This window comes from Mirounga leonina, unplaced genomic scaffold (assembly GCF_011800145.1).
Source record: "Mirounga leonina isolate KUSES-001 unplaced genomic scaffold, KU_Mleo_1.0 Mir_172, whole genome shotgun sequence".
Taxonomy (NCBI): Eukaryota; Metazoa; Chordata; class Mammalia; order Carnivora; family Phocidae; genus Mirounga; species Mirounga leonina.
Window position 1 is genome coordinate 7936929 of NW_023270442.1, and position 66018 is coordinate 8002946.

The 66018-nt window shown below is 40.5% G+C and overlaps 1 protein-coding gene and 3 long non-coding RNA genes across 4 annotated transcripts; 2 read left to right on the forward strand and 2 right to left on the reverse strand.

The window, feature by feature from the left end:
* Window positions 1-5707: 5707 nt before the first annotated feature.
* ADAMTS5 (ADAM metallopeptidase with thrombospondin type 1 motif 5) lies at window positions 5708-49443 on the reverse strand. The gene is made up of 8 exons (XM_035017537.1): window positions 47549-49443; window positions 36254-36386; window positions 24935-25102; window positions 16283-16566; window positions 14845-15028; window positions 14298-14473; window positions 12044-12219; window positions 5708-7533 (listed from the first exon to the last, which is right to left on the reverse strand). Exons 1-8 carry the CDS (start codon window positions 48662-48664, stop codon window positions 6966-6968), a joined length of 2805 nt encoding a protein of 934 aa, XP_034873428.1. The 5' UTR covers window positions 48665-49443; the 3' UTR covers window positions 5708-6965.
* LOC118018800 lies at window positions 37095-39902 on the reverse strand. Its single transcript, XR_004681488.1, has 2 exons — window positions 39658-39902; window positions 37095-38014 (listed from the first exon to the last, which is right to left on the reverse strand). It is a non-coding gene; the product is annotated as an uncharacterized LOC118018800 (long non-coding RNA).
* Window positions 48311-55208, forward strand: LOC118018799. The gene is made up of 3 exons (XR_004681487.1): window positions 48311-48397; window positions 54406-54468; window positions 54679-55208. It is a non-coding gene; the product is annotated as an uncharacterized LOC118018799 (long non-coding RNA).
* Window positions 55209-56406: 1198 nt separating this feature from the next.
* On the forward strand, window positions 56407-58012 carry LOC118018876. The gene is made up of 2 exons (XR_004681507.1): window positions 56407-57188; window positions 57285-58012. It is a non-coding gene; the product is annotated as an uncharacterized LOC118018876 (long non-coding RNA).
* The last annotated feature ends 8006 nt before the right edge of the window (window positions 58013-66018 follow it).

Here is a 66018-nt window from a genome sequence, read left to right on the forward strand (position 1 = left end):
GAAATTCCATGTTTGCAATGTACACTAAACAGTAAAGAGTTCAGGTTTAGAAGGAATCAATGTCCTTCGGAACCTTAATGCCATAAATTTGTTACCAAATGAATAGGCTTTTGCTAGTGAATGAATGCCAACTCTTTTTGAATCTCCAGGCATGCGTTAGTATTGACTCATTTTTTATGTGGCGTAAGTTTATCTTTAAAAAAGTAAAAATGAAGCAGGTAGCTTGTGGTGCTTGCTGTTCCTAATTTAACACCAGAATTTCAACACTAGACAGACTTTAGGGGGGTGACAGTCTGATAAGAAGAACTTAAAACAGTAAGTCCAAAGTCCTGTAACCAATGTAGAAGAAGTATGAATTGTCTATGCCAAACCGAAGAAGAATGGTAGAAATTACAGAGGAGCCTAGGCCTTCCTTAAGTCCTGGCTTGGTCCTACTGTTGTTATGGGAAAATTAAAAATAAATGGACAATAGCTTCCAACTCTAAAACATATTATATGCAGTACATACTTTAACCTAGTTTACAATTAACATTTATTATGCCCACTGAAACCACAAAGCCAATGTTTAATTTTACAGTTTAAAGTCACACATAGGGAAATGCTTTACAAAATAGGATATTGTTCCTCAATGAAAAATATTACAGTATACGTCCCAAACGACTCAGTTCAAGTAGTTTTCCTGAATAACAGAGCTGTCGTGGAATGCAGGCTACAAGACACAGTAATGCTTTCAATAGTCGATTCAGGTTCAAAATTTGCCAAAACTGAAGAGACATTTTAAACAAGACCCGTCTTAGTTTCCCAAGATTTTGGTTTTTCAACTGCATTAACATTTATGGAAAAATACCATCACTTCTGAAAAGTTGAAGATAGTAAGCAGTTTACATTTTACTGCTTATATACAACAACATGTCAATCTTCAATATTTTACTCTACCTTGAAAACATGTTTCAAGATTTAAAAATGGCAGTTGTACCCACTTAGGTTGATCACCTGTTTTTACTCACAGACTCTACTATAGGAATCAAATATTTGTGCCACTGGTTACATCAAATTAAATACATTTCTGCAATCTGTTTAGTTACCTGCGGTCTATTTACAAAGCATGCGTATGATTTCTGCTCATACATCATACTAAAATGTAAGCAGTATTTGTCAACTCCTACGTTTATGTCATGCCCGAGTGTGTAACCCAAAAACACCATCCAGAGACAATGTATTTTTCTTAATCCAAAGTCTAGTCTCACAAAGTCCCACACATGATCTCCTATTCTATTCTTCTATTCTCCTATACTCAGTCTGGGTTGAAGTGCTTCTAATATGCTGTGGATTGCTAAAGAAAAGACCAAGAAGTAGTAGCCAAGTGTTTACAATGGACATAAAATATCGCAAAGCTAAAAAGAGTCAGGCTAAATATACACACAAGTTTGTATACAGGAAACAAACAAGTTCTTTTGAAAGGTAGATTTGAAAGGAACACCGAGGGCTTAGTAAGTGATGAAACCTGACTCCTCTGAAAGTCTGTTCCTCTAGCCTGACGCTTGTCAAGTTTTGATGTCACCTTAAAAATCTTTGATGTACCTATAGCTTATGTCATTGAACCCTGCTGAGCAGACTGACCACTCGATGCAACTTCCCAAACAGGGAGTATCAAGTTGTGCCCTGCCTTGACCCAAAACTGAGTTCTCTTTTGCAAATTGAAAAATCATGCAGAATAAAATGGTAACTCAGAAATCCCACACTTGACAGTTGATCACTGAAGATATTAGCACCTTGATAAAAATTACGGTTGTTCATTGGATGTGCTAAAAGAAAATGAAAAAAGAAAAAAGAATGCTGCTTTATTTACAAATCACAGTTTTCCTCACAGTGTTAGACTTTGGATCACTCTGATGTGGCCATGCCTTAAGATGATGGGCCATTTGGTTTTTCATTTGACCTCCAACAGTCCACATGGACCAGTTGGTGGAGCTCCAGGATCAGAACCACAGGTAGCCAAGTTACTGCTAAAGTGCTACTGTATTAAGAAGGTGCAATTAACTGGGTTAACTAATATGTACATTTCAGTCTTGGTCTCTTTTAAAACCAACAACTTCTAACAACATGTTCTGTTATTTTTTTTCCCCACAAAATCTGCATTGAGAATTATGGTATCATTGCACCAGAAAGACATTTGGCAGATCGAATACTTTTGTGATCTGAACATCATGTATATTTGCATTTTTGTCTCACTAATGCAATCGGTTCTTATTTCAATATGTTCCCATATGTTAATGGACTAGAAGATAATTATACATTATAGACTGATACGTTTCGTGATCCTATAACTTGAGAAGTATTTCTCTAGTTCATGCTGGCAGGGAGATTATTAGGAAGATTTTTTTTTTCAGTGGACTAATTAGCTAAACTGATCTACCTGTTTGATAGTCTAAAACTACAGGTTGTTGGCAAATAAGAAAAATGATAGAGAAAATACACGAGTTCCTTTTTGTGTGTCTAAGTAATAGATTACCTTGACCCTGACCTTGGTTCTATAACTTTGGATGATCATTTCTGTACTCACGGTTATTCATTTATTAACTTTGAAATGTTAAAAATATAAGGGATTTTTATCGCCTCAAGTTTAATTATAAATAGATTAGTAATAGTCCCCAATCCTCAGCCATAAACTATTAGCAAAATTCGGCCATTATTAATTTCAATCTTATTTCACAAAAAAAGTGAACTCTAAGTCATACACGGGTTCTGGACTTCATTGAATCTGGTTGTTGTGCTCACCTAAACCATTACAATGACCTTGTTACTAAGGAAGGAGTCAAGGGGGGAAATGTCAGAACCAGAGATTGATCTGGTCAATTGTATATCCAAGGGTGCTTTGCTTTATTGCTGTGACCAGACTGAAATCCTAGTCAGAGGCAAGCTGATGTGATCAAAGGTGTCCCTGCTTGTCCCAAGTCCTGTTTGCACTCCATGAGATTCATTAGTAGAGTACAAAGTCACACTCTATCAATGGAGACCCCATAGCCGTAGAACTACCCATGACTACTAATATTTGAAAAACTTAAATTCAATTTGTTTACTCTCCCTATCGAATCCTACCAATACTAGAGACTAAATGATTTTAACTTTTAAAGAGTGTTTTTAAAGCAGCAAAGGACAATATTTGGTTTTATTATCATCAGTGTCTCTTGGGAAGTTATGTGTACACAAATTTCATATAATACATCAACAGCTCCTTGTCCAGGTTTATCAGTGAAATGAATGGACCTGATTCTCAACTGTGTCTTAGCTTCTATGGGAAGCTTCCAGCTATCTACACCAAGTTTGGAACTTAGACCTTAGTTGCTTGAATAAGTGTTTTTCTTATCTGTGACTTGGAAGAATTAGTATTAATGAAACCCAAAAGACCGATTAGTGTAACTACAAGTAATGAACACTACTAGTTAAGAAAGATTAAATTTAAAACTTCCTTAGAAAGGAAAAGTGTATTATCAGAATAAGGATACGTGGAGAACATATACATATATGCCTGTTTCACGCAGAAAGCCTTCTGTAAAAAAATACGAAAGCAACCAGTGTTGTATATTATGTAAACTCACAAAGTGTACTTTATACACAAACATGAAGCATAAATTAAAAGTAGGACAACAGCAAAACATTTTAAATATAGAATTTGCACATATTTTTGTTAAATAAGAATAAATATTTTTATCACACAAATTCACATACCAGTCGCAAAAACAATAAATTACTTTTTTTTTTCAGTGCTGCAACTTTATTTTTGTTTGTGATAAATCCCTTAATTCTTAGTTTAATGGGATAAAACTGTTTCCACAGGAAGGCAAAGGAAGTTGAATTGACTGAATAGATCAAAATAACACCCTTAAACCTTTAAACAACAAGGCAGGGCTTAATTTGGCCTTTTCTGTTCCAGAAGAAAGAAATGCTGTTTTCTTCTGGGCTCCCTTTATTCAGTGAAACTTAATCTGGAGTGTTTTGTTTTGTGGGATTAGATTCTTAACTAACCTGAGCATTTTCAGACAAAATTTTTTTTTTTTTTTCCCTAAGGAAGGAGCCTCAGCATCATGAATCGCAGACTCTTTTTTCACGATGCAAGTCTGGAAAGGTGAAATGAATAGTCCAACATTCAACTGGACTGAACTAGATTTCATTATGGAGGATTTTCCCTTTATCATTCCTTATATCTACTGAACACTCCATTTCTCTGAATTTCAGTTTCTAGTCTATATCGTTTTTCTCAGGAGTTTAGATAGACATACATTCCTCAGTCAATCTATCAATACTCATATGAAAAAACTAAAGAAAACTCCTTAAAAGCATGGAATAGTGGTTTATTCCTTTTAAGTTCTCTAGAGTTGTTTCATTGAGAAGTATAAAACTTCTTTATATGGGGGAAAAATAATGATAGTTCGTGCTAAAAAACCTCTATGCATACGGTATAGAGGAGCAGAGTAGGAGACAAGCATGTTTGCCCTTCAGTTATTTCTTAACGTTGCTGTGAATATAGCCACAAAAGATAAAAATAAACTTTATCAGAATTGATTAAAATTATTTCAAAAATTGGGAAAAAGTAATGTCGGCCTCACTATTAATTCTCTTGGAATAGTCAAATAGTTGATGTAATTTAAAATTTTTCTTCTGACTGATTTGACTAGCTTCCTTCCCTCTCTCTTTTATCTGGTGACCTCCATCAAATGTATGGAGGCCAAAAGTTCTATATGGGCCTCATTTCCCTAATGAATAATTTATTAAGAATAAATGACCACGTTGGGGCGCCTGGGTGGCTCAGTCGTTAAGCGTCTGCCTTCGGCTCAGGTCATGATCTCAGGGTCCTGGGATCGAGCCCCGCATCAGGCTCCCTGCTTAGCGGGGAGTCTACGTCTCCCTCTCCCTCTGCCTCTCCCCACTGCTCCTACTCTCTCTCTCTCTGTATCTCTCTGTCTCAAATGAATAAATAAAAAAAAAAATTCTTTAAAGAATAAATGACCACGTCTAAAGGAAAGACCGTCTATGAAAAGCCAAAGGATGATTATCAGTTTTGTAGAACAATTATCTGTTTTACCAAGTAATTTCCTAAGAAAATATTTAAAACAGTGAGACATCCATTCTTCTCTCCCACTGAAATGAATGTGATATAGCTAGATCAATTACATTAATTCTTTTATATTAAAAATATCTTCTAATAAAAATAAACTCTTGTGAGCTTAAGGGAACTCAAACAATGGTCCCCTAACATCTTTATATGCAAATCTTTAAGAGTAGGCACATTTGGTACGATTATTATAAAATTTTATAACAAACAGTTGGCTTTGTAATATTTCATAAAGAAAAAAATTCCAATGAAATTGAACACCTTGGATTTTCTGAGCTATGGGGTGGAGGGGTGCAGTTTACTGTTTAAAAAAGGATTTTTATGCATGTGATTGTAAAACTTTTCCATATCTAATAACCGAACTTAACAACCTACCTAGACAGACTACAGAAATAGAAGCAACAAACTTCTCAAAAATCATCACATTTCATCACTCAAACACTTAGGGGTACAACCAAATGCTTTCCAATTGGGAAAAATCTTAAGTACACTATCAGTATACTTGGATTTAAAAAGAAAATGCAAAGAATTATTGCCTGTACGGTGTGGAAACAGTCTTATTAATACTAACCACTACTTTTTTTCTGCTTGAGCCACATTAATGATAACCACGTCTAGATGTGGCCAACTACAAAGTGATCTTTAATACTCCTATCAAACTAAGTCAACAAGAAGTACAAAACATTGCAGGTCTTACAGAACCCTTAGACAGACAAGCAAAAACAAACACATTTTAAAGGCTTGCTGGTAAGAGGTATACCAGTGTTGAAGGTTTTGGATGCGAACAGAAAACTCTCTGCAGTGTGTTTCGTATGAATATTAGACAATATAAGGTATCAGATGAAAGCTTCCGAACGGGGAAAGTGGTGTGAGAATATAAATCGAGACTATGGTGAAATATGGTCTTTTTTTTTTCCTTTTAAATTCTAACATGAGGAAACTAGTTTTTAGGGTGAGAAACTAGTTTTCAGACTCTTGAATACTCATAACATACACACACGCAAACACTATTTCTACATCCTAATTATGCCTCAGTTCGCCTGGCTGCCTGAAAAAATGCAGGCAGTCAAAAGTTTAAGGAAATGGACCCGTGTATGTATTTAAATGACTAGATACACTGAGATCCTTTTTCTTCTTAGAATTTCTCAGAAGATGCTTGCTGTCAAAAATGGTTTTTGACTAAAATTTGATCTCCTGTAGTCTGAAAGTATGCAAAATCCTATTAAAACTGCAGCAAGTTCTTCATTTCCAGTAAAACATCCACAGCTCTTTCTGGAAACTAGAAAAAGTTGAAATAGCTGCAGACCTACTTTGGTCAAACATTTTTTATAGAAATATATGTGTGTGTGTGTGTGTGTTCTGTATACACACACACACACACATATTTTTAATAGAACCAAGTGATATAAAGTGACTTATCAAGGGAGAATGTATTTACAAACAGTAAAAATAAGCTACTGTGTATTGTGGATGATAATGATTATGATGCCTCTGAAGACATTCTAGAAGAGGTAGGTGACAAGGGAGACTGGTGTTCTGCCATCTTCAAATGTCCCCTGATTCTACATTCATCAGTGTTTTTTCATTCTTGTAGCCCAGGGGATGTTCAATAACTCCCAAGTGTTTCTTAGATTCCAAGGTCACCACTGTTCACACGGAACAGTGTACATCTTCCTTTGGTCACCGAGAGCAGATTCTGCCCATAATTAGACTCCTGTTGACAATGCCATCGAAGTGTGACTTTCTGTGCTTTAGGTAGACCTCTCGTTCACCACGACGGATCACCCCCATTGGCCAAGACTGCTCCGTGATGAGACGCCCAGTTATCTCTGCAGAACCTCATCACCACAGGCTAACATTTCTTGAGTAAACATTGCTTAAACGCGGAAGGCCTCTGAGAGAGAAGGCATCCCTTCGCTAACTTGCGGTTGGCGTCCTGGCACTGCACGGTCCTGGTGTGCCAGCCCATGTCACAGGTTCGAGAACAGGCAAGCCACGGGCCCGTCACCCACTGCAGCCGTGGACTGGGCGAGCCCACTTTATTGCTGCCGTGGCCGGTGACAGAGTTGACTTTTGGGGTGGACTTCTTGGGAACAAAAAAACTGTAACGGACATCTAACGCTTTAGTTGGATCGGTTGCAAGAATCTGCACTATGAGAATTTCCTTCGTGGCTGAGTAGCCCATCCCGTGCAAGAAGTCGTCTCTATGGCTCCAGCCGCTGTAGTTCATGACGGTTCCATTGATGTCGATGATGGTTTCTGAGGTGGAGATCATGTACTTCCCATTGATGAGGTACTCACCGTTTTTCTTCTTCAAGGCTAAGTAGGCAGTGAATCGAGTCTGGTCTTTGGCTTTGAACTGTCGAACTTTTATGTGGGTTGCCCCTTCGGGGATCCTCACCACGTCAGTGTAACCCTTACTGGAAGCAAAAATGTCCCCAGAGGAGAGAGGGGGAGAGAGAGAGAAGAGAGAGAGACAGAGAGACAGAGAGAGAGAAGGAAAAAATAAGTAAACACTTAATAAATGGATAAACAAATCAAAGTTCTCTAAAAGTCTTTATCTTAACACAAAGTTTTAATGTAGTTAAGAGATTCATTTAAAATTAGCTTCAGGGCGCCTGGGTGGCTCAGTTGGTTAAGCGACTGCCTTCAGCTCAGGTCATGATCCCAGGGTCCTGGGATTGAGTCCCACATCAGGCTCCCCCTGCTCTGCGGGGAGCCTGCTTCTCCCTCTGCCTCTGCCTGCCACTCCCCGCTTGTGCTCTCTCTCTCGCTGTCAAATAAATAAATAAAATCTTAAAAAAAAAAAAATTGGCTTCAAAGATTAGTTTTCTTATAACAAAATAGAATTACAATTAGACTATGATATTGTATACATTTTTATTACGATGTTCAAAATTAGGATGATGTTAGCAACCTGCCTTTTTTAAAAAATGTATGCCAGCTTTATTTAACATTACAACATCCTTATCAAATCCTATCGTTCCGGCACAAAATGGGATATATGTAAACACAAACAAAAATCTGCCCTCAATCTCATAGAAAGCTTTAAATTAATGTCTCAAACTCATTTGCATATTAAAATCATGTGGAGATCTTTTAAAAATTTAAATCCCCAGACCCCAGGCCAATTAAATCCCATCTGTCAGGATGGGGCAGAGGCAGCAGGACTTTGGGAGTTGTTCCAAATGTGCAGAGTAGTTGGGGAACCATGGATTTAACTGTTGAACTAGAGACGGAGTAGAAGCTCTGCTTCTATTTCTACTAGAACACTGGATTTCTTGAGCAGAACACACATGAAATATAAAATTCTGTAAGTGGGTAACCATAGCTTACCAGTATCATCAAAAGAAAAAAAAAAATGAATCTTTAATGCCATAGCAAATTTCCTCAGATACTTCGTGCCCATGAACATTATGATAGATTGAGTGAGCTTATATGATGGGTGACAAATAAAGTAGGTCTCTAATGAGCCATCATCTGCTCAGGAAAATGGGCAAAGGCATTGATACCTCTAGTACTGATCACAGCTTTTGAAAAAGGCTAGGACAGAAATGCTAATTAAGTGCCAAGGGACTATACCAGTAAGGAGTCATTTGTGAAACTCTTTGCCTCTATAAGCAAGTTTATAATAAGGTCACCACATGTTTTGCTTTCTTAGCTATTTGAATATAAATAAATAAATTGTGAAGTTTGATGTGTGTGAAATTTAATTATCTACTGTTAAAATTCTTATTCAGGTTTAGAGGTGATAGGGCAACTGATTCATACCCTGAAAACCCAAGTGTATTTTCCCTGCCCAGCCATTCCCTCTAAATTAGAGGGGAGGCTCCTCCCCAGGGAAGCCCACTGTCTACTGAGCATCTATTGGACAGACTTATGGCCACACAGGTGTCAGAGTTTCTTATTGAGTTGGGAGAGATGATATTGCTTATCCAGTCAACGTGACTCATTATTTTTAGTTTTGTAAGACATTTTGGATTAGGATTTGTTACAGGACTTTTTTTTTTTTTTTTTTTTTAAGTATCTAATAGCAAGAGGTCATATGCAAACCTACAGTGGCTTCGAACAAAACCAGGAGGGATGTTGGAGAGAGTATCTCGTCTTACATAGAAAACATATGAAGTGGAGGTATATTAAAGTATTTGAACAAGTGCACTCTAGATCCAGTGGCAGTGCTAGGCTCAAAAGCCATGGCCCCTTACTCCTAGTTTACTCCTTTCCCAATATCCCCCCCACCCCTTACCTCTGCCAGTCATACTTTCTGACAGTTACATGAAAATATGTTCCGGTTATATTCAGAGTTTAAATGATACCTATCACAGTGTAAAGCAAATAAAGAATGCAGGGTAAGGGAATCAGGTAGGAGAGCTTTTTTTCTATCCTTATTCCTGAGAATCTGTCTCAGATTCATGAGAATCCACTGCAGGGGTCTTCAGGCTGAGCTTCATAAGGCAACCGTCAGTGGGAGGACTGGTGCCTTGATCTCTTAGTGCCTTGGTAAAATAGGATTCTCTTGTTCTGGTACTGAGCAATGGAAGGACTGAGTTGCCACATACTGAGATGAAGAACACTGAGAGAGGGGTGAATTAAGGTAGGGTCATATTCGTGAAGAGGTTTGAGCTGGAAGAAATATTTTTTTTCCTAAGATTTTGTTATTTATTTATTTATTTATTTGTGAGAAAGAGAATGAGAGACAGAGAGCATGGGAGGGAGGAGGGTCAGAGGGAGAAGCAGACTCCCCGCTGAGCAGGGAGCCCGATGCGGCACTCACTCGACCCTAGGACCCCAGGATCATGACCTGGGCGAAGGCAGTCGCTTAACCAACTGAGCCACCCAGGCGCTCCGATGAAATATTTTAATATGCATGATCTCACTGGATCCTCACAGCAATATTAACTTGCAAGAAAATTACTATTAATTCCATTCGACTCTCAAGAATTCTGATAGTAAAAAAAAAAAAATGAAGTGACTCTTGAGAGATCATACAGATCTCGATTACAAAGATCTCAGCTCCAAGATCAATGTCCTTTTTTATACATCACAGTAGGCCAAGGTAATTTATTTGGAAAAGTTAAACAGATCATTTGTACCACATAATATAATCTTGGTCAAATCCATTTGCAAGCTATCAGGTTGCCCACTGCTTGTCACTATCAGGAATTCCTTCATCTTTTTATGGGACAACACATGTGCAGATATTGGTTGCCAATCCAAAAAACAAAATGCCAAATTTAGTATTTATTTTTAATAAATAAACAGCCACTTTTTATGGCTTATAAGTTTATGTAGGAAGAATATACAGAACATTTTATTAGTACATAAGGTATTTTATTTCCTATTTGATTCCTGAATTTCTTCCTCTTCCTTCCTTTCCTTGTTTTTTTTTTTTTTTCCTTCTTATGACCTAAGGTATAGCCTTTGCTTTGGCATTCATCAGCTATGCAAAATTAGATAAGCCCTAAACTTTCAGAGTCCCAGTTTCTTCATTTGTAAAACAATAAGGCAGACTTCATCATTTCTAAGGTGTCTTGCATATTTGCAATATATAAAAATGCAGTATATGATCGACTTGTGGGGTATTTTATAAAGATAGCTCAATACAATTGGATGAATAATTGCTAAATCACTAGAAAATAGGATTAGTAATGCATATTTAAACTCAGAATAAATTCTTCAGCCATACCATTTTTTTATTATATCAAGGATAATTTCCAGTTTTCCACAATAACATGGCATGAGATTGTCTTAATAAATCCTTACTGTTAATATGGTTTGCATATTACCCTCCAGTTAAAGACAACATAACACATACATCAAGAATATGGGGGTGCTGGACCAACACCACTCAGCATAAGAGTGGTTTGGTGAAGAAAAAAGACAATCCTGCATTCCAGCAGACACTTTAGCTGGCTCCCTCATCCTCACTGATAACATAATATTTAATGCCAAGGGTGCCTGAGTGGCTCATTCAGTTAAGTGACCGATTCTTGGTTTCGACTCAGGGCATGATCTCATGGGTCATGGGATCGCGCCCCATGTGGAGCGCTGGGTCAGGCTCCGTGGGGAGTCTGCTTGAAGATTCTCTTCCTTTGCCCCTCCCCTCACTTGCACTTGGGCAAAAAATATTTAATTCCAGAAACTGGTACTTTATAAACTTACATATTTAAAATGAAAGCATAATCAAGGCCCATAAGAAGAAGCAGACATTACTGTATGTATATTCTTTATACAGTAGATACAAACCAGGAGAGGTCATTATAAAATGATATTATCGTCTACACCCCTGCCACTAACTTATATTTTGCAATGAGAGATGTCTCCTCAAGAAAAATACAGCCTAGTCAACATTTGTCTGTAAAACGAAATAATTATGATGGAAACTGGCCATCCTTCCCTAAATGATGTTTCAGGAATAACAGATCTGCCAAAGATTGCTAGTGGGGATGTCACAGCTTTTTTCTTTTTTCTTTTTAAAGATTTTTATTTATTTATTTCAGAGAGAGAAAGAGAGTGTACACAAAGGGAGAAGCAGGCTTCCCGCCGAGCAGGGAGCCCGATGCGGGGCTCGATCCCAGGACCTCAAGATCATGACCTGAGCCGAAGGCAGACGCTTAACCGACCGAGCCACCCAGGTGCCCCAGTCACAGCCTTTTTCTTTTCAGTGTTTGCACGCTGCAAGATCTTGACCTCAGAGCCACTGCAGTGTACCTGCTTCCAGAGGGGCTGAGAGTTTGCACTCTGCAACCAGAACTTTCTCTCCCGCCAACCCCCCCGCCCCACCTTGGTTCTCAATGCATGATACGTTACTAGGGCCATGCTGGGCCACCTCCCGCAGACAGCTTGTGACGTGACACGAGGCCCCTTCTTCAGTCGCGCAAGTCTAAAGCTTTGTTGGATTCCTGTCAGGGCAACGATTTATCACCTTACCTTTTTTTACTGAAAGTCCCGACCACCTTTGTGCAACTGGAGTTGTCCCCCCCACACACGGCACACTTGTCATACTGCAGCTTCGAGCCGATGACACCGTCACAGCCAGTGCGGACGCACTTGCCCCGGACGCACACGGAGTTACTGTACGGCCTGCATTCAGTCCCATCCGCCACCTGCATAACAAGGACCCCGTGAGCGGCGGGAAGGTATCTGTGCACAGGTACTTGGTGTCCATGGTAAAACAGCAAGTTCTAACACGTGGAGTTTTGTGTTTGACTGGGACAGTGCATCGGAAAATAGACGACCAACCCCAAACCATAGTGCCCTGAGTATCTTTTTTGTTTTTCTAAGATTTTTTATTTTTTATTTATTTATTTTTTAAAAAGATTTATTTATTTATTTATTTATTTGCGAGAGAGAGAGAGAATGAGAGAGAGCACATGAGAGGGAGGAGGGTCAGAGGGAGAAGCAGACTCCGTGCCGAGCAGGGAGCCCGATGCGGGACTCGATCCCGGGACTCCAGGATCATGACCCGAGCCGAAGGCAGTCGCTTAACCGACTGAGCCACCCAGGCGCCCGATTTTTTTTTTTTTTTTAGATTTATTTCTTTGACAGATCGAGAGAGCACAAGCAGGGGGAGCAGTGAAGGAGAGGGAGAAGCAGGCTCCCCACCTAACTGGGATCCCAATACGGGGCTCGATCCCAGAACCCTGGGATCATGACCTGAGCCGAAGGCAGACGCCTAATCATCTGAGCCACCCAGGCGCCCCTGCCCCAGAGTATCTAACTGAAAAATCCTTGATGTCTGGGCAGTAGCAGATCCGGGATAAATCTGGGTTATGCCTTTTCTCCCTTGAGCTTAATTCCAAATACGCCAGGAGACCCAAGGTATTCACCTTGCTTTCTGCATGCAGAGCACAGCCCCCTGGTACGCTCTTGCCTTTCTACATCGATAGAAGCAATCATTTCGCTTAGCCTGGGGGACTTGTCACTTGTATGGAGAGCAGAAAATGAGCAGGCTCAAGATCACCGAGATCCCTCTTTGGGACATAACGGTTACTATAGTAATACATTTGAGAATCTGAACTTGACATTCAGAACCTTGTTAATGGCTGGAAAGCATTCCCTATCACGGGCTGAACTGTCAGATGCTGAAATAGAGACCAACAAATTAGTGGAGAAAGAGTCTGGGGAACTCAGAGGGAAGTACTTAGTGGGAGACACTGAATATATTTTGAGTAAAGGAATCAGTATATACTTAAAAAGCTAGTTATAAAAGAGTACATATACATATATGGACCCTGTGGTTTGTGCATGTGAGTATATATAAATAACATACGTAGTCGTATATGTAAATAAACCGATGTGTTTTGTATCTGTGTATATACAATTCTTTTCATATGCGTGTAAGTATGTGAGTGTGTGTATGTGTGTGAACTAAAGTAGGGTGTCCAACAGGCTCACAGCTCTTCAGATGGCGGCACTGCCAGGTGATATTTCTGCTCTTATTCTTTGTCATATCTTTTAAATGAAAATGTATTATCTTGCAATAAAAAAAGTATTTTAAAAATTGCGTAAGTTGGACGTTAACTTATTTTTCTGTCATATTTCATACAAATCTGAAGGCCCCTTTCAGAGGTGATTTGAAATGTAGCACCTGCTTACAAATTAGATAAACAGTATTTTAAATTGCTGCATAACACTGATTGTGAGAAATAAAAGTGTTAAAAATGCTTTCCTGTGAAAAATCAGGGATAATTTCATGTGCATATATTATAACGTCTATAACTATAGGGACATTGATTCATATTAAGGGTGCAAGACATTTAAAGGTTTGGGTCCGAGAAGATGATCTTGAAACCTATCTTCATAAATCATCAAAGGAATTCTTAATTAAATGATAGAAAAGTAGAAAGTTTTCTTGCTTTCAGTTTCCTGTACAAACGTACCTAGGAAATTCTAGTTGTTTCCATGGCAGTTTTGAAATGAAGGTCGCACCTCACCTTCTCTGACAGAGAGTTACAACTTTTCAACAAACAGCTTTTAAAACATTTACTTGGTTTACAGAATGATTTTTGTTCTTTATATAAGGTTTGCAAACATAGACACTATAGAGATGAAAACAAAATGCTCCCAAATCTAGTCAGCCGATAAATAATGACTGTTGATATTTGGTATCTCTAGGCTTTACTCTACCAAACAATTTCCCGCAAGGAAGTCTGCTGTTTCTGGACAGTTGGTGTGCAATTACCTTTGGAGAAAACACCACATAGTATCCGGTGCCCTTAGCTCTGCAGGTCAGTTTGCACACGTCCCCCAGCAGGACGCCTGCATATTTGGGAACCCATTCCACAAACGTTTTGACTCCTTTTGCGTCAGACTGATACCCATTTTTGGCCTCACACTGCTCGTGACGAAAAGATTTACCTAAAAAACAAACATGTCATGGTATTACTTTGTGTATTCTGAAACTTAGACATAGTCTTGTGCATTGAAGTAATTTTAACAAGAAGATGCGAACTTTATTTTTCAGACCCTCTTCACACACCACCAGCACTGGATTTTATCTGTACACGGGAGTTGAAAGCAACTATTATTTCCTTCCTACTGTCTAAATACCTAATTGTTTTTAATAATAGTTTAAAAAATCACTCATGTATTTGTTATTGATTTGCACACTGGTGGAACCGTGTGGTGCGCGATTAACAGGTTATTTCTCCAGCCTCCTTTATATATTACTGCTTGAATACAAATTACACGTGGCACACGGTGGCTGCTGACACTTGGGAGTAGCGTACCGTTCGGTGGGCAGGGCGTGACGTTGCAGGAGCGGTAGATGGCCCTCTTCCCCGTGCAGTAGCGGCCACTGTTTCTGGGTGCGGGGTTATTGCAGTGCCGATGGGCAAACTGCACTCCTCCCCCACATGAGCGAGAACACTGGCCCCAGGACCCCCAGGATCCCCAGCTGCCATGGCTTGATGTCTGAAATGGAAAACAGAAGACATTTTAACACAGGAGGGAGAAAAAAAGAACTTTCGAAATGTACATTTGGAAATCACTTGCATTCAATATTCAGGTATAAATAAATATATAATATATATATAAATATATATTATTCAGGTATAAATTTTCACTGAATTGAACATGGCCACAGATATTGGACATCCTGGAATTATAGTGTAATTCCAAGTCTAAGCGAGTCATCTCTTCTGCTCCCTGCTGCCCCCTCCCCTCCCCCCTCCCCCTCCCCTCCCCTCCCCGGGCACCAGGATCTGAATGTTTCCCTGGCAGTACTGAGCACATGGGTTTCTCTGCACTTTCTGATACGGTGCATTTCTGTTAACCACTTGAACCATAGCTAACTTTCCGTCAACTCTGATCCTTCATCTTTGACAAAATAAATGATGCTAAAGGTTTCGCATGATGCCTGGAAGAGTTGGTTCTATTTACATTTTTTTCTCCCTGTTTGGCGCTGACGTTCTGCATCGCTTTGTTGATATCACACATCCCATCAGACAGACCCTCCGTCACATGCATAAATGTATTTGACCTGAGCTGGGCTTCAGTCCTCATCAGACCAGAGTCCTTTTCCGTAGAGAGGGACTGTGACAGATACTGAAGTGCACTCACCCCCCAGGCACACATCACGAGCGCCCACACCACGGGGGAATAAAAGACTCCAGGTCTATCATTCTGGAAACATGGTAGCAGGAAGCGGAGCGACTTCCAGAGGGAAGAATATTATAAACTACCTTGCTGAAGGACTGGGTGGAGAACTTCCTGGGGCTGCTGTGAGAGTATCTGAGAGTGCACGGTTGTGGGGTAGTCTTTTTTTAAAAGATTTTTTATTTTTTATCTGACACAGAGAGCACAAGCAGGGGGAGCGGCAGGCAGAGGGAGAAACAGGTTCCCGGCTAAGCAGGGAGCCCTATGCGGGGCTCGATCCCAGGACCCCGGGATCATGACCTGAGCCAGAGGCAGATACTTAACCTTGTCTGAGCCACCCAGGCGCCCCGTGGGATAGTCTTGAAGGACATGAGCATTGTGCCCTGTGTCAGTGCTCTCCTCGGGACTTTGAAACTCAGAGGAGAGCCAGCATATGCTTTGCTTGGGCCTCTCCAGGAAACATATTTGACCCAGGAAAGAAAGACTTCTTGAGATGGTACCCACACATGTCACAGGAACGGACCTCAGATCCCGTGTCTCCAGGCATTGCGTGACAAGCAAATCACTTACCGAATAATATTTTTTCTTGGTTTTGTCCACACACTTGCCCTGCAGGCAGATCCTCCCTTTCCCACATGGTGTCCCCTCCACGGCTGGCAGCTTCTTGGTGAGACACACCATCTGGCCCTGGCGCACGACGGCGCACCAGAGGCGGGCGCACACATCCATGCCAGGGCACACGGAGTACTCGGGCCCAAAGGTCAGGTTGCACTGCTGCGTGGCGTCGTACGTCTGTCCCGGCAGTTCTTCGGGGCCCAGGATCTGCTTGCGTGGTAGATCCAGCAAACAGTTACCTAAAAGAATAACCGAGATGGAACACTGTTCCCTGTTTCCGTTTCAAGTTACTAAAATCGTGGATCTGAAAATGCAGTGCTCCAGGTGCTGTGGGAGCGTCAGGCACGCACAGACCTGCAGGCTGAGGCCCTGGACGGGGGACTCCCCCGGGGGAGGAGGGGGGCCTCCCTCCAGGAGGGAGGGCAGCACCTCTTTGCGTTCACCAACCCCCTCCAGGATTTTTTTTTTTTTTTTAAGATTTTATTTATTTGACAGAGACACAGCGAGAGAGGGAACACAAGCAGGGGGAGTGGGAGAGGGAGAAGCAGGCTTCCCGCTGAGCAGGGAGCCCGATGCGGGACTCGATCCCAGGACCCTGGGATCATGACCTGAGCCGAAGGCAGACGCTTAACGACTGAGCCACCCAGGCGCCCCCACTCCGAGATTTTCAATGGGCTATGTAGTCTGGGGCATATCTAATGATGGCAGTGGGATGATCAAATAAAATTATTTTGTAATAATTAGTTGTGAAAATAGCCATTGTGCTGAGGGACTAGGAGAAATCGGGATGGACCTACAGGAAATAATATAATGGACATAACAACAGCAACAACAATAATAGTAAATAAGCATTTACAACTCTGAGAAACAGTTCATCCGTGTGCTCTATTTATAGGCTTCTTGACTTTTAGCTTTTCTCTTCCTCATGTGCCCACCCAAGTCTCCTCCCCATTAATTCCATAAATAGTAACAAGGCCAGACCTCATTTCTTCTTGCCCTCAATAAGCATTTGGTCACACCTACAATGTTCTAGGAAACACACTAGATATTGGGAAAACACAAAAATGACCCAGATCCACCCCCACCCCCCAGGGTCTCCCAATAAAGTGGAGAAAATAGAAGAAGTATTTCTTCTAGACTTATTTAATAAAGATTTCAAGAGTCACAGAGTAAAGGAGCAGTGGGCAAAGAAAAGACATTATCTTTGGGGGATGAAGCTCATCTTTTAATCCTTCTTCTTTGTCGCTGTTTGGGTCTGTTCTTTAATGCAACTAGTAGTTGTTGGGTGCTCGAAGTATGTCACACAAATAAGTTGGTGCTCTCTTTACATAATACGGGGGGTATAAAGGAGTGAGGTTGGGGGTATCAATAGAAGTGAGCACTCACGCAGGCAATGCCAATTCAGAAGATGATACGTGCCGTGCCTCCCCTCCCCTCAAAAGCTTCCCTAAGAATCCCTGACCTGTGGTTAACACCATGAATTTTCTCTGGGTCTATGGGAGCATGCACATTGCCCATCAGTTTCTGTCCATTTTTGTTTACTTGGGATTTGGGGATTTGCTCATTAACTATTCACAGTACTAAAAATAACAAATATTTGTTACAATTTACACTATTCTCCCTTTCTTAAATGTATTCACTTATTTAATCCTCACAAGAACTCTACACAGCAGATTCTAGTACTTTCCTTATTTTACAAATAAGGAAACCAAGAAATAAAAAAATAGGTCACTGAGCCAAGGTCACATAGCTATTAGGGGTTTATGCTCAGAGCCTGCCTTCCTCATCATATACCATCTCACCTCTGCTCCTCATGTAGATAGATTTCTTGTCTTACTGCTGACCGGGAAGGTGTGTGGAGGGATCCTTTAAAGGGTGGATACCGTGCCTAATGGTAGAAACACCCAGTCTAAAGTCTAATTCTGGTGAAACCCTAAGTGGCTGAGTGTTCTTGACCAAGTTAGTTAACCTCTCTCTATCTGATTTTCAAACTCTGTGAAATGTTTCTCTTCTCACTGTGACACTGTAAGGGTAAAAATAAGAGATATAAAGGGTGACCAGAAAAATACAAAACAATGACAGTTGATACTATGCTCAACGTATTCAACAATTTAGATCTATTCGAGTCATTCTCTTTACTTAACAAAAGAAAATCACATTTCAATTCTACTTTCCACCGAGACATGGAATAGCCAGCATGTTTTAAGTATACTGCAAATATTTTCACAACTATGTTCGTTTCTTCAAAGTGAATGCCTTAGAACTTGTCAATCTGTGATGGAAGCATTATATGAAAATGAATACAGAGCAGAGTTCCTATTTAATTTCTGAGCCAGAATGTTTGAAGAGGTAAAGCTTCTGAAGGCAAGCCAGAAAAAGCATTAAATGTAAGTATCCAGCCAAAGAGAACTTTGGGAGAAAAACATCGAGTTAAAAGAAAAACATCAACATCGAGTCAATAGGAAAGAATGACAGTAAACCTTCACTAAGCTTTGTTTAGGAGAGGGTAAGATGAGGCACCGAGAACTCCGTGAGAACTGTTATCTTCACTGTTACATAAAATCAAAAAAAGAAGACTGTATAAACCAGGGAAGGCTTGACAGACTGCTGATGTTACAAGACTGTCAACAAATCTCTGAGACAGCAAGAATGCTCTCCAATTCTTCAAAAGTGCTGTTTTAAGAAACTTTTATTTTACTGAAAAGCACAGAACCATTAAGACTACGTCACTAAGGATTTGCTGGGAAGTGTCTAGCGTGTGGGTACATGCAGCATGGGTCCACCTTGTTTGTCTCGAGCCAAAATAACTCACCACCTCTTCGTGGACTTGTAGTCACTGACCTCATTCTACCTCATTAGGACATCATGAGCAGAAAGAAATGTAGAATTCAATTTGAAATCAACTTATAACAAGGAGACTTCAAGATGTGGCATCTCTTTAAAAAGCTTAATACCAAAGTATGTTTTGTTCTGTTTTTGTTGATTTGAATATAGCTGACCCATGATGTTACATTAGTTTCAGGTCCAAAGTATAAGTTTTAAAAATGAATCACACATTTGCTTTGCTATGAAAGATACTGTATCTCAGCTCTATGGTTTTCCCTTAGAGGTCACCTGGGGATGACTTCCTGCTTATAATCAAATGATTTATTTCAGAATTGCCATTAACTTACTATTCCAATGTTCTCATCAGCATTTGTTGCTGCATTAGTTTCTATTTACCCTGAAACATACAGCCTATCAATTTCATCTATACATTGAATTATGTCCTTTTGCAATAAAATAGGTACAGATGTCTCTCACAAATGGAATGCCTTCCATTGTTGTACTATGGAACAAAAAATAAAAAAATGAATCTAGAGCCTGGTTCTGAATCTCATTGTGTGAAATATTCAAAATCTAATAGTGGATTGGATATACATTGCCCATTTTTTTTTTTTTAATGTTATAGTTTGGGGGAAGAGTCAAAGAGGCAGATCTGTCAATCTTTGAGTATCATTTTTATTGAGCTCTAAAAGCAGCCAGTGTCCTACTGACTTTTCTTAATCTGCTTGGCTTTTATTTTCAACCATTTCTTCCTATCTAGTTCACATATTTTTCACCTTATCCCAGTCTGAAATCCTATCTGGGCTTTGCTGCCAACATTTGCCTGCTTGTTCTTTTTCACAAATTGCCAACTTGTTTTTTCTTTTCCTCCCTGCTTCCTTCTTTTCTTTTGTTTTAACGTTTCCTATGTATAAAAATGGATAGTTTCCAAAAGAAAGACAATAGAAGTGTGTCTATAATGCATATTTTTTACCATCCATGTTCAGTTAAATGCTTAAAGGTGAAAACTTAAAAAGTAAAAGGCAATGATGTGTGACGGAGAAACAAAGGAAAGAAAGTGGAAGTCTCCCCACTGCCACAGAGTGCACTAAGGGTGATGGAAGGCATGCCAGACCTCCGGGAAACGGAACAGAAAAATCGTTGCCTTTTTTGTATCTGACGGCCAGCACTGTTTGTCCTTCATTTTCATGATTAATGAAAATTATCAGATCAAAGTTAGTTCTTCTCTAGTCTTTTCATATTTTCTTCTCTGTTTCTAACACTATGGTTATTTCTGTCCTCTCTTCCTGTTCAGTACACAGGCACGAAATTAGGCATCTGCCCAAATATCCACAGCATATCAGAAATCAATTACTATTCCTAATGAAACTCATCCATTACAAACTGTCCCCTTTTACTTCCAACCATATCTCCCTGGCCTGGCAACTCAAAGTTCTTTAGGTCTTTATTTGAACAGCTAACATAAAAGAGAAACTGATGCATTACGTGTAGAGAAAACTCAAGGGCATTGAAATGTACAGAGCGTGGTTGCTGAACCAAAAGCAATCCGAGCGGTCTGTTTGTGAAACTGTCACAAGGTTTAAGGGCCCTTTTAGCAAAGGTAATGCCAAGGAAATTAGATGGAAAAGTCTCCTTGTTAAAGGATGAAGCACAGTTTTTTAAAAACACAGGTCACCGTGTCCTTAAAATACATGTCTTATTTGCAGACTCTTTCAAAGGATACATTTACTGTGAAAATCGAGATACTATCATGATGGACCTTGAAGTACATGAGTACTACCTTAAAAACTGAATGTTAAGATCTTATTTATTACCAGCCTATAGTCTCCACAGACAAAGGATTCAGGGAACTGGGTTTCTAATAGCATTTTATCTCTGAAGTTCTGTGTTTAGGGGATGGCTGTAAACTTAGCTCTTTAAACATGCTGCACGTTAATATTCCAAAGTTGTCTCTAGATTTTCCTTAGCAGTCTGTGTCAAGAGGGTTCTTGAGCTGTGCCTGTTTGGGAGGCGGCCTTTCTCATCGTGGCACCATGGACTTAGGGATATAGCGGACGCGGCTATCTTTCTTGGCTTCAAGGTTATTAACATTTGAGAAAGGAAATTCAATAACCTGCTTTCACTGCACAATTTCCCTGCCAGTGCTTACCTTTATTTCTGAGGCCTCGCCAGCTTGCCTAGAACTAACTTGTATAAACACTGCAGAATGTCTACAAGTATCTTGGCAAGGCTGGTGGCGGCAGGGTGGGGTGGGGTGGGGGGGTTTCCCCTGAGACATGGCTTCTCCTTTTCTGAATCACAAATCTGCAAGCACAGTTATTTTAGTGTGTGCACATTGACTTTTCAACCATAACCGAATTGCTACATAGTTCTTGGAACTAAATCAGGAAACACTCTGTATTAATGATTTTAAATTTGGCAGTGGGAGAGTGCTACAAATGTCCAGCTACTTATGGGTAATAATTTTAAAAACAAATCAAATGATTTGAATTTAATTGTGCTTGAAGACCTCATTTCTCTAGCGCCGCCAGAGGTGAGCGGGAGACAGATGAGCTATTAGCCATAAATGGATTTTCCAAATAAGGAACTCTTTAGGTCCCATCGAAAAATTGTGTTAAGTTTTGTGAGAGTATCTCCTTCACCATAGCAATGGCTTTGCTGTCTTTATATTAGTGTCACAATTTAATTTTCCTCAATAATTGCAAATCACGTTTTTTTCTGAGTATCGATGATGGTATCATGTGGAAATACAGAGGTACCTTCAGGGATCATGGTGGTGTGATACCATTTTTGACCCTTTGGGAAAAGGAGCCAGACCTCTGAGCTTTCAGTGATTCAGGGCTACACATAACAGCTTTTCTGGTTTCTCCCTTATTGTCAAATGATATCCCTCCTCGCTCTCGGTCTCTCTGTCTAAAGTGTACCCCCAGACCCCTCTGCCATGACTCTTTCATTGCTTAAAATTGTTATGGCCTAGAAAATTAGTACAGAAAAAGAGTAGAACTATTTCTATTAACTCTGAATGAATGGGCTTAGGATGGAAGTCTGAGTCATTTCCTACGAGCAAAGTAAAAGGGTTTTATCATATGGTTTTTTGGTATCAGTCCAGTCTTCCAAGAAAGATGTGTTTGTTTGTTTTCCTTTCCTCTAGGACTTTGATGTTCTCCCCGGTTCTCTCCTAAGCTCTGAAGATGAAATGTCAGAGCCTCAACCATCTCAAAAATCGAGCTTAGTAGTTCCTATCACCACACTTTCACTTAAGCTGACTTAAGTCAGTTTTTTGGTGGCAGGGCAAAAGTTACTAAATTATTTGAATTCACATTTAAATGACAGTGCTTAAGCATACCACTGTTTCAGTATCTCTGAGTGCGGTTTTGAATTGAGCGTAATTGAGCTTTGCTAACCCTAACTTTGGTTCTACTGCCTTGTTTGGCTCTCCATATTCTGAAATGACTTTATTCATTATAGGCTACTGATAAAATCAGTGTGTGTGTGTGTGTGTTTTGGTTATAACACAAGACTGCCTAACCAACATATTCAAAAGTGAGAGAGTCTAAGCTTGATGAAATGAATTAATTAATAAGTAGCCTTCTTAAGAATTTGTTGTTCCAAGAATTTTGCTAATTTAATCAATTTATTTAACATATACATGGGAAATTCAGAAAAGATTGTATTAGTGCCAGTGAATAAAATCTACGTCTACTAAATGTATGTTCTTTGGTTGTTATCTACCATGAGGATCTCTGGAATGGACATAGTGAGATGTATAAAATATGTAAATTTGTTGCAAAAGTTTTAAAAAGCTGAGTGTGGACTCAAATACAGAAGTAATGCTAAGAAATGAATACAATACTGAAAGCACATTTACTGCACAAAAAGTAAGATCATGAATTCCACAAACATGAAATAAATGAATCATTCCAAAATTATGGCAATAAGGAACAGAATTCTGCACAGCATTGTAATTAGCTGACCTAATACTTGCACAGGAAAAAAAAAATGGTCCCATTTTAGCCATAAGTATTTGCTGCCTTAGCAACTAAATCCATTCATTTAGGGATTCAAAGTTTAGCTCAAACTTTTGGAATGTGTAATGTGTGATTCTGAAATAAAATATTAATGTTTCATTCTCAGAAAACCTGAAAAAAGGCAGCAAAAGCAATATTAGGAGTGGAGAGTAGGGCTCCACCCCAAAGGGACTTTATTAGATATTTGACTTGATTAATGTGGACAGGGAGATAATTAGGTAAACATCCATTACAGGACTTTATCAGCATTAAGTCAGCATTGTAAACTGAGCTACATAGAAAATTATCACTTATTATTAGTCTAAAGGAAGAGCCTAATACATTGATTCTTAGATTTTTTTTTTTTTTTCTAAATCTTTGAGCTATTGCGACGTCCTTTCAATGAACAGAGAACAGTTTATATTGAGGGAAATTGTAAACTAGGCTAGGCATGGATTGTTTTCAGGAACAGGATATTTTTAAAAAGTTTAAAGTAGTTAAAACATTACCAGTTCACCACTAATGTAGCAAAACTGAGTTAATGAACAGATTTTTCCTCCGAGAGACCAAAGAACTGTGTGACAGAATTCTTTTTTTGTCTGAAAAGAGTTGAATTCATCAATTGTTTTGACATTACGCAGCCAAAGTTCAAGGTGGCCACCGCACTAAGATATTATGAAATATTAGGCCATAAACCTTGTGGAACTAGGAAAAACAACTATCACAGACTCTCTTTAGCTAACTTTAAACCATACAACATGAGATAATCTTATAGACAATTATGGACAATTATATGATCAAAAATTTCTGTTCATATTCGGTTCAACCGCCAGTTTTGGGAAGAGACAAATTTTAAGAGAAAAAAAAGGAATGAGAATATGTCCATTTCTATAACATGAGAAACTTGAACTACATGGTGTGTGTAGTTGAACCACTTCAACTCTAATGAATCTATCCTCCTGTGCCTTTAGTAGTTTCAAGTCACAAGGGATGCTAGGAAATTAGCAACAGTTTGTTTTGAAGATTACTTAACGGTCAGAATTTATTATTTCTAAAAACCGTGACTTCTTTGGTATTTTTATATAATTTACAGGACTAATCCTCGATTTGCAGAATTTAATAAAGTAGCTTATGCTCTTGAACTGTATCTAGCAGACAAAGCCAAAGATTTTCTTTTGAAGTTCTTAAAGTGTTTTCCCACTATTCAGATTGATTTTTCTTTTTCTGTTCTGCAGTTTTCACTCTACTTCCAGGAGAATCTGCTGTCAGGATGAAGTCAGATTCTTCCAGTGAATGCAAATCTAAAGAGCTTCCTTTCCGGGTTTTCCATTGCCATAAAGAGGATCCGACAGAATTGTCACCTACATTTTAACCACACCCCTATAATAGGCATGTAACAAATAATTCTGAGAGTCATATTAATAGCAGGGAAACAAGATGTCTGCCAACATTCTCACAGGAAGCTAGTGGTGAAAGGCGGAATAAAAGCCAGGCTTTCAGGGCACTGGCTAGGCATTCTGTGTGGTCTCCCACACTGCTTCTCTTTTGAACTTTTCAATTCCAAAGCAAAAATACCATAGCTATAATGCCACCAAGGACGTTGGCATTATACACCAACAGACCGTCCCTCTGCTCTTTCCCTGACCCTATCTAAACAACCACTGTCTCAGGGGGCATGCTGGGCTTCGTGAGGATGTCATAAAGTAGCCCTGGTAATAATCCCCCCCCCCCCAAATGTTGTTAGTGAGCCTGTGTTGTCTTAAATGACACGTACCGTGGCCATCATCCAGGAATTCTGTGATGGTGGCTGAGGTGCACTTGGACCAGGGCTTGGATGCATCGATGCTGGTTAGGATGGAAGACATTAAGCGCTTATCTTCTGTGGAACCAAAGTTCTCTTCACAGAATTTGGAATCATCATGGGAGAGGCCAAGGAGATGTCCTAAAGCAGAGAAGAGAAGGAGTGCAATCATGGGTGATTTCACATTTCTACTTATCCATGACAATTACATGAGCACTTGGTTTTCCACCTTGGCTCCCTCCACCCCAAACTGTCCATGAGTCCATTTTAACTGCCTTCTCATGCACAGACTGGACCCCCAGAGAAATTAAAGCTGTGTGTAGTCAGAGCAGTCACTTTGGGTGAACATTCAGGGGAAAACTGAGAAATTACACTAAGGAGTGGACATTCCCATAATCCATCTGGATCACACATGCTCAATGACATGTAGAAACAGGCCTCATTTAGAATCCAGAATTTGCAAGGAACTGTGGGATTATGTCATAACCTCACTACATATTATTTTGATTACTTGTCTAATTTTCCGCCTTCTCTGATCAACCATGAGCCCCATGAGATCAGAGAGCATCTCCTCCATCCACTGTTGAAATTTCTGTGTTTAACTCAATGTTCTGCAAGTTGTAAACACTTAATAGATGGTTTTTGAATATTAGTGACTTCTATTTTCTTGGTCACGTTAATGGGTAGCTAGCTATCTGAGAGATGACTAGGGGGGGAAAGAAAGAGAAATTATGAACTCGCCGATTCCAGGCAAAGGTAAGCTTGCTTTCACCCTTTCAGTTCTTTCATTTGGAAAGTTCTTCATGTTTATTAATCCCACAAATAAATAACATATTTTGAAAACATACCCATTTACATTGAGGAAATGTCTAAAACACCAAGAAGCCCATCATGGAGTGTTAGAGCTTGAAGAGAAAACAAATACTAGAAAGATAAGTCATTGTCCAAAAGCACTCAGCGAGGCGGGTGTTTCTGCTTCAGCGCACCACACATGGTTTCTGTAATCCCACGCTGCAGTTCCAGTCTATCAGGCTAGGTATCCTAACCACATTCTTATTATCAAAATTGTTTTTTATCATATAAGATTAATTTTCATATAGTCTAAGGATAAATGACATTCACTAGTAAATCTGAAATGCCAATTAAAAAAAAATTCCAGGACAGTAGTTTGTAGAGACTCTAAAAAAGCAGACAAGTAGACCTTAATTGCTTTTTTTTTTTGGTAAAGCTTTATAGAATCATACACAAAGCATTAAAAAGGGTGTATAAAATACTACAGAAAAGTGATTAATACATTCTCTTTAGGCTCCTGTATGCCAAAAGCAGGGGCTTTTGGCCATTCTGCCAAAAAAACAACAAAAAAAAAGAAAGTCCAGCATGCAACAGTAAAACTCAACAGAGATGAAATCTTTCATGCCATATTCCAACTACTTTTGGCCAACTTGTTAAATCACCAACACCTCATAACAAAATTGTCCACTGAGCAGCTGTTTGCTGTTGTGGCTGAAATTAAGTGGCTAGGGCTCGGTGACCTTCCAAAGCTCCACATTTTTATGGTATTTATGCAGTTATTTACTTCAATAGCATTTGCCAGCCTAGCAAGTTTTCGATGGGAAACCCTCCCGCTCTCACGTTTTATTTGCTCAGTAGCATAAATGTGCATCAGAGTTTGTGAAGTACATCCCAAATAACGTGCCAAAGACTGGCAGGACTTTGTCCAAGTTTTGGGTGGTATGTTAATTTTTTCCCTGCAACCCATAGCTCAGAAAAAAAACAGAAACTTTCATCATGCCCTGTTCAAAACGGCTTAAAGTTACTTAGTACATCTAACACGTGTTGAGAAGGCACTCCATGCTTCTTGAACTTTTCCACTGTTGAATCTTTATCGGCTAACATTGTGGGATTTGTGTGGAAATTTCACACTTGGGTTTTTTTCCGTGGCATAGAAAAGAGAGAGGGAAAGTGGCCTAAGGCGACCTCTGCCACGTAACATTTATTTGAATCCAGGTTTTATATTTTAGAAAAATGTGATTTTGCATTCTAGTTCATAAGATATTCATATTTATTTAATGAAGCAACAGTCTTTTCCTCCAAATGTATCTAAACACATAGCACTTTCCAGATGAGTATTTTTAAGATTTTATTTATTTATTTGAGAGAGAGCGAGAGATTGAGAGAGAGAGAGCATGAGCAGGGGGGAGGTACAGAGAGAGAGAGGGAGAGACAGACTCTCTATAGAGCAGGGAGCCTGACATAGGGCTGGAATCATGACCTGAGCTGAAGGCAGATGCTTACCCAACTGAACCACCGGGTGCTCCTAGATGAATTTTTATTATAGCATCTAAGTGATTTTCACTTCATTTGGAGGGTAAGTTTCAGATTTCTGATTTAAAATACAGGCCATGTAGCAAACACCAGATTCGCTTTAAGAAACCCGGCAGAGTACCTCAATTTTTTCTTTCATACAGAATGGCGAGGCATCTAATTTTTATAGTTTCAATTATATAAGCAAAGCCGTTTATTTAAAAATATTTTGGTACAGTTTTATGAATCTTTTGGCATGTGACTTGGCATAATATTGTGAATTTTATACTACCTAAATTTACTAATTTATCAATGTAACTTAATTGCTGCCAAAGATAACGTGTAAGAAATTTTTATATGGCACCCAGAAAAGATTGCCATTCTGAGCATGAACAAATCTTAGTTCCACCTCAGCAAGAGCTAAAAGAAGATGTGAATTTTGTCAGGTCTGCAAAAGTGAGTCAGGAATGAGCTGCTTAAGGGTCAACTGAGAGACAGACTCTTTGGAGGAATGTTTTGTTTTCCATGAAGAAAGTCTGTCAGCTGGCTGGGAGAGGCATACTCTCTCAAGGATAACGGGAGTCATGGTCAATGCGAAGAACATTTAAGCACCCATGGAAACAGGCAGCTGGTTCCGGTAGCTGGAACCAGGGCACAGTGAGAGAGACCCATGTGACTTCCCTTCAGGAGCTGGACAGGAATAAAATGGAAGATCAGTGTGAGGAATGTTTGGATGCTCTTCAGGAGAGACGTGACAGCCATACTAAGGGCTGGGAACAGCAAAAGAGGTGGTTATTTTCAAATGTGATCACCCAATCATGACGTTAAGACATCTAATGTCAGTCTGAAATGCCCATATCTTTGAGCCCTGAAATGGCAAGGGACATATAAAAGCACAAGCTATTTTAAAAGGACACTCACATTAGAGAAAACACACTATGAGACTAAAAGCTCATGAACTGAAAAATCCAGAATCCAGGAAATTTAAAATATAATGTTGTAGCTGACAATAATACAGTTCGAGTTGGTGTTGTGAAAGGCTTAATCAGAATGCATCATGATGTTACGGCTCTCCTAGGACAACTGCCTTTTCCAATGAGAGTTGGTTGATCAATCACCCACAGAGATGTTTAAAATTACAGGTGTGGGTTGGAAACTAAGCATTTCTCCGCTAAGCAGGCTCTAGCAGGATTAGCACAGATGGGATTTACACAAATGTGTGCCAGAGAATAAGACAGCACATGAAGAATATAAGGGATTGTTGGAGACAATGTTTACAACCCCTAAACTAACTTGTTTTATCGAGATGTATCTCATGATGAGTTTTTGGAATGATACAGAGCAGAGTTAGTTGAGGGGTGAGGTCCTTGGAGGAGGCGGGGTGACAGAGTCAAGAAACCCACAGAGAAAGGCAATTCAGGTATTTCTTTCTCGGATCCATGTAGAAAAGAAGAGTGAAGGGGAGTCAGAGCAGTTTTGAAGGTAAGAGTTTTGAAGAAGCTCAGCCAAGCTCAGACAGTAAAACCCCTCCTGAGAAGAGACAATGCAGATACTAGATTTAAGGCAACAATTTCCTGTCAGGGTTTCAAGTAGAGGCCTCAAGGTCTCCCTCTAAGGAAGAATTAGTATTTGTATTTGGAAGAATTAGTATGTGTATTTGTATTCATGTTTTTATTTGCAGGTATTAGTATTTTGTAATTAGTCACATGCAAAAGATTGAAGAGCAGTTTGTTTGCTTTAAGCAATCTTGCTCAGGATGCTATCTTTCTTAGTCAATCTTTAATTCTTGATTGATGTAATTGGAAACTTCTCACCTCAAATCCTGAGGCAATGAAGAAACAAACACACTCGAGTAGTGGGTGCACTTGTTAATGGCATTTGTATTTATATACGCAATAAGAAAATAAAAGGTATTACAGGAGTCAGGGAAACTCAGAGAATAATGCAACTGTGTAATCCAGTATTTTCCCAGGTGATGCAGACCTCAAAACTCTATCTTGCTTTTTGAAATCATTATTAAAAATCAAGATGTAAATTGCACTTTTGGAGAAAATACTGATCTATTCTTAATAGATATTAAATCGTATCACAAATAGAACAGTCTTGCTAATGAGTGCCCATCACACAAAGTGACATCAAGAAGGAATTTCTTTGGATTACATTAAGGACATGAGTTTCACAATAAATTATGTCAAAGCAAAGTCTATAGGGTAAGCGTTTGAATTATATCATTATCTCAGAATTAGCAAATAATTAGTCACCCAGTAATTTCTCTAGTATGATAATCGTCTTTTTAAAGGTCAATGGGTGACATTTCATTAAATACATTTCATCTCTGATATTCACAATCTAGACTTAAAAAGTATCTTGCCTCCTTAAATTCACAAATGAATCATGTTAAAAAATCTGAGATCATGTACACCAGGTGAAGACACATTACTATAAAGGAAAAAACTGGTCCAGCTCCTTATTCAGCTCAGGTATTACTATACCACGAGGGCTGACTTATCACATTAACCTCAGGAAGGAAATTAACTTGTTTTTCTAAACTTTGGTCTGAAAATTAAACAGAATTTCAAACTCTTGTCTCTTGACCCCAAACTGACCAATGAACAAAGGGACACAGCACCACATCCTAAAAAAATAGTCACAAGAAGCTCTGTAATGTGTTTACTTAAGAAAGCACTGCTCAGATGAAGCATCTGTTTCTTAATGAAGTCATGTTTTTATTTTACCTAATTTTCCAGCTGGGATTATTGAGGTGTAAGAAGGTCTTGCCAGGGGTTGAAGAGGGAGCCAACAGCTCACATGGGATCAGAATCCAGAATCCTTGAAGAGAACCAGGAGCTCCAATAATGGGATCATGCATGTCTATTCAAATGCAAATCCTTATGTAGAAGATAAAATTCTTAAACTCCCATTTCAAAACATTAAACATAAATGGTGAGTAAATGTATCAATTATATAAATTGGAAGGAAGAAAACTTAATTTTTCACCTTATAGCTAGCTGTGTCCATCTCCTTTTGAATCAAATTCAGTATTATCTCCCTGAAAATGAACACTAACAAACCATTATAGGGTAGCAGGAAAATCTTGGGCTTTAGAGCCAGGTGAATTGGGTTCAAATCTTACCCTAGCAGTATACTAGTTGTTGACCTCAGACAGGTTTAGAAACTTCTTAAAAACACTTGTATCTCTGGGGCGCCTGGGTGGCTCAGTTGGTTAAGCGACTGACTTCAGCTCCGGTCATGATCTCAGGGTCCTGGGATCGAGCCCCGCATTGGGCTCCCTGCTTGGTGGGAAGCCTGCTTCTCTCTTTCCTACTCCCCCTGCTTGTGTTCCCTCTCTTGCTGTGCCTCTACCTCTCTCTGTCAAATAAATAAATAAAATCTTTAAAAACACTTGTATCTCTGTGTGTCAGTTTTTTCCTCTCTTAGGTGTCTCATTGAGAGTACTGACCCCATAGCATTTTGTGAGGACTGAATGATATAAAAGAGGCAAAGTGCTTAGAAAATGTGCTTGACAAATATCAAAAGGCCCAGGGATTGTGAGCTAACTGTATCGTTCTCACTGATATCCTGGCTTTGTTATACTTTTCCTTACTGGTACTCTAATCTCAAGTAGCTCTGATAAATTTTGATATTACGGGCGCCTGGGTGGCTCAGTTGGTTAAGCGACTGCCTTTGGCTCAGGTCATGATCCTAGAGTCCCTGGATCGAGTCCCGCATCAGGCTCCCTGCTCGGCAGGGTGCCTGCTTCTCCCTCTGACCCTCCCCCCTCTCATGTGCTCTCTCTCTCTCATTCTTTCTGTCTCAAATAAATAAATAAAATCTTAAAAAAAAAATTTTTGATATTACTAGACACTCTTCATTTGGGAGAGAAGGTGAAATTGACTGCTCATTAGAGGAAAAAAAATCATGCACTACGTTTGTAATATATTTACTTTTTACGCAACCTTTAACTTGGATTTCCACACGTGTGGCAGACAGTCTCTTGGCCTCCACAAGAGGAATGGAAATTGGGATAGGATTTAAAAAATACAGAACTGACACTAAACACTAAATTTCTCAGTGCTGCTGGCCGTATGAGTATAGACCCATTCCCACCTTTCATCTGGGGGCCAAGAAAGACATAGGGTAGCATTGCTCCAGGCTAGACGCCCCCCCCCCCCAAAAAAGGCTCAGTTCATTGATTAAAGCTTTAGGTTTGGGGGAAAATACCAAGTTTAATCCTAGTTTCCTTTCACTTCACATCTCACAGCCCGTCCTGACATCTGATTCTGGGCATTGGCTTCCTTCTACGGTGTTTCTAGGGCCTCTGCAGCTTTTCAAAACCCAGCCTTGTTTAATCTAATCATCCATGGGAGTACAGTCACATGCAGATCAGCACAACCAGAGAACTCCTTCTAACCACAGCAAAACATGGGCAGCCATGGGGTTGCCTCTCAGCCACTTCCTTAGCCTCCAGCTGAATATTTGGCCTTGACTTTTTTTTTTTTTAAAGATTTTATGTATTTATTTTAGAGAGAGAGAAAACACGAGTGATAGAGCGAGCGGGGGGGGGGAGGAAGGGGGGAAGGGGCAGAGGGAGAGGGAGAAGCAGACTCCCCACTGAGTGGGGAGCCCAATGCAGGTCTCAATCCGATCCCAGGACCCTGAGATCATGACCAGAGCCAAAGTCAGATGCTTCACCAACTGAGCCACCCAAGCACCCTTGGTTTCGACTTTCTAAGTTGCCTGACTTTAGCTTAGGAAGCATTTTGGAGTCTTTCATGGTGGAGAGATTCACTTAGCACATTTTATAATTAACTACTATAAAACCAAGCTTCAGCAAGTTTGCAAATTATGGATTTCATTAGTCTAAATAAAATCAGATTGTTCCCCCTAGCATATTAGAAGCTGGCCCAACATCAATAAAATTATTATTTTGAAGAACCATGTGGGCAGCAGGTGCAATCTTTATTATTACAAGCCAATAATAAAAGTTTGACAAGTTAAAAATATAAACTCAAAATGTAAACTTACATTCATCTGAAAACTCTCTACAGTTCACACTTGGATTGTAAAATGGCCATAACCACATTTCTTGCCTCCACTCAAGGCACAGGGATGGGGACTGTGTTCTTGATGGTTTAAAGCAACTTTTTAAAATGTCCTAATGGTTTAGTTAATGTTTACATATACATAAGAGCAAGGGGGAAGACAAATTATTACTGCCTGTGTAGTCTATACTTATCAAAATCTATTTTCCGGAAGCCTGTATTGGCATCAGTTGATGACATACCTTCAGAGTCTAGCTCTATTTATTTATTTATTTATCTCTTTAAGATCTTATTTATTTATTTGACAGAGAGAGAGCGAGAGAGAGCAAGTGCACAAGCGGGGAGAGCGGCAGAGGGAGAGGGAGAAGCAGGCTCTCTTCCAAGTAGGGAGCCCCACACCGGGATCAATCCCAGGACCCTGACATCATGACTGAGCCGAAGGCAGATGCTTAACCGACTGAGCCACCCAGGCGCCCCATCTTTTTTTTTTAGAAACAATTAGCAGGAGAAGAGAAGTGTTCACCTTAATATGTGGTCTAGGAAAAGAGTCACTTTTCAGAATTGTCCCTCGAAACCATCCTGATTTTTACAGGATGGATAGAAAAGGTGTAACAGAGGCACTTCAGACTTGCTATTTATCTTACATGCTCATTTGCAAGTTAGGACGTTTTTCAGATAGAGGGGGTAAAAGACCAAAGGGAAGTTTTGATTCAGATACAATGACTTTGTATTTTAAACCAGTATGTGCCGAAAGAAGCAACGGTGGGGCGTTGCATGAGAGACTTTAAGTCTGTTGAGAAAAGCCTTATTCTCAATCAAATCTATCCTCTTAGTCTGTATAGGAGAAATAAAGTAGAAAAACTACGGGAACAGCCTGGAAACTTTTTCCACGGCTTGTATTTTGAGCATGGTCATATATTTATGCTGTGTACACGAAGCGGATTGCACATTTGGGAATGGGCTCAAGCAGAGTCAACGCACTCGGGCAAGACTGAGGTCACTTTGTCACCGTCCGTGGCCTGTATATATAACCTCCCAATCTGTAAAGTGGTGAGTGTCTAATAAAAGGGAAGGGAGGAAATTACATAAGAATGGAGTGGAATTAGAATCCAGAGCATGGTTAGCTCAGACCCATGGTTTCATGCAACAATCTAAAAATAAAGCCCTGGAAACAGATCAGCCAGAAGCATTACCAAAGATCACACTCGCTGCAGAGGCAAGACCGTAATCATAGACAGATGATTAGGAACTATTTTGTGAGGTTATCATCTCTAATGTCTATAAGGCTCGTACTTTATGACACATGCTCACAATATTTAGGCAAAAAGTGAAATTAAAGAATAATAAAGCAATTAGAAAATAAAGCAAATGAAAGCCAGATCCCCTTATGAAAGGGAAATTAAGTCCATATCCCCCACCCCCAGATCTTAAATTTCTCCGATTCGGCTATACGTAATGCAGAAAGGCAAATTAAGTAGGCAGTGTTTGAATGAAGAATGGCTCATAAAGAATTCTAAAGAATTAAATAGAGCTGGCCCAACCAAGAAATTAAAGGGAACCCAGGGCAGAGTCATGGATCAAAGATTCAGGTTTGATTTTTCCCATAGAAGCCTACATTTCTCCTGCATCGTTCCCTTGTAAAACCTGCACTGTCCAATCCTGCACTGTTAAGAAAAGTTCTTACCGTACATGTATAGTTTTAATAAAACATTTGTTCTCATCAGCAACTGTCTTCCTACCTCTCAGACTGCCAGGTTGGCTGGTGTCAACCCCTGGTTTAGGAATTCAGGAGGTCCGGGAAAAGTGATGCTAGAAGGTTCTTCATTCCAGCCCAGCTGCCTTGAGAATCAGTGCAGCCCCAGAGACGTTGCATTTACTGCCTCAGTGGTTCTCTTACAGAGAAACCTCCCCGATGCTAACGATGTGTGAGAGCAGATCACTGCAGGATTGAAGGAAAAGATAGCCCTTCCCTCAAGACCTCTGTAATCCCTTCCTGAGAAGATCAGGATTTAGGGCTCGTAATCTTATGGATGGATGATGCCACAAATCAACTGTGTTGCTTACCCAGTCCGAAACGAACCAGCCTCTGCCTACCCAGGGATTTAGGACCTTTCTTTTAGAACTTCCGTCACTCTGAATAATGGTGATTAATTACTGGTGTACTTTTGAAATCATCTCTGCTCAATTACAATCCTCTCAAGGATTTGGGCTAATTCTTCTTAGCTTCCACTGCACATTCTCAATGTTGCCTTGGGCAGCTCTTGTGTTTCTCTCACTGACTCGTGCACCGACACAGATGGGTAAGAAATACTAAGGATCTATATCTGGCTGTTTTATTATCAGTTTAATAGGTACGAATGAGAGATAGGTGAAAACATATTCCCAGGCCAGAAGCTCAGGTGGCTTATGTGTTTTAAAAAAGCTTTTTGGATATGCCAGGTCTTCTAGAGAAGCACACCAGAGAGTCACACCTCATTATTAGCCCACCTTACAGATGAGAGACTGAGACTAGATGTCTGAATCTCTTGCATGAGACCAAACAGAGACCATCGAGGCAGAGATGGGGCTCCATCTTGAGGCTAAAGAAGTCTAATTAATAATATGTAAATTATTATCAGTGATGCTGATGGATGGTTATTCATGTTAAGGTTTTATGTTTGTGTGTGTGTGTGGTTTTTTTCTTAGATGGTAAAAAGAGGGTCAGTTAAGAAAACTGAGGTTATGATTAATACTTAGGAATTGAAATTTAACTACCGATTTCTATTTCACTGCTGCAATATATTGTCTTACACAATGACATCTTTGCTTTGAAGTTATTTTAACTTTCCAAAGAAAACATAGCAGCTAGAAATCTACCCCTTATGAAATGTTCTCTGCCTACTACTACTAGGAATGTGAAAAAGAAGCTTTAATTTCTGTTTAAAAATTATGGTTTTAGGTTAAAAACTAAATCCGTTTAATAAAAATACAGCAAAAAAGGTATCAGACCGTACTTTGCTCCCGAAAGGATGACGATAAAAGGTGATAAATACATTTAAAATGAAATGAACTAGTTAACTAAAAAGCAAAAACAGAAGGGTATGTGGGTGTAAATTACAACTGGTATCTATAACCTACCCAATTTGGTCCCTCAAATAACTCCATGAAATCGGCAGCATATTCCTGTATTTCAGATATGAAAACAAGCTTTGAGAGTTTAAATAGTAAGACCAGTAGAAAGTACTCTAGCAAGAATTGAGCCCAGATGTGTCTGATTCTAATGTCTAATTCTAAGTACTAAAGTACTCATACACTGAGCCTGGGTCATCGCCTGGGAAACACATTTCCTAACTGGTGGGATATTTTTCAACAACGAACTCAGTCCTAAATTTCTAATTTTAAGATTTAGATTCGTTTCTTAGGACACAGAAATCGGGTGACATTGGAAGACAAACCCTGTTGACTGCTGGTCTGAACCCTGTTCACTGTCTTTGCTATTAAAAAAGGAGATAGGACTGTTTACCATGAGCTATTGTTTACCTTTGACAGGAGCTCTGATCACGCACAATGGAATAAACCTGACAAATTTCTGTGCAAACTGATTAGCCCTGGATGAGTCAGTAGAGCCTCGAGTAACTTTTAAGAGCGACATCCCTGCATTCCATAATCAACTGTGACAAATTCCATCTAAGAGTCACGGCCGGATGCTTAAGAAGACAGGATCAGTAGCAAATTTCTTTTAAACTCTCAAATGACACTGTCAAAAAGGAAACATCTACTGTGTGCCTGGCTTTGCCTTCCTCCTCCCTAACTAGTTAACCCTAAAAGTGCAAATGTAAACAAATGTAATCCCCAACAGTCCATCTGAACCTGGAGAAATCTGGAATTAATTGCCAAGTATTTTGGTTCCTGTTGCAGCTGTTACGAGTGTTTGATTTGGCGAGGGCAGGGAAAAGGCGCTGCATACCAATTTCGTGAGCCACGGTGAATGCTGCATGGAGGCCATCATCTTCAATCACGGCACAGCTGCGCTCCGGAGAACATATGGTCCCGACGTCTGCCATTCCCAGGGTGTCACATGAATGATGCCCACATAAATCCTGCCCGGGAGAAAGAAAGAAATCATTAAAATCAATTTACATCCAGAAGGAGCCACCTTGTAGAGCCACTTGCTCACTCCAAACGGCAAGAGTGGGATATGTTTATGGTATCACCTGTTCAGCTCTGGAAATGGTCCAAAGACAAACTAACGGCATCGACTCCTCTACGCTTCTCTGGGTCCCAGAGGCACAGAAGGAGGATGGGACTCAATTACATTTAAAAAAGATGTCCTAGGATTGTGGTTTGTCCCTTACAACAGCCGCTGCAGCTTTCCCAAAGCTCTGCTGCGTATCTACAGGCACATGTGTCTGGGATCACTTTCACATAGAGTCCGGCTTACTAAAGCCCTAATGTTCTGGCTTGAATTCGTGCCAAATTTATCAGAAGCCTGGCCTAATAATTTATTTTCCATCACCGGGGCAAACTGCAAGCACTTTTTGTGGCAAAATATCAGTGTATCAGTAATTCAAACGGGAAACTAAATTGTAATCCAGGAGTGTAATTCCTGGAAAGATCATCTCCTAATTTCCAAATGGAGCTGTAATTTCAGAGGTTGTGTCTTCAAAAATGTATACGCTCTTACTCATAGCATTTCATGTAGATTGAAGATGTAGATTTCATGTAGATTTCTCAATTTGATCGATCCGCAGAAAATACATGTAGTATATTGTGTTTGTATAAGTGAGTGTGTGCATTTTTTTGGTGAGAAGTTGTAGAGCTCTTAAGAGATTCTCAAAGAAAAACAGGATCACATCCCCTTAAAATGTTCATTAAAAATGATCAATTTGGATGAAAGAGACATCACAAGATAATTTTAAGTTATGAAGCATAAAGAGAAAATATAAACCAAAATTTTTGACATGATAGATTTGTAATGAACAGCTTTCCCTTATATGCTATTTGAGCATTAAAAGACATTAGAACTTCTTGTGCTTGACTACTGTTTTCAATGAAAATTAATTAAAATCATGTACATTTACATCCAAAAAAGCAAGACAATATCCTAGAGTAAGCCGTAAGTGAATAATCGTAGAAGGAAAGAATTTTTAAAAAAAACATCAATTATTATGAAAGATGATATATTTACCAGTTGCAATAATAAGTGTTGTTTCTATTATAGCTACCGTCTTTGTATCCCCAACTACCACAATGTCTGGCTTATGCTACAAACTCAACGAACGTTTGCTTAATTGAGGTGAATTGTGACATACAGTCAGATGCAATGTAGACCTTGCACACCTTAATATGCAATATGCTAGCAAGATCTCAACAGATTCTTGGAAGTCAGTGCAAGATATCATTACTACATAACCAATGTCACCTACTCAATGTCAACATACTCTTCTAACTCTTCCCTATATTGCTGCATACAAATCTAATCAAGGTAAAGAATATCTAAAATATATACCCTATGATCTCTCTAGTACATTTTCAGGTTCTTATTGTGTTCTATATATTATGAGATCCCAGCTGTGATGAATTACATTGCTGCCACCACGTTATTACAGCTTCAGACAGTGGAAATCTCGGCCGAGTAGCCTTGGTGAATCAAGTGACCAAACCAGCAATAGCTTCCCCAAGTTTCCTGTGTATCCTCATATGTCATCCGTGGGATCTCAAATTACAGCTGTTGAGAACAAATTAGTAGTTTTTAAAATTGAAATTGGAACACACTTTCGCATAATAATCAGTCTTTGAGATAATAATATAGTACAATACATTTTTAATTCAGTTTTTCTCCAATCATTTCGGTAACTTTAAGACGAAAGACTCAGTTGTCATTGCTAGACACCGTAGGTTATTTCTGCACACACTTTTTTAAACCAAGATTTATGTTTATCTTCATGATTTGGGGTTCGTTATCTTCAAATAATAAAATGCAAGAATTGTTTTCCCTTCTTATTCCATATGTCATTTATAAGCTCAGATGAAGAACCACAGTGAATGGAAATGGCCCTCCCATTCTGAATAGAGTTTAAACTGGATTCTTAGTATCTCTCTGTTGCTGGTAGCAATTGCTCATTAGAGGCTATCAACTGTCCTTGTTATCCTTGAATTGCATTAAATTCATTTGGCCCTTTGCCATAAAAATGTGTGCATGTGACAAAATTGTGAACAGAAGCAGGTTTTTTTTTTTTAAACATACTGATTAAACCCCTTGATGACATGGCCATACTCTATATATTTTTGTAACAATAATTATGTAAACTGGCTCTCAATTTCATTCACACAATTTCAAACCTTGACAGCCCTGTTATGGTTTCATTCCCAAGATTTACAATGAATGTCTGTATTTCTTTGCAATCCAAGGTTCATTTCAATGTATTAAAACTCAACTTGTGCATCAAACTTTAAGAATACAGCAGCACATCACACTCATGTTTATTTACTGGTGGAATTTTATAACAACATTTATAGGTGCAAACCTCAAAGTTTGTAGGAGTTTTTTTTTTTTTTTTAATTCAGAACAGGAGTAAGGAAACTAAAGTGGCAATAGCATCTATCTATCTATCAATCAATCTATCTATCATCCATCCATCCATCCATCTTATGGATCTGGAGGCAGGCGAATACTGGAAAAATGTGAATCACATACACTGTCCACAGAAAAGGTAATTAAATTACAAGTGCTGACAAGAGTTTTTCTGCTTGGTCAGTGTAGATAAGAAGGTAAGTTACTTCTTTGTTACGTTAAAGATGGTTCTTTTCATGCAAGATCAATATCTTCTCACCATGGTGTAGATAGCAATGCAAAGGAAGATTTAGTAAAATGGAAGGGTTGCAAAAGTATGTATGTAACACAAAAACAGAGCTGAGATGGTCAGCAAGACCAATGAAGACTTGACGGGGAGGTCATTGACATGGTGACCATTCACCAGGTGTGGCCATTTAGAGGGCTATGAATATGTCAATATCTGTGATTCATCATGGAATTTAGAAGGCCCAGTAGCACCCAGATCTATTCTTTTGGATGGAGTAGGGGGCAGGGATCCAGTGAAGTATGCTACCGTGAGAAGCAGTTGCCCAGAAGATAGTACAACTTAGCAAATCCCAGTGGTCGGTACTGGGTGGGGAAACTGAACCAAGCACACATGAGAATGCACAGAGTAGAATGAGTAATAGAGGCTGCAGGATTTCTAGCCTTGACTGGGAGGCTGGTCTTTCAAGAAGCATAAACACACCGAGGGAAGGAGCCAGAAGAAACACAAGGGGAGAAGAACAGATGTCATCACAATTGCAACAATGAAAGCCCAGATTAACCAAGAATACCTTGTACAATGGAATCTGAAGTTAAAGAACAGCAACTTCTGTTTCCATAGAGATTCCCATCTCGTAAGCATGGTAAAGCATGGAGCTCAAGAGAAGGACACAGAAGAGGGTTTAACTAGTCTTAGATGTCTGTCTCTCTTCCCAATTCCTATGAAGAGGGGTTAGTGATAGAAGAATTAATCTGATGTGGTACATATTTAAGTTATATGTATTATACAAACATACAGTGGCTCAGTTGGTTAAGTGTCTGCCTTCTGCTCAGGTCATGAACCCCTCATCGGGCTCCCTGCTCAGCGGCGAGTCTGCTTCACTCTCTGTCCCTCACTCTGCTCCTGTTCCCTCTCTCTCACTCTTTCTCTCAAATAAGTAAATAACATATTTTTAAAAACTGGGATTGCATAAAAATATACAAACAAAAAACACATACACTTACACACCATATTTTACATTTATCTTGTGCATCCAATTCTTGAGGTGTCATCTATCTTTCTGGCTACCTATGCAGCAATCCCCAATCACAGAGGTCTTGATTTAGATCTCAAGAGAAACTATATTTTTTTTTTTAAAGATTTTTTATTTATTCGTTTGAGACACAGAGATACAGAGAGAGAGAGAGAGAGAGAGAGCATGAGCAGGGGGAGAGACAGAGGGAGGAGAAGCAGGCTCCCTGCTGAGTCAGGAGCCCAATGTGGGGCTCGATCCCAGGACTCTGGGATCATGACCTGAGCCGAAGGCAGACGTTTAACCATCTGAGCCACCCAGGCGCCCCTCAAGAGAAACTATATTAATTGGGTCTATTAGTCTGATTATTATAATGACCCATATTATACAATCTCTATCCACGCTTCTGAATACAACCAGGTAATATCGAACATTACAGAGCCCAGCTGGATTAGGGACCAAGGGATCCAGATTCACTTATTCCTAATTACTGTGTGCCCACAATCTGCTGATACTGTGATAAATAAATATGATCTGATCTTGACCTTAAGAAACATCACAGTCTAGTGAGCAGAACAGATATGCCAAGAGGGAAGCAGATTATGACATGCTATTATGAACAGATTTTTGAGGGAATGCAGAAGAGGAACCGACAAGCTCTCCCTGAGTGAATCAATAAAATTGTCTCGAAGGAGGTAACTAGATATCGAGGGATGGATAGAAGTCTGACAGTTTTAGAGGAAGGGATCCTAACTAGGAAAGACTGGTCAATACATCAGGGGATGGTAAAAGGTAGGTTCTATTTGGGAGAATGACAGGAAGTTTGTCATGACTGGAGAATACAGGATTTGTTGGGTGGAAGGCAATCAGGAGAAGCTGGAAAGACAGTCTGGGCCCAGAGTTCCAAGATGGGACATTTTGTCTGTAAACATGAAGTAAGAAGAAGGGGGAGAGGGAGGCAGTGAGTTAGGGATTGCTGAGAGGACATGCTTGGAAGAGTCATTTTGGAGAACAGGAATGGAAGCTGATTAGACACAATGAATACAAAGTAGATCACTTTTTAATTCTAACGCTATTAGTAAGAGTCATTACGTAAGTTGTTTATATGCTTTGAGACAAAGTTCCTTCATCATTAACATAAGGGATTTGGATCAGTTGATCTCTACGTCTTTCCAGTTCTACCTGTGTTGGTATTAAATGAAAACACTTCAATTTATAGGTGGAGAAATTAAAGCTCAGGGGCGGTAAATGTCCAAAGTTGCAAGCTTGAGACTGCTGAAGTCAAAATTCAGACCTATATCTAAACATCCCAATTCCTGAACCACCTTCACCAGGATACTGGTAAATCATCACGCATGCTTTTCTTGACATTACTGTTATCTTTTACATTTATAACCTGTGCCTGACCAAGTAAATTCCTTTACTGCGACAAATAATACGGCATGGTCTTTATCTCTATGGTGTGTTTGGTAAGACTCAATAATTTAGAAGCGTACAAAACTTACAAAATGTGCTGAGAAAGATATTCCAAAAAAGAAGAAAATGCAAGTGTTGGATAAGAAACCTGGACATCTCTTCCTGTACCTCTCTCTCTCTCCTGCCACATCTGATTGGCCACTGTAAGTCACTGATTCCATCTACCAAATGTCTCAGGTAACTGTTTACACCTTCTTGTTTCCTTCCATTATTCCTTCCTGCTTGCACTGTCATCTGAGGCTTTTACGTGGTCCCTTTGTCTCCTATAACTCCCCTGCCTGTATGCTGCAGTCAGTTACCTTCTAGAGCCCCGATCTGATTAGCCTGCACCATGCATTCAACCTTGCACAATGCAACCCAGGCTTCCTGTCAGCCTCCACTGCACTGTTATGACCCCTCTTGTCCACTCTTTCCTGCATATCTTATCAACCCTTTGGTGCCAAACCTTAGCCCAAACATTCTTTTTGCTGGAAAGGCTTAATGAACTCACATCCACCTCATTTTAAAATTTCTTGATTTGGTCCCTGCTTCTCAATTTCTAATGCTAATGCTTTAATTTTGACCATCTCAAGTCTCTTCCTGAAGGTTACTCAAATAGCCTGCAAAGGCTCCCCCTGGGTTGAGTTCAACTACTCATGTTGGAAGGCTCATTCTGGGAACACTGCTGGTCACTGCTGTTTTCTTCCATAGATTCCCACTGGATTTAATTGACAATTTAAACTCTTAAGCAGGGTGCTTTGGACTGACTTGTGTCTCCCCCACCAAAACTCAATTCATATGCTGAAGACTTATCCATAAGAAGCTAGTTAAGATTAAATGAGATCATTAAGGGTGGGGTCCTGATCCAATAGGATTAGTGTCCCTAAAAGACGAGAACTCTCTCTCTCTCTCCATACAATTTCTTCTATAATCTAGTTGTTATCATCTTCTCTAGACTATATTCCGTCACCCTTCTGTCCTCATATTGTCTATCATAACACTCCTGACCCCCTACATTTCACATGTTGCCTCTGGGCCATTGCACAGGATAGTGGGCATGTCTGCAAGCCTATCTCCTCCTTATGGGTCTGGCTAACTCCTAGACCTTCTTCCAAATTGAACTCAGACAGGTTAGGCAACCTTCTAATGTATTTCCATGATATCTAATGACCACATGTATCATAAAAATCATCATGCTATATAACAATTATCCATTTCCGGGGCGCCTGGGTGGCTCAGTTGGTTAAGCGACTGCCTTCGGCTCAGGTCATGATCCTGGAGTCCCGGGATCGAGTCCCGCATCGGGCTCCCTGCTCGGCAGGGAGTCTGCTTCTCCCTCTGACCCTCCCCCCTCTCATGTGCTCTCTCTCTCTCTCATTCTCTCTCTCAAATAAATAAATAAAATCTTTAAAAAAAAAAACAAAACAAAAACAATTATCCATTTCCTTGCCTGTTTCCTGGAACAGATTCTTGTGAAAGGGGTCACATTTCAAATTTCTGAATCCCTCTCTGTTTATTATTCTGTCTGAATAAATTAGGTTATAATATTTTGTTTAGAGAGCACTAGACAAGACTAGTTCTCTCTCTGCCATTTGGCAGTTATTACTCTAGAAGACTATCTCTTTTCACGAATGTCCTTATCTGTCCCATTACGATGATAGTATGGATGCAGATAATAGACTGGATTAATTGTAAAGTGGTTTATGATTACGGATAGTACCTAAGAAATGCTCAGTAAAAGCTGGCTGAATCCAAATAAAAGCTATCCATCCTTTGAGTGCTAATTCAATTGTACATCTGTAGCGAAGCCTATATAAAGATCCATTGGCAGAATTGATTACTCCTCCCTCTCTTTTCACAGACTTTGTTTATAACTTAGTCACAACATTTACCCCAGTTTTCCTAATATTAGAGAGACTCTTGCATGTATCTGCTTCCTTTCCCCTAGTGACGAGGCGTGGTGCAGGGAACAGGTATATTCTGTCTTGCTGCCTTCAGCGGCATAAATGAGTGCCTCACACATAGGTGGCACTCCTAGCTATGCGCCAAAAGTGTGAGAGAGAGAGAGAGACGATAATGACATACATCCTGTGCGTTGTGGTATATTGTCTGTAGTGGACATTAGATTTTTCAGAATATTCTTCACTTATCCATTGAGATGCAATTGACTTATTATATTAGTTTTAGGCACAACATGATGATTTGATATATGTCTATGTGGTAAAATGATCACCACAATAAGTCTATTTAATATCCATCACTATGCATAGTTACAATTTTTTTCTTGTGATGAGAACCTTTAAGATCTATTCGCTTAGCAACTTGCAATTCACATGTTTTTAAAATGTCAACTAGAGCTGTTTAATCTGCTCCCAGTCTTCCCGTTTCTGAGTTATTTAGATTTTTATTGATTGGGATTGATCTATAGGCTAGGAATCCTGGCTAAGAGTTCACTTCAGACTTTAAACGGGATTTGAACTCAAATATGCAAGTGGATTAGCCAATCCAGTCAGCAAGCAAATAAGAAGCAGTACATCCTTCTTCTTCCTCCTAGCTTCTGGTCTCCCCCTTCAGGGCTCTCTATTGTCACAACCTAACAAAGCGCTGGCTGGTAGAGGAGAAATGCTCTCTGTGGGGTCCAGAACATAAAGAGAGGCAGAACATAAAGAGAGGTGTTAGAGACAATTGCCTATTAACTGGCACAGTCATAGTTAATGAAAGTGAGTAGACCTTGTATTTTGCATAGTCTGTAGCTGGTTCATTTTCAGTCCAATGCTTTTGATCCATGTGAGGTTTGGGATGAGGGGACATTAAACAGTCTCCAATTTTGTCATCCGCCAGGTAGAGCTTTTGTTTCTAAAGAAGAATGCGTGATCTCCAAACTGGGTTTAAGAGTATGTCTTTGAAGAACCTATTTTAAAATAAAACAGGAAGCCAGGGACAAGGAAAGGATTCTGGAAAGCAAAATTAAATCCTGAGATCAGATTTCTGCTGTTTGATGGCAGAAGTGGTGTGAATTCCAGCATGAGTGCTATTTCAGAATGAAAACGGCTCCTATTCCAGAAAATTGGCTGGTGCTAAGTTTCTCTAATTAGAGTGCTGGGGTTTGGTGAAGTGTGTTAGTTTGATAAAAGAATTACTAGCACTATTCTGCTGACTCCCAGACACAACGTTCAAGGTGGCCTGGGCTAGTAAACAGGGGTGGAAAACATATCCTCACACATTTGCTTCATGCCTGAAAAACAAGCAATTTAAGAGAAGACATCTGGACACAAAATTTGAACAGTGCTCGGAGCCCATCAAAACATGGATTTGATGGCTTGGCGTCTGGCTGCTAAGCAACGTACTTCTTACATTCAAAACAGAGTTGTAAAAGTAGGATCCTGGTGCCAACTCAGGGTATTTCTCATTGAAGAAAAAAATAGTCATGAGCATTTTTTTTTTTTAGGTCTTAAGATATCTGATTTCTATGGTAGAAGAGCTCAGATTATTTCTGCTCTAGTCCTCTCATTTTCCACAGTCTGAAGTATTAGATGGAGTTTAACTTTACATTTTGAAGTACTCTTAATGAATGCCGCAAAAGGGTCTTGTAATATTTTTCTCAGCCCCCTAATTAACAGCATTCTTTTAAACTAAGTATATATATTCACCATACACATGCTTTTTCAAATATTTGGTTCCCTTCAAGTTAGATGTATATACCAGAGGGCCAGCCGCAAGCTAAATGAGATTTGCTTTACCAAAAGTATCCTTCTGCTTGGCAGGGAGGCCAGGGAGGGCCCATGTAAAATATTTTCCATGTGCAGACTACTTTGGAAAATGTATGTTATTATAATACTTATTAAGATAGACCATTAATTTCTTTCTCCCTTGCTTTTATCTACTTAAAATGTACTGATATGTTTCAAAGCTTGGAAAATAAGAATTGCTAGCTATCCAAAAAAAACCACAAATCCAGAAAAAGCAACAGACAGATCATTCAGAACCACTGACTAGTTTTGCTTTTTTTCTGGGAAGCAGTTAGGAAAATGATGGGGCAGGAGGTAGGGAGGAATGGGGCCTTCTATGAATTTTAATTTGTCTTAAAAGTTGCGGAATGTGCATTTGTATTCAAAAATGAAACTGAACTATTAAAATGACCTACTCTTTGGAGTAGTGTGCTTACGAAAGTATTTTTTCCTCTGTCTTTAGAGAACTTCCTTCCACAAACTCTCTGAAGCCTTCTTCTTGGCAGCTTCTTGTGATGCAGCAAAGCAAGAAATCCAGACGTGGAAAATTGCTTACCAAAAAGAAAGAAAGAAAGAAAAAGACTTGGAAACCAAATAAGAAAGGGATAGTTTTACAGGAGAATTCTACTTCATATGGAAGGCTACAAAACAAATGTTCTTCCACGTCAAAGATTTATGTAGCGCAGAGAAATTAAAGGATGGTTTTTAGATCACTTAATGAGAAGGCAGATTTTCCATCATGCCTAGCATCGTGGGCTGGCAGGTTCTTCCTAAACTGTTGCCCTCTGGCACCCTTGTTTACATGTGGTTTACATTTATGTCTACCCCATGGACCACAAGTGTTCCTCCATTCCAAATTTATCGACACTTTTCCTTCATACCAGCGGTGCCTCAGTAAAAACAAAGAATTAGGTAGTGGGGCTGTGTGATTCTGAAGCTTTCTGCAAGCCATCAGTGCATTTCCTATCCTAGCTCTGGTTGCCCCCTTTCATACCATGCTTTTGCATGATACCTCAAAATTTCAGAATCCTTCAGCTACCCTGGGTGGATCCCAAACACTACAATAATAATAATAATAATAATAATAATAATAAAATAAAGAATGAGCTTTAAAAGGCAGCTCTTACCAGGTTTCCGAGAGGCATGACTTAAAGCTGCCAATCAGAGGAGAGTCATGAAGTAGGCTCAGAGCTCTGAGCAAGCCAAGGCTCCAAACCAGCCCAGACTCTGTGTCTGAAAGTCACACTTAGCGTGGTGATGGAACGATTGAGCAAATAGATATTGTGCTCTTCCCAGAACCTCTGGGCCTATAAAGATCAGTTTTTTTCCCTTCCTGTAACCATCTTCCTCAAAAGAGGGAAATCCTGGGCAAACATTCCTTCCTCATGTCTTGACTCTTTGCCCAGATCTTTCCACACTGGGGCTTCAGAAACATATTCATCCAAAGCCCAAACATGCAAGCTGGATGTGACCCTTCCCTGGCAGCTCTGGAGGGACCAACCATGCTTGTGGTGCATTGGAGGGCTAGGCAGAGGAGTTGCTAAGGAACCAGACAGGATTAGGTTTCCATATCCTCCCTACCTCCCTGCCCTCCTGAATTCCTTCCTTCCCGGAAACTGAAATTCCACCAGGTGGACATGTAAGAACTCCATTAAAAAGCCAGACTAGGAAAAAGAGTCCTTCCTTTGGAAAGTTTTTCCTCAACTTATGTCACAGAAGTGGTTCAAGGAAGAAGGTATGGACCTTTACAAAGGAAAGGTGTGGATAAAAGTGACTACAACGAATGAACCAACAAAATCCTTCCCATTAGGTTGGACAAAGTTGTATATTGAGGTTCACTGGCAAGTAGATGATCTCCCCCACAAAAACAAGAAAGAAAGGAAGGGGGAGAGAGAGAGAGAGAGATATCTTCCATTCCAAAGACAAACTTGCTTTCCCCCACTTCCCATTTAGCTATGTACCTTTTCCCAAGCATTCCAGTCCCTTCTTATCCGTTTGTGCATCTAGGACACCATGTCTCAGACTAGAGACATCCTGCCTGATAGATGGATTGTCAGTGCACGGCTAGTCCTTTAAGGCAGGAATTGCTGCTGGGAGACCCTGACTACCGGAGCAGGGCTGAAGGCTGGCTGGGTTTCCTGCAAGGAGCAGTGAAGCACATCCGTAGTGGCAGAAGGTCTGTGCGAGAAGCGAGGCCGTGAGCAAGGCTGGACCTCCACCTACCTCCTTGCACCAGCGCCTGGACCACCCAGGCAGGTTGGACTTACCTCTCTCGTAAACAGGATGGCCGCGTCGTAGTGCTCCTCATGGTCATCCCCCAGCTGGTTGTGCTGGTGCTGCCACTTGCAAAAGTTCTTGAGCGTGGTGGCCGCATTCTTGCTCACCTCCAGGCTCTTGTCCTTGTCACCCAGCACCACCACCTTCACCACGGCCAGGCGGATGTGGTTCTCGATGCTGGCATGGCTGTACAGCCTGTTGGCGATGGAGGCCAGGGTCAGCAGGTAATGCTGCAGGCCCCGGCCATACAGGCGCGCCATGGACGCGTCAGCCACCAGGAGAAGCTCCACCTGGCGCGCCCGGGAGATGGAGCGGCGCCGCCGCCGCCACCACGTCTGGGGTCCCTGGCCCCCGTCGGAGGAGGGAGCTGACTGGTCCAGGAACTGCGGGGCCAGCGCCCAGCGTCCGTCTGCGCTGCTGTGCGCCGGGGGGCGCTCGCGAGGCCCTGGCGGGGACGCGGGAGTCTCGCAGCTAGTGCGCGGCGGCAAGGCCTCAAAGCTGAAGCCCTCGCGGGTATAGACGTGCAGGATCCGCGAGGACCCATCCCCGTACACTCGCCCGGCCTCGGCCTCGGCCCCGGCCCCGGCCCAGGGCCCGCGCAACAGCGGCTTCAGGGTGTAGCGCGCGTGCTTAACCGCGAAGAAGCCGTCGAGACCACCGCAGAGGTCAAAGACAGCCAGGGAGCGTGGGCTGCCGTCCACCGTACCGCGGTAGAAGCAGTGGTCCCCGTGGCGCCGGGTCGCCCTCGGCCCGCTTCCTGAAGGCACAAAGCCGGCGGCGCCCACCGAACCATCCCGCTCCAGGTCCAGCAGGAACCTCCGGCCGCCCGCGTAGACGAGGTAGCCCACCTTGCCGCCGCCGGAGTAGATCTGGTCGACGTTCTGCACCAGCCCGCTGCTCCTGCGCTGCGGCGCCAGGGGGTGCGGGTGGCCCGGAGGCTCGGCCCGCTCCTGCACCTCCTCCCCCTGCCGCCGGCGGGGCTGGGCGGCCGCTGCAGCAGCCCAAGGCTGCCCGGCTTTATCCTGGGCAGGTGCCGCGGCGGGGCCGACCGCGACCTGGGGCAGGCGGAGCGCGCACAGCAGCAGGGACGCCCACCCGAGCAGCATAGTGCGCTGCCCGCAGGGAGGGGCTGCGCGACGGGGACTTTGTGGGTATTTGTTATTCGCTATGGAAGTTACCGGGGCGGGAGGTGGGGGCACACACACGCTTGCAAGGTTGAGTCAAGTGTCGGAAGGAGGGGGACCCGGCGGCAGCGCCAGCCTGTCCCAGCCTCAGTGCCAGCGTGCGAACTTTTCTTTGTTGGTTTGGAAAATGTTTGGATTCGTGCTCCGGAAAAAAAGGGGGAAAAATTAAGAAGAGAAAAGCCGGGTTGTGGAGGTTCCGCGAATACGAGGAAAGGGGGAAAACAACAACAACCACCACCTAAATCCAACCCCAAGTGCAACCACTATCGCGGCACGAAGAAAAGTAAGGATGGTGCCGCGCACCAGGCGGGCAACCGGTGCGCGCTGCCTCCCGCCCCTTGCTGCTCTGGACCCGCCGGCGGCGGGGGTTCCAAGCTCTGGAGCCCACTTCCTTTCTTATTTTGTGGGTTTCCTTGACTCTACTGGAACCAGGAGGGAGGGAAGAAAGAGAGAAAAAAAGCCATAAAATTAAAACAAAAAGTGCAAGGGGCGGCCTGCGGGGAGCCAGTGAAGCGGCGCGTCCGTGCTCCTTCGGATGCAGTGTCTTCCTGCCCGCGGTCATCCCCAGTCGGCCGCTGCGAGCGCCGAGAGCAGCGCGAGCGCTGTGAAGATGCGAGGAGGTGGAACAATGAATTTATAGCGGCATGCCATCCTGCAATGGCAATTTCAACAATTCGTCACTGCAAGCTGCCTCTTAAAGGGAGAGCTTCCCCCACCCCTCCCACCCTTCCCGGTCCGCGCCTAATCAGATGGGGGAGGGCGGGCGAGGGGGGTGATCTAGGAAAGGGAGACCGAGAAGGACCCGGCGAGGTGGAAGGAGGGACGAGGGAGGGAGCGAGGGCGAGGGGAAAAAAAAAAAAAAAAAGAAAGTATTGGGGTAAGAAAAACAGATTAACTTGGCCTCATTTAAAGCCACAGTGGCTCCGGGTTTGTCTGATATTTCACAACCAATCGGGGTTGGTTAACCCCGGCTTACCTCATCTCTTGCAAGGGGTGTTTTGGTGTGTTTTTAAAGTTACTGAGACATTTCAAGTCTCTCCCTGCCTCCTTCTCTCCTGCTTTTCTTTCCCTCGGTAGGAAGTTCCTGCGCAAGTTTTTCCTCTTCGCACGCCCGTGCGCTCCGGTCTCGAAGACCTTGCAACTCCGTCCACCAGCCGAGGGCTTTGGGCTTCCCGTGCGCCCCCTCGCCCCGCGCTCTTCTCGCCTCCTCCCAGCCGCCCGGGTACCGGGTTTCCTCCCCCCTCACTCCCCGGCCTCTGCCCGCTGGGACGCTCGTCGGGTTCGGGCTCCGGGTGACTAACTTCTCCCAGCCACCAGCAGAGGGGCCGGGCAGCCGGGGAGCCGCAGGCGCTTCCTGGCGCGCCGCTGCGCCCTGAGTGCTGCGGTGCCCGGGGCAGGGCCGCCAGCCGCCTGGGAACTCCGCTCCTTTGTGTGCGAGCCCAGGGCTCCCCCTTCTCCGCGCGCCTTTCATCGGTGCCCGCAATCTGTCCCTTAATCCCGGGTGACTGGAACTTCCTTCGCTTTGCTTTAAGAAGGCAGGGCGAGAAAGTGTTAACTGTGGCAGAAAATTGAGCTTTTTCTTTTTTTTTTCCGTGAGATTTGCAAAATTTGTGCCTACACTTTCTCTTCTTCCTCCTGCTTAAATGAGAATTAGATACCCGAAAACAACCACTCATGGCTCCAGGCCTTGATTTACTATCATTCTCAGAAATTCCTGTTAGGAAAAGAAAAAAAAAAAAAAAAAAAAAGGGACTGGGGCACAGGGGGTTCCGGTCGGTGCTTATTAGTAGATGAGTGGCATTGTCACTGCAAGAGCACCTCCCACCCTCCTTCATTCTTCAGGGCTAATTAGTGAATACATCAGTAAAAATGAATTCGGAATGATTAGCACAGTTCTGTCTTTCTTACCTTTAATTTACAAAGATGCGAAGGAGAGCAGGGGTGCCTCTGTGGATCCTAAGCTGCAGGTGGTTTTTCCCAGATCCTTGCTAAGAGACCTGATCACTTTTTCAGGGTGAGAATCAGAGGGTCCTGGGGTGATTCGAGGTTCTCAGGCTGGTGGTGAGCCCCAGGTGGGAATCTCAGAATTGTCCAGCAATGAAGCCTATTGGCCAGTGCCTAGAGAACCCTCTGGAGTCAGTCATCTAGGAGGCAGAGTGAAACATATCCTGAGAATTAGTTCACTTGCATAAATGAAATGATTGTTGAGACTGGGGACCACCCAACAACCCCTAGTGGATTCTGAACTACCTCCAGACTTGGCAGGAAATTGCTGTTGCTTAAGGCCATCATCCCCTTCTTATTCCACAATCCCTCAGTCTCCAAGTGGTCAGTTGCCCAAAGCCAGTTCTACTAGTTGAATGTTGTGAGGAACCAGAGATGTTCAGGATGAGGATTTAAAGAAGGAGAATCTAGATTCCAGTAGTCTTCTTTGTCCTTCCAGTAACCTTAAAGCCTTGTGGTCCTTGTGTCTATGGAGAGCAAACTCCAGATGAATTTTCTTCTTAGTGAAAGTTTTTCTCCTTTTTCAAAACCACTATATTTCTCAGTGAATCATGCGTCTGGATTTTATGCCTCTAAATTTAATTATATAATGACATTTGTACTCAGATTATTCAAATGTAACTATATTGGAGAACAGGACAGAAGCAGATAAAGCTCCAAACATGAGGATTCACAAAGAAAGGCACTTATACAGCTTATAAATATAATAAGTAAATTCTTACATATTCAGAAAATTTCTACTTGGGTATAATTTTTATTTTTCTGTGAGAGTAACTTGGATACTTTAGGAAGTTCATTTGGTAATACTTTTCAGATATTACCCTAGTGGATTAGGATGAAGTGCTGTGTTCCAGAACAATGAATGTCTTGTCAGTCCAAGGAAGTAATTTGCACTGGATGAGAGTCGTCCAAGTTTTTATTTTCTTTTTACAGTAGAAAGCTAAAGTATATTAGCAGTCATGTTTAAGTGGACTAATTGCCACTTCAGTCTTCCATAATTCCAAAAAACAGTTTTATTTGTGCATTTTTCATGAGAACTTTTTCCTGCATTTATGGAGGATGTGATCACACCTGATATATAGTTTTACATTTCCGAAAAGGAAGCGAGACTTTCTATGCCAGACAGTTGAGTAGGAAGTTATCTTGGAGATCATGTAAGGCAACTTCCTCCATCTACCAATGAGAAGCTAAGAATAGAGACCAAATTGATTGCCCATGGATAAAAAGTCCACTAGCGGCCAGCTTGCCTGAATCCTTAAGACTTTACTCCCTCCATTGGTGTTCAATCTACGACACCTCTTAAAATCTATCCAGTTTAACAAATATCTGTTAAGGGCTGGCGGCCCTGCTGTGTGAAGGTCTCTGGAGGCACATAAACATGAATAAGCCATGACTAACGTTCAGAGCAGCTCACAGTTCAGAGATGGAACCAATCCTACCAGGAGATAGTTGGGAGTACAAGCTGGAAAATACAAATAGGGAGGGAAAAGAGCAAGAGAAGAACTACAGGTGTTCTGAGTGATGTATTTCCAGGACAGCTTCAGTCCATAGGGTTTGTGTATCCTCCTAAGTAGTATTTGCTCAAATTTCCATTTGTTAAAGTGTCATTTCCTCCCCCTCCCCATCTATGATTTTACTGAGGAAATAACTGATAATAAAACGTTCCACTCTAACCAAACACCTGGTCCTTACCTCCCATGGAGGAGAATCACAGCCTCTCAACTCCGTGCAATAATTTTCCTTTCCCTCATCAAGATCCCTACCCCTGGCCTTGCTGAATTTTGAGCTTCCTTAGTATCATCTCCCTCTGAGGCCTGATGGTGGGTGCAGGGAGCAGAACCTTCCCTCCACCCCCTGGGGGTTAAGGCCCTTTAGGAATGCCTTAAAGACAACGGGCCAGCCCTCCCTCAGGCGCTACTCAGCTTTGCAAGTTCTAGTTCTCAGAAGACTTGCTTCAGAACTAGACTTTATTTTAGTCACCTCGTGCAGTGCAATTATGCTGTATTGGTTTCTTTGTGACAGGCTTATTTCTCTTAGCAGAATGTTCTCCACGTTCATCCATGTTATCGTCTATAAAATCGTCAAACTCATAGAAGTGGAGAGCAGATTGGTGGTTGCCAGAGGGGGAAGGGGGAAATGGGAATTGCTGTTCAAAGAGTACAGAGTTTCAGTTCTGCCACATGAATAAGTTCTAGAGATCTGCTGTACATCGTTGACATCGTGCCTACGGTTCACAATACTGTATTGTACACTTAAAAATGTATTGAGGGTATACTTCTGTGTTAAATGTTCTTAACACAAAGCAAAACAAAACCAAAGAGTAAACTTTGGGAATATGGAAAGGAATGTATTTACTATGTTAGCTTTGATATGAATCCTAAGTTTTTAGAGGATGAAACTCTACCTGATCAGTCCTTCTCTCCTTTCCCAACCCTTTACCTCCTTCCACAAATCTTATTTCCCACAATGGTCTAACATGCACCTGGACACACCAATCCACCTGTACAATCTCGCACACATTGGACACATAACACACATCAACATATGCATGCACGCACACACAGTCACCCCTAACTCAGTTTCCCCTCTAGGCTGCACTGACCTGTGCATAGAAAGTCCTGAGAATAAAGCTGGAATAATAAGACAGGGTATGACACCAACTTCTCTTTGCCCTTTGCAAAGAAAACTTTCTTGAGACAGGCATAGTAGATATATATTTTTTTTTTGTAGCGAAATTTACTTCAATTCCTGATAAAACTTAAAACTGTTGTCTCTGCTATCTGCCTAGGACGTATTACACAGCATTCTCTCTGTTATGATGGATAGCATACACTTCAGAGTCAGTTTTACTTAATATTATGAAAAATAAATTTTTGAAAAGATAGATTTTTATTTTTCTTATACACAGAAAGTTTATTCTGTATAAAAGTCTTCAAATGAATAATGTACATGTGTATTATTTAAGACATACAGGTGCTATCTGTAAAGTAAAACCGACAAGTCAGTTTTTATGCTGACCAGCTGTGAAATGTTGTTTTAGCTTTTCTCACACAATTATGCGCATATTACTTGCTTTTATGAGTTACCCAGGTTCTTTTTTTTTTCCCCCTTTATTTTCCGGAAATCATCTCAAAATCAAACCTTAGTGGAAACACATGGAAAATCAGGAATTTCCAGCCTAGAGTAATTTGAAACACTTGAGGTTTTTATTTTTTCCTTCATGATGGCAAATTCAAGCAAAGATTTCGAATTCCATAATGAGTAGTAATTGCACTGGTAGGAGTTGTTGTTTCATAGCAACAATTAATTGTTTTTTTAAGTTAAGGTTTCATGGTAACAACACCTTACTCAAGCTCCCGAGTATCACAGTCTTCCTCAACACTACTCAATCTCTCTGTGTTAATGTTTTTGCCTTATTCTGGTCAGTAAAGTAAGACACTGACCCGTTAATCTAAACAAAGTTGATAAACACCAATTGGTTACTGCCTCACTCCCCCTGGGCAGGCAGGAAATAGAAACAGGAAACGTGTAGTCAATAAGCTTACCGCCCACTCACGATGCTGAGGTCACTGCAAGTCTCTTCAGTGGTTTAAGAAAGATACCCAGTATCATTTTTTCATGACTGTCCATGGACTAATACGTATCTCTCTAACACACAGCTTTCCCAGTCAGGCACTAACAGATGGAAGAGCAGATGATCCTCCAGGAAGACAGGGGTTCAGGTAAAAGCATTGAAATTTTTACTTACTTTCTTTTACTTAGGAGGTGTTGCTCTTCCTATACCCCACTTCCCATCCCCAGAATCATTTTGGAAACACCAAGCGAGAACGCCACCATTACTTACTGCCTGAATGAAGATGTGATTCTAAGTCCCAGGGAGGATACTTCTTCCATGTCAATCACCACCAACTCTCTCCCTTTTCTCTTTCCAGACAACCAGACTTGAGCCTGTGGGAAACTTCCTTTCACCAGTAGCTGGAACACCCCAGAGTCCCAACACAATTGCTATCTCTGATCTTTGAAAATATGAGCAGATGAGCTTGAGGCAGCTGGAAGAGACAGGGAAGTAGAATTTGATTGATTTCTAGTTCAAGGAACTCATCTTTGACCGCGTTTTCCTGCATTCTTCCCCAAAGCCAGATTCTTGCTTTTGCTTCTCTCTTTTTCTCATTTCGGGATCCTCTTCCAATCCATCCATCCCCTTTCCAGTCCAGGTGCGTGATAAAACCGAGATTCCTCTTGTCCTTCAGGCATGTCGAATATCAAATTTTTAGAGAACAGATCTGGGTAGGAAAGGATGAAGTTGTACTCATAACATTCAAATCTGTGTTCAAAATCATCCCCTAAAGGGAGTCCTCACTGATGTAGAAAAGATGTTAAGGTTTGAAGCTGACGGCCAAGAAAGAATTCTTGAGACATCTTTGGTGCAAAAAGGTGATTTTATTAAAGCGTGGGGACAGGACCCATGGGTAGAAAGAGCTGCACTGGGATGATGAGTAGTGGCCCATTATATATTTTCAAGTTGGGAGGGGCTTAGGGATAGTGTAAGTCTCTAAGGAGTTTTGGAAGCAAGTTTTCCAGGACCTTGAGGGGGCTAGCTATTGTTGGGAAAAGGTCATTTATTACTGTCTAATAAAACCATAGTCATGAGACCCTTCAGATGTATATCGGTGGGCCATATGCTCGGGGGATGATTGCCAACATGTATCTTGTGGGGGTTTAGAGATAAAGGAAGTTTCAAAAGGAATTTTTATATGTTAAAGTAGACTTACAGGATTGGGGGGGAGGGGCCAGACCAGAATTGTCTTCTGCCTTTAGCAAAGTATTAACATCGAGGCAGCTGAGTTTCTAGAGGAAGGTCACTCTGCCTATTTCAAGGACTTGTCATTGGGCTGTAAGTGGTAAAGAAATTCGGTTTTTCTTTTACCTTTGTTTCCCACATCACTCACCAGATCTGCCCACAAAGGTTATCAGATCTTTGATGGCCCATGTCAGTTTAAGCCCAAATGTTTTAGGTGACTCTGTTGAGTGGCATCTGAAAGGGTTCTTTTGACACATAACTTTAGAATTAATTACAAGTAGTTGGATGTGAATTACTAAATACATATTTACAAGTAATTATATAACCTCTAGCATTTGTTTTCTGCATTTCAGATTTTCATTTATTTCTGCCAAAGCATTAATTGCATTATCATTATTTCATTTCATCTGTTAGCAGATAAAGTGGCTTTCTTTTAAAAAAGTTGAAGAAGGAAAACAGTGCAGATTAAGACTAAATAAGATGGAGGCATTCACAGAGGGAAACTGCCAGGTATAGCAAGAGAAAGCTTCCCACCTATATTCCACACATGAACCCTACAGAAATTTCAGAAAACAACCAATGTATCTTTCTCATTCATGTCCTCTTGTGTTTATACTCCTGACAGTATTAAAGTTGTTAATGTGCTTGTCTTTTTGTCCCTTCTGACACATGTCACACTCAGTCACAGAGTGTGAGGACTGCTACCCTCATTTACACATGCCTCCAGCACCTCCAAAACAGACCTGTGCTTAACTGATTTCAGTTAAATCAATCTCATTTAATCCCACAGGATTTAAGTGAGGAGAGACAAAGCAATAATAATAATAATAATAATAATAATAATAATAATAATATAATTCTTGTTTATTCTTCACGATCTTGGCCTGAGTGGAAGGAAGAGAGAAAGAATTATAGTTCATGAAAAGAACCATGATTCTAACTCAGCTTAATAGAAATTTTTGCATTCTAGACCCCTAAATCCAGACGAGAATTCAGGTAGTTGTCGGTACTTGAGGGAGGATTCAATGACTCTTGTGTTTCCCACCACATGATGTAATCTATCAGACCCTTAAGATTAGTGGATATGGTATTCACATTTCCAATCACTGGGTAGTTCCCTGAAGAATTTATGTATATAGTACACACCAATTCATAATTTGAAATGTGGTCATCTTATACAGCTCTTTGGCATTTCTGGTTCTGTGTCTTGTTTATTTCGTTTTGAATACTCATTATCACGTAGCAAGCAACTAACGTAAAGAGATTGAGCAAAAACTAAAATCACAACTCTTTGTTTCTTCAGAAGGAACCATGTAAAACCTCACAATGTGACCTTATCCGGAAATAGGGTTTTTGCAGATATAATTAGTAAAAATGAGGTCATCCTGGGATTAGGCAAGGCTCTAAATCCAATGACTGGTGTCCTAAAAAATCGCAGATACACACACACACACACACACACAGAGGGAAGATGGCCGTGTGGAGATGATACAGAGGCTGGAGAGACACAACAGCTCAAACCAAGGAAGGCCAAGGAATCAGGAGAAGCCAGGAAGAAGCAAGGAGGGATTCTCCCCTAGTACCTCCAGAGAGAGTGTGGCCTTGCTTACACTTTGATTTTGGACTTCTAGTTTCCAGAAGGTGAGAGAATACATTTCTGTTGCTTGAAGTCAAAACCAATGAAACAAACCTACAACTTTTTGTTCAAAGGAGGTTAACTGTTATTTTTGTCGGTAGGAGTGACAAGAACATAAGTAAGCCTGTGCTTTAAGACAGAAAAGAAGATGGAAACAGTTGAAAGGAGAATCCAGTGGTGGCTCGGATCTACCACGTGAACAGTTTCACCTCTGCTGCCTGGAGGCATAAGAAAAGGAGGTAGATGAGTCGGAACCTCTAGGTGGTTAGTGCAATGCAGAGTTTACTCACCAGTGAGATAAACATTTGAAAAAAGTTGCAAGATGGCAAAATGTGTTTTTATGCACAAAAAGTACACCACAGTGAATCGCCAATAAAGTGAGGTTGAAGGGAAAGGCAAGAGAGTGCAAACTTTTCTATAAACTACAGGTGGTGAACACAAAACACCGGCAGTTGGATTAAACATGCCTGGGGTAAAATGTTGGTTTGAAACTTCCAGAATCATTGTATTTTTTGCTACATGTGAAGTCAACAAATGCATTATTTCACTCACTGCCCCACAGATGTTTTGAAGAGAAGCTTGTAAGAAGAAATAATATGTGCAATAAGGAAAATACCTTCCCAAATGCTCATCCACGAGATGGGTAAGAAAACATGGGAATTTAAAGAGGCCAAGGATAAACTGACTCATCTACTTTTGTGGCAATGTAGCATATTTTGGGATTAAGACTCACTTGTTTTCCTGTTCTGTCATTTCCCAACCTTAAGGGACTTGAATAAGAACTCCTTGAATGTTTATTGACATTCCATTAAAAAGCGTATAAGGCATGGCCAAAGTCTTTTATTTTTTTCCTTCAAAAATGTCCACAAGTACTTTGTGCTAAGGTAGGATTTTAAAATGTGTAGGTTCTCAATGTTTTCTTCATAGGATGGAGTAGGATGCTTTCTCTTTCTTAATTTTTCTGCTGAAACAGGGAAAATAAATTTCCACCCTTTATAAAGCAGTGGATCTCAGGTATTTTGGACCCTGCTATCCCTTTAAAAATTACTGAGAACCTCTAAATATTTGGCTTATGAGCAGTCCTCAATATGTGGTTATATCTACTAATAGTTATGATAATAGAAATGAGACCTTAAAAATAAGTATTTGTTGATTCATTTACTAATAACAACAATAAACCTATTCAATGCTGATTTAGGTAATGTATTGTTTTTGAAAAATAACTATATTCTCCAAAATGAAAAACATTTAGTAAAGTGAGTGATATTGTTTTATATTTCTGCAAATCTCTCTATAGACTATATTTGGATTCTCATATCTGCTTCTGTATTCAATTACTGTAACATCATATGTCATGTACCTTCTGGAAAACTCCAGTGAAATGCCTTTATATTAGTATAAAAATAATTTTGATCTTGGGGATCTCCCGAAAGGATTTGAAAAACACTACTCCAGGAACTTGGTACTTGAAACCCATGTCTTCATGCCTTGGGAGCTTTTAGAAATGCAGAATCTCAGGCCTTGCCCCAGACCCATTGGACCTGCTTTTTCAGAAGCTCTCCAGACATGTCACACACTCATTAAATTGAGAAATATGCTGCTCTCGGATATAAATCGAAGGACACTGTTGGTTACTTTACATCTCTACTGACTTCTCCCCAGACAAAAAGAGAGGATCAGCTAATAGGTAAATGAAAAAGCAAGCTGGTTTGACCAATCTGGATTGGTCAGATTTCCCTGTTGGGAATAATTAATATGAACATTTTTTTTTTTTTTTGATGGGGCAGAGTTCTCTGTGCTCAAAGTTGTGTGGAGCAGGATTGGTAAATATCTTGTTTGTAATTCTTTTTAAATATAGGTCCATGAGTGAAATAAGTCAAACAGAGAAAGATATGTATCATATGATCTCACTGATATGAGGAATTCTTAATTGTAGGAAACAAACTGAGGGTTGCTGGAGTGGGGGGTGGGGTGGGAGGGATGGGGTGACTGGGTGATAGACACTGGGGAGGGTATGTGCTCTGGTAAGCGCTGTGAATTGTGCAAGACTGTTGAATCTCAGATCTGTACCTCTGAAACAAATAATGCAATATATGTTAAGAAAAAAAAAGAAGAAGAAGGTAGTGGGAGGGGAAGAATGAAGCGGGGGAAATCGGAGGGGTAGACGAACCATGAGAGACGATGGACTCTGAAAAACAGGCAGGGTTCTGGAGGGGAGGGAGGTGGGGGATGGGTTAGCCTGGTGGTGGGTATTGAGGAGGGCACGTTCTGCATGGAGCACTGGGTGTTGTGCACAATGAATCATGGAACACTTCATCTAAAACTAATGATGTAATGTATGGGGATTAACATAAGAATAAATTTAAAAAAAAGTAAAATGAGGTATCACCAAAAAAAACCCAAAAAAACCCCCCAAAAAACGTAGGTCCAAAAGACTAAACAAGGAAGTCAGAAGGAAGGAGAATCAAGTGTGTGTGTGTGTGTGTGTGTGTGTGTGTACAGTAAATATATATATTATATATATCTAAGATTTATTTATTTGAGAGAGAGAGAGTATGTGAGCAGGAGGGGCAGAGGGAGAGGGAAAGAGAATCCCAAGGAGACCTCACGCTGAGTGTGAAGCCCAACTTGGGGCTTGATCTCATGACACTGAGATCATGAACTGAGCTGAAAGCGAGTCGGATGCTTAACAGACTGCACCACCCAGGTGTTCCATGGGACAATTATATTTTGATCCTTAGCAGAGTCTATGGCCTATTTCACAGCTTGTTCAGAAAGGGATGGTTGTGATAATTTATCACTCTCCCATGTCTCTAAACCCAGCAGATGCTGAGTCTTCTGTACAAAGCTTAGTCCAGTATGGGAGCCCAGTATTTATGCTGCTGCTAGTGGAGATGAAGTCATAGTCCAGAACTTACTATTTGCTCAATTATGCTTTTTCTTTGAAAAAATATGCTGTATTCTTTTTGATTTAGAGAGTGCTATCTTTAACAAGGTGTTCAGACTTATGATCAAGACAGTACACAAAGCTTATGTGAGTTACATGTATGAGTACATAAAATTATACTAAGTTTATACTTACACATGTTTACATCCCTCTGCTCAAAAATGTAACAAAGACGGATAAGGTAAAATAGAAAAAGAGAAATAGGTATTTTGTAAAAGATGTTTCTTTGGATCAGAAATAAATTCCGAGTCATAGAAGCATAGGCTTTATGGACTCTGGGACAGGTGGGCAGTGGAAATTAGGACTCTGGTTCTGTAAGGAACTAAGGGTAAAACCAAAGTGCTCTATCATACCTGGAGGTCTGGAGTCAGCCTTGCTGCTTGTAGCCTCAACTTAAATCCTCTCTCTCGCATGCCTAGATCATGACATTGGGTTTAAGAAAATGGCTAGTACCTGCTCTTTGCATCAGTGGTTTGTAGCAAGCTGTATACTAAGGTTAGTTATGGATCTAAGCTCAGAAATGAAACCAGGGAACCTAGTGAACTAGTGAATTTATCTGTGATGTCCCCAGGGCCTCCTCTAGTGAGAACACTGAAATATGCAATATCAGGGTGTTACGACTAATGATCACTAAGCAAGGATGGGTGAGCATGGAAGAAAAGCGAAGAACAAACAAACACATCCTTATCTAAGCATGTGGGTGACACATACACAGAAATCAAATGTTAAAGTGTGCAGCCAACCCAATCAACAGTCAAAATAGGAATATAATTTCAGGGGTGAAATGAATTTCATGGAACCAGCTGATTAATACTTTAAAGTTTCTGAGGATATGTGGAGAGGTAAATGAATAAATAATTTCCACGTGAAAAAACAGGATATTATAAAACAGCATTAAGGTACAATAAAAAAGAAGAGGGGGTGTAAAAAGGAACAAGTCAGAAATATTGGAAATAAAAAACATCTTTTTAAAATATAAAACTAATAACCTGTGCCTGGTTCTGACTGAGGATACTGAGAGGTCTGTGCCTTTGGAAAACAGTTTAACAGTCCAGTTCTCCCAGGAATGATAGGCACGGCTTGCCTCGCAGGGGAGGCTGAGGGAATACCAGGGGTTGGTTGGGACCCAGGAGCGGGAGATGGCAAGCACTGAGGCCTTTACTGGTGTTTCCACAGCAGGGCAAGGCAGGGTAAAGAGTTTAGGATTATCTAACTTGGATAATTTCATCAGGCTTTGGGCCACAGGTGAGGTCCCTGGTTGCCTGATGCATGGCCATGGGCTGATTAAGGCAGTTTCCTGCAGTACATGAGCTAGATAGAGGAGGTATGGCTCTGGATTGGTCAGCTTGCAGATCAAAGGCAGGTCCTGGGATGGGCAGTGCCCAGTGCCTCCCTAGTCAGAAGGCTTTTTAAAATTTTTTGTTAAGATGCCAGAACATCACAATATACAGAAAATAAAACTATATACAATATACCCATATACTCTGCATACAGCTGAAGACAGTGACTTGGAAGAAGGTATTGAAGATTTAATTCATCTAGTGTGCCTCTGTCTTAGTCCATTTTGGCTGCTATGACAAAAAATACTACAGACCGGTGTCTTGTAAACAACAAACACTTATTTCTTACAGTTCTGGAAACTGGATGTCCAAGATCAGGGTGCCAGTATGGTCTAAGGGTCCTCTACTCAGTCACTGAAAGAAATGGGAGTTTATAAGGAGCGCAGAGGCTTTTTAGTGAAACAGAAATTAAGTATAAATTTAAAAAAGAGAGAAGGAAGGTTGATTCAGGTTCAAATGGAGATAGAATTAGCGAGCTTTAACAGTGAGGAGAGAAGAAAGAGAAAATTGTCAGCTAATGTGTGGCAATATCCAAGCAGGATTTAGCTTTAATGTTAAAAAGCAAAAAATTTTCAATTGGGGGCAATCAGAGGAAAGTGGGCAAAAGGTACAAACTTCCCTTTATAAGATAACTAAGTCCTAGGAATATAATGTATAGCATAAGGACCATCGCTAACACTGCTGTATGATATACAGGGAAGGTGTTAAGAGATTAAATCCTAAAAGTTCTAATCACAAGGAGAAAACTTTTTTTCTTTTCTTTTTATTACATCTATACAAGATGATGGCTGGTAACTAAACCTCTTATAGTTATCATTTCACAGTAATTGTGAATCAGACCATCGTGCTGTATACCTTAAACTTATACAGTGATGTACATCAGTTATTTCTCAATAAAAATGGAGAGAAGGGGGGAGGGAGAGGGGGAGAGAGAGAGAGAGGAGAAAGAGGAGAGAGAGGGAATTTCCCTTAGCTAAGTTGAAGGGAAAGAAAAAATAAACAGGTTTTGTGAATGTGATGGTGTTTGGTTTAAGAACCTGAATTAAAGTTTGAATACCTATACGTGGGACAGCACTCAGGCTAAATAGGTAGGATAGGGCTTTCTAGTATAGTTTATACATGAAGCTAAAGGGAATACCTCCCTATTTTATTTTGTAGAGTGATCCACAATGTTGTGAAGAAGGCAGAGCCCAGGTAAAGTGTTGCCATAGGAAGCCCCAGCTCCCACTTCCCAGTCTTCTCCAAAGAGGAAGCTTAGTAGAGATGCTTGGACCAGATACAGGTGTGGCAAAGGGAATTCTTAGAAAGTAGAGGGAGGACTATGCATTTTCCATCAGAGATACCACTTTTTCCCTGAGTTTTCTCATGCTCTAACAAGTTCAATGAGGCACTTGTTTTAAACAACAGGTGGTTCCTCACTTACGTTGATTTGACTTATGATAAGTCACATGCTCAGTGTTCTGCCAACTGCTCAGAACTCTGGCAGGAGGTCACTTACAGTTACGTCATTGGGAATGTCTGTTTTCTGACATGAACCAATACTTAAGACTTAGATGGCTTCCTGACAGTCTATACAGCTCCCTCTGCCTGGGTTCTCTTTGACTCCTAGTCTCAAGCATTCCTTACCAATAATCAATAAAAATCACGTAGGATACATGATGTAAAGCTTTATGGCTTACTTTTGTGAACATTCTTTCATTTTTTACCAAGTGGTACCAACGCCCAAATATTTACTGAGCACTTCCCATGTGACAGTCACGATAGCAGTCATTTTGTTTAGATGCGCGTATTTAATTCTTTAAGAAATTTATGACAAGGACATTATAAATTTTATTTTGTTTACAGGTATGTTAAAACTTGAAAATGATGTGTGACTTGGTTAAAGCCCAAGAGTGGTATGTGGCAGAGAAGAGACTAACCCAAGTTTCCTGACTCCAGATCTTGTCCCTTAATATACAATATTGTTCCTCCCCAGGAGGTCCTTAGGTGCTTACTTTTATCCACAAAGTATTTCTATCAGTTATACCTTCAGTGAACTAAGTATTTTTGTGTGTCTAGTTACTGCATTACTCAAGTATATCAACTTCTCTATACTGTTCAACTTTTATACTGTGCAGCATAGAAATTTATGATTTGATGAGAAACAGTTTTAATAGAGAAACTGATCATTTTATGAAAAAAAAATGAGCATCAGGCTGTTGATTAGGAAATATCCTCTTATTACAACATTGCATCCATGGGAAAACCAAAGGGAACTGGGATCATTTCATTTACAGCCCAAGTGATTAGCTATACATTTAAGGACTGTCTTACTGTGATCTAGGAAAAGAATAGGGTAGAAGGCAAAGTCTTTGAAAGAGAGATTTCATCTTCATTTTTTTTAAATCATCTTCACTTTTGATTTTTGGATATAGATGATGTGCTATTGACCTAAAATCAGAGATTCAGAAATCTAGCCAATTCTTTCTGCCTTCACGTCGTCCTTGCCAAGGACAATTCTTGTTGATGATTCTGATGGTTTACATATCATTCTGAGGTATGAATGAACTGCTTTCTGAAATCAGCTTACCATGTACCAAGAAACCTTGGGAGATTCTTATTACCTTGGTGAATTTTCCTGGTCTAAGATTGGATTGTTAGTTTTGCAGATAAGAAACTGGGCCTTTCATTTTCCTAGCACATCCACTTTTCAGAGCTGGAAACCCTCCTTGATATGTAATTTCTTTAGCATATTACATTTACTGATAAAACCAGAAGCTCCGTTAATCCTGGAAAATGTTTCATCATGTGTTCTGTCCAAGAATGGGCCCAGGAGAGGGTAATCTCTTGTCTTGGCTACAGGAGTATAATTTAATATATACAAACACATTTATGTACTCTCTCCTCTTCCACTACTGAGTTAGTTCTTTTGCAAACCCTTCAAATGTTTTCTAAAATAGAATAAAATACAAAAGAATTTATTCTGTATAAGGAACTGTTAGAAAATTGTATGAATTATGTAACATTCTAAAATGTTGCAAAAAACATAGTAAAATGATCACCCAGAATAACATCTTAATAGTAAGGCAACTATAATTTTTGTGTATTTTATTCCAGCTTCTAATTTTATAATTTTATCAATTTTACTTTTTATCATATAGATTTTTAAGTAAATGCTACAGGGCTTGGAGTTAAAAAATAGTATTCCCATGCCTCCACACCTACTAGTTCTGCCTTTCAGAAATAATTATTTAAAAAAAGTTTAGCTCTTTCTTTTGATACTGACTTCCATATTGATTGGTGATGGGCTAATAATGATTTACCAATTTTGATAATCACACAATGACTTCTTACAGTAGCTATAGATTGATCTCTTAAATAGCCTTCCAACCATACCCAAGAATTAAATAAAGCTTGGATACAATCACTAGTTTATGAAAGTCTTATTTTCTTAATTTGCAGGAAGCAAGGTTTTTGGCTGGGCAAAGAAAGGGAAGGAGGTGTCAGAGTTTCAAGGAGAGAGGAATATATGAGACAGGAAAGTAAGAGAATAAATTGCTTAGTCTTTTCATTTCAGTGCGTTCTTGAGAAGGTAAGGGAGAAGCTATAAATACATGTGGTCAATCTTGCATGGTTAAAGAACAACAATAATTTTCAAATGAAAAAAATTATCTAAAAAATGCATCCAACTCACTATACTTTGAGTTTTTATTTAGCTGAAATATTATGGTAATTTGTATACTTTGGTTAAAAATAAACTTATACATTTTGAACTCCAAAGATATGGCATCTGTAGTCTTTACAGACTACATATATATATATATGTCCTTTAAGCTCTTCTTTACTAATGTCCTTTACTTATGTCCTTCTTTACTTATGTCCGTTAAGCCAACTAAAGGCATCATCCATAAATACACTGAAGTTTGATTGTAATAGAAAAATTATATTTTTTCTCAAAGCTAAATCTGGGTCAAACACACCCAAAATATGTGTTTTAATTATTTGATTATTTTAAATAGTGTGTCTATGAAGTAGTTTGGCATTGGGGTTGAAGAATCACGTGTTTGGTTTGAAACTCCATTCTGCCAGGTAAATTTCCTCATCTATTAAAATGTCCAAAACAATATTTTCTTCATCCATTAAAATGAGAAAATTACCAGTTTCCATATCTATTACAATAAGATTTCTCTTCAGCAATGTTGGGTGGATAGAAGTTATTTTTATATTGTACCAGGTACTTTGGAGCCTTTAATAATTAGAAATTGCTCTGGGCATCGGGGTGGCTCAGTCAGACTCTTGATTTCAGCTCAGGTCATGATTTCAGGGTTCTGGGATCGAGCCCCCCGCCAGGCTTGTGCTGGGCGTGGACTGCTTGGGATTCTCTCCCTTTCCCTCTGCCCCTACCCTGCTTGCATGCTCTCTCTCCCTCTCTCAAATAAAAGAAAGAAAGAAAGAAATAAGGAAGGAAGGAAGGAAAGAAAGAAAGAAAGACGAAAGAAAGAAAGAGAAAGAAAGAAAGAAAGAAAGAAAGAAAGAAAGAAAGAAAGAAAGAAAGAAAGAAAGAAAGAA

What these genes read in the sequence shown, in the direction of transcription:
- ADAMTS5 (XM_035017537.1), bottom strand. Translation starts at nt 48,664, where the DNA reads ATGCTGCTCGGGTGGGCGTCCCTGCTGCTGTGCGCGCTCCGCCTGCCC. An exon ending in CCATCCTGTTTACGAGAGAG is followed by an intron (nt 36,387 to 47,548) that starts GTAAGTCCAACC and finishes TCTCCCGGGCAG; the next exon opens with GATTTATGTGGGCATCATTC. An exon ending in ATTCCTGGATGATGGCCACG is followed by an intron (nt 16,567 to 24,934) that starts GTACGTGTCATT and finishes TTATTCTTTTAG; the next exon opens with GTAACTGTTTGCTGGATCTA.